Source organism: Helicoverpa armigera, chromosome 21 (genome assembly GCF_030705265.1).
Source record: "Helicoverpa armigera isolate CAAS_96S chromosome 21, ASM3070526v1, whole genome shotgun sequence".
Classification (NCBI taxonomy): Eukaryota; Metazoa; Arthropoda; class Insecta; order Lepidoptera; family Noctuidae; genus Helicoverpa; species Helicoverpa armigera.
Window position 1 is genome coordinate 750097 of NC_087140.1, and position 65120 is coordinate 815216.

The 65120-nt window shown below is 36.6% G+C and overlaps 3 protein-coding genes and 1 long non-coding RNA gene across 4 annotated transcripts; 2 read left to right on the top strand and 2 right to left on the bottom strand.

The window, feature by feature from the left end:
* Positions 1-14142: 14142 nt before the first annotated feature.
* LOC110374289 (ER membrane protein complex subunit 6) lies at positions 14143-15668 on the bottom strand. The gene is made up of 2 exons (XM_021331947.3): positions 15435-15668; positions 14143-14952 (listed from the first exon to the last, which is right to left on the bottom strand). Exons 1-2 carry the CDS (start codon positions 15568-15570, stop codon positions 14744-14746), a joined length of 345 nt encoding a protein of 114 aa, XP_021187622.1. The 5' UTR covers positions 15571-15668; the 3' UTR covers positions 14143-14743.
* Positions 15669-16394: 726 nt separating this feature from the next.
* Positions 16395-33777, top strand: LOC126056434 (histone-lysine N-methyltransferase, H3 lysine-36 specific-like). Its single transcript, XM_064040039.1, has 14 exons — positions 16395-16896; positions 17029-18090; positions 18839-18981; positions 19353-23866; positions 24251-24381; positions 26302-26383; positions 26745-26893; positions 27239-27334; positions 28963-29161; positions 30473-30621; positions 31138-31294; positions 31732-31831; positions 32341-32451; positions 32862-33777. Exons 2-14 carry the CDS (start codon positions 17220-17222, stop codon positions 33213-33215), a joined length of 7056 nt encoding a protein of 2351 aa, XP_063896109.1. The 5' UTR covers positions 16395-16896; positions 17029-17219; the 3' UTR covers positions 33216-33777.
* Positions 33778-34538: 761 nt separating this feature from the next.
* On the top strand, positions 34539-35903 carry LOC126056441 (KRAB-A domain-containing protein 2). The gene is made up of 2 exons (XM_049849359.2): positions 34539-34718; positions 34823-35903. Exons 1-2 carry the CDS (start codon positions 34610-34612, stop codon positions 35809-35811), a joined length of 1098 nt encoding a protein of 365 aa, XP_049705316.2. The 5' UTR covers positions 34539-34609; the 3' UTR covers positions 35812-35903.
* Positions 35904-38712: 2809 nt separating this feature from the next.
* On the bottom strand, positions 38713-43892 carry LOC126056346 (uncharacterized). Its single transcript, XR_007511993.2, has 2 exons — positions 43541-43892; positions 38713-38858 (listed from the first exon to the last, which is right to left on the bottom strand). It is a non-coding gene; the product is annotated as an uncharacterized LOC126056346 (long non-coding RNA).
* Positions 43893-65120: the final 21228 nt, after the last annotated feature.

Here is a 65120-nt window from a genome sequence, read left to right on the forward strand (position 1 = left end):
AACGGCCCTCTTGTCACAGAAAGATTGATACGCGTGCCCAAATATCTAATTCAAACCTTTTTCCTGCAACGCAATTTCCTTGTGATTTTCCCTCAATGTCAATGTTTTTTTTTTTTTGTAAAAGGCGTTTTTCTGATACAACTATTTTGCTCGAAACAAAAATAGGTTAAGTTGACCTTCAGAATACGTCTTTTAAAAATACCAGTACCTAAACGATAAACACAAATAAAATATTTAACTTAAATTCCAAAAGAAATGGTTATGTTTTCTTTGCCTACAATTTTGATGTTTCTCCAAAACGAACTTGTACTATTGTGTTGTAAAATAATATTTTTTCGACGTTACAACGCTGAAAGTTTTTTATGAAAATTGGTATGATTATAGTACGGAGCCAAATGGCCTGGACAAAAAGTGTATATTATCAAAGTTTACAGTGCTCTCAAATTGTTGTAGACAATGGTTTTAGTTGTCAACTGTATTGATGTTTTATTACATACATAGAGGTTATGTTGAGAGCGATTAACGGGTAAACGTCTTTTATAGGTCATATTTACTACTAGATAGATTTGATCATCATCATTGAACTTCTTTAACAGTCGTTACGGGTAGTCAAAAGTCAGTAAGTCTGACAACTAGTCTTACCTAACTGAAACACTGGTAGGTACTTATCCTGTTAGACTGGAAGCCGGCCCCAACCTAGTTGAGAAAAGGCGAGACCGATCATCGTCTTGCCTTTAGCCAATATTTGGGATCAATGCAATATTATTTTTCTTGAATGCTTTTTAGTCCGACGTTGTAACTCGCTATATTGTCTTCCACACTATCCATCTTACATCGTGTCTCTGGTCATCCGCTGCGCCTACAAATACATTACATGTACACATATCCTACTTACTTTTACATGTACTTAGCTATTTTATTATTAACTATAGCTACTATACTAATATAGCTATTTTAACGATCTTTACATAAAAAGAATATAAATTATATATTTCCTGACAAGTATACCTTACTAATTTCTACATTTACTTCAACTTAGAGAAAAAAACATGCAAAGAAAAAAAACAAACAATGCTGGTCTGTGCATAAAATCCGTTACACGCAGAAACGTTATTTTTTCCGGTCAACGGCTAGAAACACTTAACTAAGTGGTTTCCCGACCTACGTTAGACGCGCATCTTTGCTTGCGTTGGATTAGAATGTAATATTTTATCCTTTTATATGGTCAAAACACTATTAAGAAAGTAAAGGGATTCGTAAGCACGCGGGAAGGCGCCATTTTGTGGATTGACAAATGTCATTCTGACAGTCTTGCAAAGGTGAAAAAGGTTTTAGGAAAAAAGTTTGGAGGATCTGGTTTATTTATATCAAAACAAAAGTATTGGTGTAACAAATTAAACGTACTGAAAGAACAAAAGAGTCATGAATATTTTTGCAAAAATTAAAGACCAAGAGTGAAACTAATAAAAAGTGTAATGCTTACTTGAGCACCAACATTAACTACTATTAAGTAATAATTTAGAGTACGACTAATCTCCTTCTAAGTTTAAATAGAGCTGTAATGTTTAAATGTTTAATTAACTCGCATATTTAAATATTCGGCGCAGCTCTAGCGCGCAGAAAATTTAAATGAATTTGGTACGAACGCAGAACGTTGTGGTCTTCATTATTTTACTTTTTAACACATTCACTGCGGCAGCGTTAAATCTAAACTTTCTACTAGTGCGATACGAGACAAATGCTGCCCGTATCTATATTTCCTGATATGCGTTACGGCTTCTATTTTGCCGTACCAGAACCTGACTTTCAAAGCCTATACAGACGTGGAAACCACCTATATCAATGGTTTTTATCAACAAATCGATAGACTATATCCTTGTATACACCTAGCTGCAGTCGCCCCGGGTTCTCTGTTATACTTTGAAAGATACAGAGATTTTTCAAAATCTTTCATTCGCGGCAATATATATGCCGTACAGCGTAGAAGTGAAAAAATGCTAGGGATGGGGTTTACTTCTGGAATGATAGTCGATAGTTTAAAAATATTTTTTATTGTAGATAAAATATTCATATTTATCAGTGTTATATTATTATATAAATCAACATAATTATGTAACCTAATTATATAATATGTATAAATATGTATTTATATTCTACCACAATCACACTATAGCGCCACCTAGTCCCAAATACATATAATGCATAGTATAGTTAGAAAATACACCCAGACCAAGACAACTAGACAAAGAATGTTTGATTTGTGTGGGAATCGAACCCACAACCACTACGCCAACAGACCAATTTAAAAAAAAACTAAAAACTATTAAAGGACGTGTATGAAACTTAGTAAGTAGGTAGTTATTCCACTGAATTATTTTCACACTTGACATCTTTGGCATCAAGATGATGATTTCCCCTCTCTCTCTCTACTCAAATCCAGTTTTTTATGAGAACGTCTCATTGTAGCAGAACCGCGTAATATTTTTCACAAAAAATATTGTTACGTCTTGCTTACGGCCAGCACTAGCGCACACTGAACCGCCGCGTGGACGCATGCAGTGTGGTGCGGGGTTGGGGGGGTACGGCAAGATATTCGCCGTACCGCACTGAATGAAAATAATTATTTTACTGTGCGTTACGGCAACTATTTTGCCGTATATTGTTAGTGTACAATATTATTATATTAAAAGCAACAATATTGAAAATATCACTATCTCATTCCTACGCGCAAGGGAACTTAGATAAATCGCCCCCGCACAGTACGCAAAACAAGGACAACGAGCTACCGCACTGGCTGAGAGTCAAATACGGCCAAATACTTGCCGTAACGCAGTGAATGTGTTAAAGTGTTCTTAACCTGCATTCGTGCATTCCTTTTTTAAATTGTGGTCGCGTTCGTGAATTTTCTTTTATTTTTCACAAACGAGTTTTTAATGTCTGTTTTTGGTAAGCATCCGATAGAATGTATGGCATGTGCTTTTAATGGGACTTTAATCTTGTTTTTGCTTATCTTGCAATGCAAGAAATATGTCATAATACTCCCCTAAGACATTTCTCTTAGTTCACGTAAGTTTCCCTGGTTGAAAACTTCGGAAAATGGGGGAAATATTTGTTGGTAACAAGAAATTTTCCGAATAGGTTCCTTGTAGGCTCATAACAAATTATGTTTTGTTCTAAACATTTATTTATGTACTTTTGTTTTCATTCTAGTAATAGTTATTTACCATACTAAACCATCTCATCTTGTCTGCGTTTAGAACCTGATAAAGCCTTACATAGTTCCTATCTCTCTGTAAAAAAGTTCAATAATGGGTACATGTATTTCAAAAAGTTTCAATATTGAAAAAGGCTAATAAATGCTTTTATTCCACTCCATACAGCAGTTAACATTTTTATAGATTCACAGCATACTGCAGATCGAATCGTAAAATTAATTTATTAGCCATAAACAAGCGCTTCTACATTCTACAAATATTTATGGGCGAATTCTACTATCTGTTTGTGTCTAAACACACTATGCCGAGAATACGCGACGGAAGTTCGGCATGATTACGCCTGCAATGCTATTTGAATTACTGGCGACACATTATGCCGAAATTACGTTGCGTTATAGCGTACAGCCGAACTTCAGTCGGGCGTAAGTTCAGCGGAAATTCGGCGGCAACGTATTCTGTAGAGCACACATTATACGCGACCGAAGTTCATACACACAAAATTGCGCAACTGAACTTCTGTCGCGTAAGTTCGGCACTTATGGTGTGTCATATCAGACGATTACGTTGGAACGTAAAATCAGCCGCGGAACTTCGGTCGCGTACGTTCGGCATAGTGTGTTTAGACACTTAGGGATTGTTCACACCAAACGTATTGTCCGCCGCTGACTGTGAGTATACTCACTGTCTGCCCCAGTGTGAACGTCGACTCAATCTGCAGAACGCGTACTCACCAAGCCGACAATAGGCTATAGCGTAGGATGCGCTACATGTGTGAACAAAAGAATAGGCTCTTGTAGGTTCACACTAGATGCGTACGCTGAGCGGCTGACTATTCTACACATAAAAGAGCTCAATATTTGAAGTTGCTCGTAGTATTTTATAAGGGATTGTTCACACCAAACGTATTGTCCGCTGCTGACTGTGAGTATACTCACTGTCTGCCCCAGTGTGAACGTCGACTCAATCTGCAGTACGCGTACTCACCAAGCCGACAATAGGCTATAGCGTACAATGCGCTACATGTGTGAACAAAAGAACAGGCCCGTGTAGGTTCACACTAGATGCGTACGCTGAGCGGCTGACTATTCTACACATAAAAGGGCTCAGTATTTGAAATTGCTCGTAGTATTTTATAAACGATAAAACTAGAGTAATTTATTTTTTTCAAATCAGACGTTTTTCTGATATTTCAATTAAATGATGCGCATTCAGATAGTTGCCATTTGCGAAGCTCTAGAGGAAGACGAAAATAATAAAAAGAAGAGATTGTGGGTACATCCCTTAAATTTGAAGAGATGTTTTCTTGGTCAATTTCATACTTTATATTTCGAATATAGACTTTATCCAAATAAGTTCAAGAAATATTTTCGTATGACAGTAAAACATTCGATAAGTTACTACGTTTAGGTTTATATAAAAGGGACACTAATTTATCGACGTGCTGTACCGAGGCGCGGCGGTGCGTACGCGGCGGAGCGGCGCTATTCGGCAACTGCGTCCGCGTAGCCAATCCGCGTCCGCCGTGCATAGTCGCGTAGTAAAATAATCGGCCACTGAGAGTCAGCTACAACAGACGACGTAACAGCGTATAGTCGGTTCGGTGTGAACGACAATTTCAATATATATGGAAAAGCAATAAACTGCGTAACGCGCGCTCACAGTCAGCGGCCGACAATACGTTTGGTCTGAACGATGCCTTAATTTGGTAGTTTATTCCGTTTTAGATAAAAAAGTAACTTGTTTTCCAATAATATAGTGAAATCTTATTTTTAAGGTTTTCATCATATTTATTAACTTTTTTTACATAAATAACCACCTACAGTAACAGAAAAAGGCTTAATAAATTTGTCGAGTCTTATTTAACTTTAGCTATGAAAATAATTGCCGATTTAGTTATAAAATTACCATTGTCTACATAAAATTATAAAGATGACAACACATTTTTTTTGGAAATAAATAACAAACATAAGCATATTTCTAGCTGATTTATAGAACCTGAAATAAAAGGCGGGTTTAAGAGGAATTTTCCGAGAGCACGATTTAAGTGAACTACAATTAGTTCCTAATAGATTAGTCTGACCAACCCTCCCTCGTAATGATTGAAACAATTAACCCAGTTTTATTTACTACCAGTTTAGCTATAAAGTTTAGCTAAACTCTTTTCTTTGGGGGTTACAAAACCAGGTTTGCATGTTTGTTACTCCTGTACCTACACCAAAATCTCGGATGATTTTTTATGAAATATGAACATAATACGCTAACTTTTATCCAATTACGGGCAAAACATGCGTAGAACAATTAATGGAAGCTATTTAAGTAAAATATTTATGTTATTAGTTATGTTTTAAATGTCTCCACTGCTTATTTCTCGTTTACCTAAAAGTAAACAGTTGAAAAACCCCCAAGGTGTTAAGCCCACCGTTGTGTGTACATTGTGCTAAAAGTATTAAATAGGCACCTACTTACGGCGGTACCTATACCTACTATGCTACTATGTAATTGTAAATAATTTTCTAACAGACATTAGAAATAAACTAAGTACAAAAACGTCAAAGATAATGAGAATTCTCTGTCTGGCTTAAGATTTACAAAGAAAAATGTTCGTCCAATCAAAAATTCTGGAACTTTCCATAAGAATGTCAAGATCGAGAAAAATGCCAACTTATTCAAATTGATAATATTGTCTTATTGAATACGACCTTGCTAATAATGACCTATATTTTTTCAAGCTCTCTTATTTGTACACCGAAAATCGTGGGAGTAGATTTTTAATCCACTAACATTTTCTTTTTTTCAAAGAATCTGATGCTTTGAACATGATATGGATGAATATAGAGAAAGAGGATGTCCAAAGAAACAATGGATGGATTGTGTGAAAGACAATATGGCTGGAAATAATATAAATTGTGAGATGACGTCTGATAAAGAAGTATGGAAGAAGAAATCATGCACCGACCCAAAAAAATAAAAACTTTTTACAAAAAAAAAACAAAAAAAAACAACTTTGTAATCCTTCTCCTAAGTCTGGCAAACACTATGCTGAAAAGAAATCGTATCGGTCAAACTGAACACCGTCTTTTTTGGAACCGGTTAAAGAGGATGATGATAATTATTGCCCAGGGAACACTCCAAAATATAAATATCGACAAAAAATACACGCGTAATCCTATCAAGATGTTATGAGAAAACCTGTCGATCAATCTTCAATGTCGTTTTGATTGATCCGAGTCTGCGAACTTTTATAAAAGTGTGTAATATTGAATCAATCAGTGTGACGTTAATCAATCATTTTGGCCGTTAATTTTACTTTCGGCACTTACCTATTCATTTTTCTGTTGAGATTTAATGAAAATGTTTTGTTATTAGATTGTCTAGTTTAGTGAAAGATTGAGGTAATACAGATTTTATATCATCTATGACTATGTATTTATTTATGTAGCTTTACATATGTCTAATTGTTTATGTAGCATGCAGAATTCTATTTTCATGTTGACCAATGTTGTCTGTACACAGTGGGAAAATTTACTTTTTTACTTTACTTTATTTACCTTTAAGAGTTTGTAAATTTTGTTGGTCTGACTTCTAAAATTATGTCAGTGTTAGTTATGAATAGCTTATTTATCAAAGAAGGCTTCAAGTCAAGTCAACCTGTTCCAGTAACCAGTTTTTACAAATGACAAAACTAAATAAACTATAAAAAGGATACCCCATGATGTTCTTTTAACCTAATAAGAATAAAAAAGCTCCTTTTATGAATCTGATCTGATCAATCCGACCGCATCGCTTTTAAATTCAATTCTTTGGAACGCTTGTCCATCTGCGAATAAAACGAATAAATAAGAGCACTTAAGGTCTATGAGACTGAAGACAACCACTTCTCGAACATTCTTGATACACAACACAAGCATAGGCGGCCATGATGAAAAAAAGAAAATTATTTCTTTAAAATTGTATTTGCGGTCAGTAGTGAATTTGATATCTATTTATTTTCCCGTATTCTACACACCGCATGAGATAATAGCAAGAATCATATTCCCAAAATTGTAACACCCACTGAAGAGAACTTTTCACTTATCTGCTAATTTGGCTCGTTTCAGAAAAGGCACAATTGTACCCTATATCCCTGCAACATTAAATCCCATATAGGTAGGTGGTATATGTAATAAGTACTAGACACAAAAGACTCGATACACCGTCTTCTATATTCGGAAGCACAATACGTAAAATCCGCAATAAATAAGAAAACTTTGCGGTGTATGCCTTTTCAGAATATTCACTGGCCCCTAGCCAAGATCTATAGGTTGCCATTGAGAAAATTAAATTAAAACGTTCAAATATTCTTCAAGTTGGGTCCATTTTTATGGAGTTTAATTTATCTTTATTCTTAGTGAGGTATTTGAAAAGACAATTTTCTATTTGCCCGAAGGTTATTGACCGTATTCTGATTTTCAGCAATTTTTAGTCAACAACATTTTTTTCAAGCAAAATTTTCAATCTAAAAGTATAGAGAATGACAAAAAGAACAACAAGAAGAAGAGAACTAAATAAATAACTGAAATGTAATACTATAATTCCTGGGGGCCCACAACTGCAATCGTTTAACTTTTTCTATATTTTTTTTATTAAAGACACTGCTACATTTTAGTGGCTTCCAATATTAATAAAATTTACTGGTAGGTACATATATTTCTAGCTAGATATAATCAGTAAATACCTAACAAACGGACACCGCCAATCAATCAGTGGGCAGTGGACGGTAGGAAGTTGAACCTTTTTTCTGACTTCCGATCACCGAAGCGAAAATTCATTCTCGTTATTATTTTCGCGTTAATGCGTTTCAGCTTGAATTTTTTAGCAGTTGAAATGGATATTGTAGTTTTTCCTTGTATATTTTTATGACCCGATATTGTAGTTTTTACATTCGGGTTTCAAATATTTTCCTAAAATCAAATTGGAAGAGAATTCGTACCAAAGATATTACACGTGCTGAAGTTTATAACGTTTTCTAATGAAAACAGAAGAATGAAACAAAAATATTGTGCCAATTTTAGATTTTTTAACCGAATTTTGAATCATAATCATGCACGTTCAATTCTCCTTTAATTTTTTTCCCGCATAATCACCTAATTTCATTCATTCACCTTGAAAAATTGTGGGTCCCATATCTGATCTAAGAAAAACCTTACCTATATAAGTAAGAGGATAAGTGATTCACCAAATTCAATAAAGGGTGACATGTCGCCTACTTACCATAATCAAATATAGCTCTGTTACTTCATTGGGCTACGATTGGGTTACAGATTTATTTTACACACATGGCATCTTGGACGAAGGTCGTGGGGATAGATTCAAGGATGAAGGTAAGGTTTGAGGTTATTGGATCCTTCCTAATAATATTTATTTAACAACTTATTGATGATGCTTAAATCCGTTGTGCGTAGGTTTAAACGGAATCATAGATTACCTACTGGATAATTTTCTGTCCAATTCTTCCTTCGATATTTTCATCAACAGCCTTTTTACAGTCCCACTGCGTTCCATAATATAAGCCTCTTCTCATACAGAGAAGGAAAGAATGTCTATCTTAATTAGGTACCACACTTGCTTACGGCAGATTGACGAATTCAGCAATATCTTGAAGTCCAGATTTTCTCAAGATGTTTTCTTTCACCTTTACTATTATCGGTATCGAAGACACATAACTTAGAAACGCTACATTGCTACTTACCTGACCTCGAATCTGATCCTATGTAGAAAATCTATTTATATCAGGTCCAGTATGATAAAGTCTAGGCTTAGGAGGTACTACAATAGATTTAAAACTCATTTTTATTTCAATCTTTTATCAGAAAAGATTTCCTCACAAACTTACTGAAGTTACTGAAACGAAGTGGGTCGCTTAAATTACAGATAATATTACGAAGTCACTGCAGAGAAGGATAGGCATGAACGTCAAACCCTATTCATTTGATATCGACGCCATTTTGTTGACGGTTCCATTCAATAGTGATTTAAATTGAGTGCCTAGTGATAAAGTTCAGGATGGAGTGCCTAGAGGTTTTATTCTCCTTACTTACTTGTTTTTTTCCGTAATGTTTGTTGTAGTTAGCGCCAAATAATTTTTCATTCATGAAGTTAGCTACACATCCCACATAATTATATTTTGTACTCTTGCGAAGACATAGTACCTACAGTCTATAAATATAGCTGTTCCCCGCGGTTCCTCTTATATCGAGGCAACTTCTACCCCGATAAAAAGTAGCCAATGCTGCCCTGACAAATGGGCTACGAAGGACATTTTTGGCTCAGGCCAGTAGTTTCTGAAATCAGCGCGTTCCAGCAAACAAGCTAAGAAAGCAAACTCTATTACCGCCACTAAAAACTATTACACCCTCAATGACTTCCCAAAGACCCCATAATCACTACAAAGCTCCCACTATAAAGCTGTCACCCACAGTTAACGGCTACTACACATCGCTCGCGAAGCTACAGCCACGCTATAAATCCGGTTCACGTCACGCTGTATAAAACGACATAAAAATGTGCCGCGTCTGCACTCGCAGTAAATCTGTCTGCGGTAGCTAAGTGCTTTGTGGTATTATAAGTTTTTAAACTGATAGCTTTTGGTGAGTTGAGGGCATAATAATTGAACAATCAAAACTAGGTACTTACTATTAAGAGGACGATGGAAAGATGTTGGAAAAGGAGGAAGGATGTCAATTTTTCTCAGTAAATACAAAACGGATCAAAATACAACTTGGTTACCTGAAAGTTCATGATATAAACCTTATTTTGTTAGTTGTAGAAACATGATTAGGTAACTTTTATAACAGAGAAAAATATACCAAACATACCTCTTTTTAAAAAGAGATTCACATATTATGGGCAAACGGGACCGATTAAAGCCTCTTAACTTTTTTAGTAGTTGAGTATATACATACTCTTTAAAATTGTAGAAGGATTTTTTATCAAATTATCATTTCTAAATAATAAAATTACAAAACCATTTTGTCGCTTACGACTTTTAGTTATAAGCTAGCGCGCGTATTGTTATCCTCGCCCCGCTCAGACGCTCCGACCCCTTTTGGCGCCTTAGATGTGCGTGCCGGTTATGGAATTATTGTTGACCAATTCCTCGCCTTAACATAAGTAGGTACTTGTTTCCGCTATCTTCTTAAAGCATCTACTTCCCGAACATCTGTTTCCTGATGGTTGTCAAGTTTCATCAAAATCTGTGATGCCCTTTGCGCGCAACGAAGTAACAAACATGCACACTCACTTTTCGCCTTTAGATATGATATCAGTGTGCTAGTGTAAAACATACAATATTTCTCAACAGAAACTCACAGAAACAGTTACTTTAGACAGCATTACGGTATGTATCTTTAAATACAATAGTTGTTAAAACTACAAAAAAAAACTCCATCAAAGTACCTACTAAAAACCCTTACTCCCAAACCTTCGCGAAAGTGAAGATTTTAACCTTGCCCTTAACTATAAATAAGGGCTTTTAGCTCTTCACCCAGGTTCGAAGAGCATTGAACGAACCGGAATCGGCGGGGACACGCCATTCTCTAGATAAAGTCTGCTATTTTAAGCATGGAGAGCGAGGCAACGCAACAAATACGTTACGAGTAAATAAGGAGAGTACATAAGGAAAGTATAAGATGCTGGTTCTGGAGGTACCCTACATAAGCAAGAACATATGGACTCCCATTTATGTATTATGTTTATAGGACAGAAATAAAGGAGTACCTAAAAAGAAGAAATCAGTGCGACACGCGACGTCATAAGCAAACTATACGCCAACTTTGGAAGAAGGAAAAAATAGGTATTTACGTCAATGGCCTCTCCAGTTGTTTGAATGCTCTAAGCTCAGGTATCGTGTTGAGCCCGTCTAATAAAACCACCTGAGACAAAGTACTCGTTTTAAACCAGCTAACTGCCCCCGACCGCAGTTTGGGGGAGGAAATTTACGCCCCCAATATTACTCCCCCAAAATGGAGGTACACAGTGTTAATTAAATGAACAAAACGTGTTATTGATATTGTTATTAGGCGCTTTTATTTTCTTTGCGGAGAGAAAATACTAAGTGAACATAAAAATGCAATGAGCAAGACCTTTTAAAAAGTCATTCGAAATGGTGCGTATTGTTCTTTAAGCACCCTCTTTATTTAAAGCACAAGACTTACCTAGGTACTTACTAAGTATACGTATAGTACCAACCTTTCATATATGTACTACATTCTGGAATTCTTCAATTTGTTTTCGACTTCAAAAATCTATACTAATATTATAAAGCTGAAGAGTTTGTTTGTTTGTTTGAACGCGCTATTGAGATTAGCGCGTTCAAACAAACAAACATCGGAACTACTGGTCCGATTTGAACAATTCTTTCGGTGTTAGATAGCCCATTTATCGAGGAAGGCTATAGGCTACTTTTTATCCGGGTTCGTGCAGAGGTTCCCACGGGATGCGGGTGAAACCGCTGGCAGAAGCTAGTATTCTATAAATAGATAGACTTATCCACCTAGCCTGAAAAATGCAGCCTGCTTCCTGAGCCAGACGATAATTTAAATTTTCTTATTTTTCTTTTTTTTTTTGATGACCTCGGTTGAAATTCTGATCATCATTATTAGCCACACTGATTATAATAAGTAGGTAGGTAATAGGCAACTAAAACTATGCTATATAGGGAAGCTCGCATTAATTCTTTATTTGAATATTTTGAATTAAAACTGTCATTCAACCACCAACGTAGAAAAAAAAACAATTGAACTGCAGTCCATCAACAAAATTTTCTTTGTTTTCTTTCCATCAAGTGGGGTCCACAGACAGAAAAATAATAAACATTGTTGAAAAGTAAACTGCACAAATTGTAAAATCAATTAATTAATACGACGATGGTGAACAATTTGTGGACAATTATTTGCAATGGCGCCACAAACATTTACTCAGCTCTCGTCCGATAGTTAAGTCTACATTACCAGATGCTGGAATGGAGAAAAATTCCGACTGTTGACGTCATTCTGTTTTAATTCGTTTGCAGTACCTAACGTAAAGATCGGACATTTGCAATCCTATATGCACTCGATAAAATTTACTTTGGAACCCTTAAATCTGTTATCGACAATGTAAGTAGTAGGTATTCATGTAAATTGAAATTAAATCTAGAAGTAACTAGGTACCAAATCAAATCTATTAAATATGAATTACGGGGAAGAATAAAATGGGGGGCAAATTCTTCTTGAAGAAAGAATATGAATGCTGCCTTATTCTTAACTTCATTAAGGCTTTCGAAATTCGACTCATTAAGAAGAAGCTGGTTCCTGTGTACGTATTGCTGGTTCGTATGTACCTTATATTACAGTGTTCTCGCATGTAAAGCTTCCATAAAGTCGAGAATTGTAGGATTAACTTACTTGGGCACCTACAGATGATACCTAGTTTTCAAGACACCTCAAATCCCGAAATGAATCTCGAATTCTTGTGAGTAGGTACCTACCTATATTCTGTAGTAATACCTACTATCACCTATGACATAGGTACTTATCTACCTACCTACCTACCTAAGTGTCGATATTATGTACAAACATAAATAAAATAAATTTTGATTTTTGATTTGATTTTTTGAATCTTAACACACACAAGCAAAAACAAAAATACAAAAAAAAATACCCATAAAACATTTATCTACTCTTAAAACTCAATGATCAAGCCACAAAACTGTAACACATTGCCTCTCCGATAGAATTAACCCAATTGGATCACTTACCGAAGTTATAAACTAGACTGGGGGATGTGTCGGCCATTTTGCGAAGCCATCAGCGCCTGATAGGCTACTAATAGCTTGGGGCTTGCAGCTAAACTTTATTAAAAGACGATCGAGCCTTTATTGTTTACGGATACGATACGACAACGATTCGGAAATGAGTGGGGACTTTATTTTAGGAGCTTCACTTTTTTTCATCAGACAGGCTTAAAATGATACCGCCTACCTATCCAGATAATACCGATTTATGACAGTTTTATGTGCTTATCCTGTTCTTAAACTATACCATTACCATCTGCCTAGCTTAAACTAGATTTTTACCACATTTTTAAGGTATTGAGGTCTAGCGGCTAAGTATTCATCTGACTGGGGTCAGTCTAAGGGCTTCCTTAGTAAGACTGGTTGTCGGACTTTCTGGCTACCCGACTGCTAAAGACTGAAATCTTAGCCAGAACCCACAAAAACATATCTTCGAAAACACGGAGATACCTTACTCTTTATGACAGACGGTTGACTGACCATTCATTGACCGACCGCGCCAGGCGTTGCTTAACCAGCCACGACCTCATAAACTAGGTACTTAGGACTGTTTATAACTGAGGGAATTACTAAAATGTAGCATTTAGATCTCCACATATTGATAAGTAGGTATCTACTAAGAATTTTTTTTTTTTAATCGCTTTCTGTAAGGCGACAAGTTACGTTTGTTTTTGTTGCAAAATATATGTAAGTGGCGCCATCTATTGTCAGTAAAATGTTTCACACCATACCGCCTTTGACCGCGACGATTTTAACACACCGAAAACAAAAAACATACCCAGAGTGGATAAATACAATACAAAGAATTAGCTAGTTTAACTTTTATCACGTCATAAACTTATGAGAACGGACAAACGTGGGACTATCACAATATCGTTTACCTTAGGTACTAATGTTTGAGTGAATGTGCTTCGTAGCAATTCATAGGTCAATCCAATTACAGGACCTTGCACCAATATTGGTAATTCATTTACAAAGTTTCCGTTCGAAAGGTAATTTTTTATATGGGAATCAAAAAAGTCTTAAAACTTAGAAAGGAATGTAGCGACATGTTCGGCATAATTATCATCTCAAACAAAATAAAGTTTTCAATTTCAATAAGGAAAATAAACAAGGTTTACATAATTAACCATTTTATTCAGTAAAACAATTATAATATTTCTTACAGTATGTATAAATAAAACCATTCTTTACATTACATGCCAGTATTTTCCTATTTAACAAATAGTGAATAAATTACAATTCTTAATTAATATTTAAATGCGAAAGTAACTTGTCTATCTGTCCAGCTTCCTTGCCATAATTTCGGGCAGTTTAAATGGTGTCTACATTTTATCTGGTTATGGGAAGTGATACACTTTTCTTTTGTGTCTGATACTCATATGCCTAGTATAAGATACTGGCCAAATACATGGCAGTTTTGCTAGCATGCCAATGCAATTACAGTCCAGCATCAAGGAAACACACTCTGTCACAATTCATATACATACAAGATTATATTGCAGCAGTTCTCCTTTTTCTATCATAAATCATGCCAACATTACACTTGTAAGATTTGGTTGCATAGGTAGCTAACACAACTTACAATAGAATTGCAAATGTAAAAAAACCCCTCGTAAGTTGCTTCCATAATACTTAGGTAAGAAGCTCACAAGTGTAAAATCGGGGTAGACCTCCAAGCACAATTCATCTATAAGACTTACAAACTAACTTAACTCTAATATACATGTACCATTCCATAAATAAATGTCCAGAATAACACGTAAGTGAAGAGTGCTCCAAAGAAGCCGTGTGTTAATAGGCTCTGTCTTGACACGTAATATTTGCTCCAATTAGGTCCAGTCTTCAACATGAACATCACCCAGAGGCTGACAACTGCAAACACGTAGAAAGCAAACCCGTAGAGACCTGTGAGGCCTAGGACACCTGGAATTGAGATTGTTTGTATTAATGTGTCATCTTTATAACTAAAGCTTATACCCATACAACAAAATTGGAGTTTGTTTGTTGAATGGTTTATTTTAAGGAACTACTGATCCCGTTTGAAAAATTTTGTGTTAATTAAGCGAGGAAGGCTATAGGCTACTTTTTATCTGGGTGAGCAAAACAGTTCCTATTGGATGCGAGTGAAACTGCTGCCCCTCTTTCCTATAATTTGGATCCTATATCATCAGAGTCTATAATTGTTGCTCCTATTTAAAGAATACTTCACAATGTGTATTGATTAAAGAATGCATCAATTATTTTTGGAATAGTTTTAAATTGTGAATTTATCTATTAGAAAGTATATTTTAGATAGAAGCTTTCATGTAATTTTGTTGATTTACCAAGCTATATGGAGTGGAAAGTAACAACTATTAAAAACTTAACACAAGCACTAAAGGAGATTGTAATGTATAATGAATTACCTGCAGTGGAGCCTGACAATGCAGCCATAGAAGTTCTACAATACTCCACGACCACAGCATTGTTTCTTAGAGCAGCATCGCTGTACGCTACTGGCTCGGACTTGTTCTGATCTTTAGTCACTTTGGCCACCGACATCTTTTACTTTAATTTGTAATTTTAACTATCAATTTCGTGGTGATAATTCACAAATCACTTCCGAAGTTTTGACGTTTACGCATGACATTTACCGACAGTGACATTTTTTATTGACAGTGACTATCCGCAGCTGATCTTGTCTATCGTTTGATGGGTGGGGTTATTGGCGGGATTTTTATTAAAACTAATTTGCAGTCATTTTCAGAGTATTTCTCTGTGGGAGTGAAGTAGATTTTATTGTTATTTGCTTACAATTAACTTATTTTATGTAATAAATAAAAAAGGGAATTATAATCAAGAAGGTTTTTAATTTTCTAAATCTGTTTTCCGTTAATAAACCATAGACTTTTTCTGACATTTGGTAAATCAAAATAAATAAATATTGCAATTTATTAAACGGTTCCGTACAATATAACGATTATTATATCATACTCATGTGATCCATCTTGATAAATAAATTAGTAAAAACTTCTCCGTATATAATGCTCTGTTGAAAATAATCGGGATGCTATTTAAAAAAAATAGGTTAGTGAAAATAAGAAAATTGGAACTGGGAAAGGCAGATAATTGGATTGTTCTATTATCTGTTTGTATAAGAGGAAAAATCGTTTTATTGTAAATGTTTTCCCAGCTCCCAGAAATAACTAACTTTACTTTCATTGTACTATTTGTGAAATAGTTTTTATACACAAACAGTAATACGGACCCCTAAAAACGAACTATTTTGAAAGCGTCGGTAAAACAGTTTGTGATAAGCGAAGCCATTGAACTGTGTGAAAACTTGCATATGTGTGTGTTTCCATACAAAAATTCTCGTTGTATTCTTACGCACACAGACTCGATATATTCATGTGTTTTCGCGGCACTGAGCGTCGGTATTTCTGTGGCGGAACTTATTTTCATTTATAATTTTAAAAATAATAGATTATAATCAGTGTTTATAGTTTTATTCGTGAGATAGTTAGTGATAACGTGTGTGGAAAGCGTAGTGATGTTAACTGTGGGCTGGTTCAGCTCCTTTCGATGTATGAAGTTATGATGGCGCGTGTTTGACTGTGTTACTGGGTGCTTTCTCGTAACAAATTAGGACTTTGCTCGAATGATATTTGAGCGCTGACAATTATAGTTAATATTCCTGTTTCTGTGGCATAAAAACTTCCTGAAACTGGTGTTAGAACGTTTCTATCGGGACACATCGGTGTGTAAAAAAGGATATTAAGTTTCCGATGGACTGTGGCTCAATTATGCACCAAGGAGACCGCCAATCTGACGATTTGTCTTGTGCAAATTGCAATCACTGACGCCACTAAACGGAATAACGCGGAGGTGAGTCGACATTTTATGATTTAATTCATAAAATTTTCCATTTCCACTTCTAAAACATGATATTGTATTCAAATATTGAATTAACCTATTTCATTAGAAAAACGAAACTTCATTTTGATTCTTTTGTTTCAGAAAACCAAGTGAAACGCTTGGGGACGAGTGTAACCTGTAAATATTGGTGTCTCGTCACATTTCGTATTGTTGTTTGCTGAAAAATATGAGATTTAAATAAAATATTAGTGATTTGGGGCGATACTTGCGATGTTCTATTTTGTTACGTCAGACGCGTTTAAAAGGGTCTAGATTATTCGAGACATATTGCAATGGAGGAGTCTGAGGATAATATGAGTTCTGAGGACTTGAAAGTGTCAGATAGTCCACTGACAGTTAAGTCAAAACCTAAGAAAAGGTCTCTCATTGAACGTGAACTTGAAACTAATTTGACTGCCAGAGTGACTTCACCGGTATCAACAGGGGATGGCACGAGTACAAGTCGCTATGGAAGGGCTCGCCGTCTCAAATCTGAGATTGAGCAGTCAGATACCAAGAAAGTGACTCCGGAAATTAAGTCACCGCTGGCTGAAAAGTCACCAATGAAGACCCAGTCCCCTGTATACAAGATGCACGCATCAAATTCTCCATTAAGATCTGAACAGCCAAAAATAGGTGGTGTTGAAACTTTTTTGGAGAACCAGATTGAGAGTATTTATCAAGAGAACATATCATTGAGCCGTTTTGCCACTGAGGAAGTTAAGAAAACTAGCCCGTCTCCTGCTAAGAAATTCCCAAAAGTTTACATAAGAAAGGATTTAATTCAGAAGCGGGAAGCGGATGAGAATGTCATGTTTATCAAAAACATGTTTTCACCAGTGAAAAGCGCAAGCAAGTCTTCCAGTACACATTTAAATAATATTTTGGAGCGGTCCTCTGAACGGTATAGTTTGGGATCAGCTAAGCAACAGAATGGATATTTAGATAATTCCTCTGTGGTGAAAACTCTGGACTTTGATAGTAAGAAGAAGAAAAAAGACCATAGAGAGACTAAAACTCCTTCAAAGAGTGAACTGTTTGAATTGGAAGCCAAATGTGCCTATCAGGTTGGAGACTTAGCCTGGGCAAGAATGGGTACTTTTCCATTCTGGCCGTGTATTGTCACTAGAGATCCCTCCAATGGAGTATTTGTCAAAAAGAAGTGTAAGTATATAAAAAACAAATGCAAAAAAATGATTCTAATCAAAATCTTGCAATTATAATTGGGTATAACTAGGAATTATTATTATATTATTGCTATACAATATTTTGTTGTTTTTACCAATTCAAATTCCCCTTGTTTTTATTCAAAATGAGGAAAAATAATAAAATATCTGATTATAATTTATTAATTTATGTTGCTTTGTTTTGAATTTGGTTTGATAATGAATTCATCTACAATTCTACATCCCTAGTAATGTTATCTATATAAACTATATGTGTCAATTGACTTATCATTACATAATACAGAGATTTCATTTAGTTTAGTTATCATTTACTTACAATATCTGCTGTACTGTGCTAATGTACATTTATTTCATGTTTAAAAATAATAAATACATAAAATCGTTAATTATTTAAATCATCAGATTTCCTAATGTGGTGCTTACTTAATCAAAATTGCAAAAAAAATTCAAAAATATATTTGCAAATAAAAGTATTTGATAATGTAAGAAATTGATTTATGCAATTACAGACAAACAAAACGCACAAATAAAAAATAATTGTCCAACATGTATGAAACCTATTGTGTCCTATTCTGATTAGATCCAAATGCAACATTTTTTTAAAATGTATATATAAAATAATCAAGTTCAAAACTCCCTCTCACCTTCCTCAACCGGCCATATAAAAATCCTTCTTATATGCCTGTTCTAGTATTAAGTCTAACCTTCTTACATACCTGTTCTAGTGTTTGGCCGCATAGAGCGTGACGTCATTCACGTAACATTCTTCGGAGACAATGGACGCCGCGGCTGGATCGTGGACACCATGCTCCGCAAGTACTCGGGTCAGCTCGAGTTTGAGAATACAAGGGAGAATTTCACACCTGAGGTATGTACATAAGATTATTAGCAGTTGGGTTGTTAGGTAAACTGAAAAGTTTATTCAAATTAAGCTGATAAAGCATCATTTTTCGAACCTCAAAACAAAAGACAGCCCAAAAAGGGCCAGTCTTCACCACTTGGTATATGTTTTTGCTGGTATGTATGTACAAGTAATTCAACAAATTCTACAGCAATATGTGTCTGTCTGATAGGTTTGACATGGTTTATAAATCCAAAATTAACTAAATTGACTATCTTAATTTATTTTAATGCTTAAAGATTCTTACTCCATGAAAGTAAAACAAAGTTGAGTTTGTGTGAAAAAGATTGTATGGTATATTTTAAATTAAACTAATAAAATAATGTTTCCTTTTCCAGGATAAGAAAAAGGACCCCAGATTGTATGCAGCCTTCTTCGTATCAGAAAAGAAACAAGCCTTATGGAACAACTCTGTGGAAGAAGCAGAAATGCTGCTTCGAGAACCAAAGAGGTTGAGGATCGATATCTTTAATGACATGCTAGAAAAGTCTAGAGCTCAAGTTAAACAGCAGAAGAGCGGGAAAATCAGTAGAACTGACAGTGACGTATCTTTGAGCGAGAGTCTATATGATACACTTTTTTCAGAGGACGATGGTAAGACAGATACTGCCGAACGTTCTAGAAACAGGACAAGGAATAAGTCTTTAGATGTTTTTGAGGTTGTTACAGCCTGCCTAGACAATATGGCGGCTAAGACTGGCATCACTAAAATACAAAGGCAATCTCATATGGACAGATGGCTCCAGAAAGCTAAATCTAAAACTCCAGAAAAAACGCAATCCAAAACCCAAGTTCCTCAATTAAAATTAGAAGAGAAAAAAGATACTAAAGAAACTAGATCTAAGAAAAAAAAGAAAAATTTGTCATTAACGAAAGTAAATAAGCCTTATAGTTTAAGAAAGTCGTTAAACGAATCTCCTAACTTATCTTCTCAAAATGAACATGATTACACTAATAATGTTGTAGAAATGACAGATTCTGATCAGAACTCTACAGATACTGATAGTTCTAAGAATTTAAATGTTCAGAATTGTAGTGAAATTAGTGTCACCGCTGTGGCTGAAAAGAATGAGGAAACGAAATCAAGTGAAGAGGTTTCTGATAAAGAAAGTCCAAAAGAAACAGTTACAACATTGAATGGAACACATGATTCTGAAAGTGAGCAAACAGATGATAACAGTCAGGACAGTAAAAGTTTTTTAAGTACAACTGATCCAGTCAATAAAAAGACTGAAATTGAAAAACCTCTACCAAATGTGACAAAAATAAATGAGACACAACTGACTCAAGATGATACTACTGAAGATTCTGAATCTGAACCAGAAAGTCCTGTTTTTGAAGATTTATTCAGCGACGATAGCCAAGACAGGAAACTTAAACTAACAAAAATGTTAGCACAAGTACTGGAGACTGAGAAACTCAATTTAGGCACTATTAGTACTACTCTAGAAACACAGCCTTTACCAAAGGCAAACGAAATTGAAAAAGAAAAGACAGCTGAAGTTAATACTACAGAGAATACAGATGAACCAATGAGTCAAGTTTATGAAGATTCATATGATGAGAATAGCCAAGAAAGCCAAAACACTGAAATTGAGGCAACAAAACCACAAGAAAACGAAGATAATTCCTCTGAAGACTCTAGAATTGAGAAAGAAGTTGTTCCAAAGGAAACTGTGAACGAGGTCATAGAACAGAGTAATGAAATTACTGATAAAAGCCCAAATATAGATACTACAGATCTACCAATCAGTCAAGTATATGAAGATTCGGATAGTCAAGATGCCCAAGATTTACCTATCAGTCAAGTATATGAGGATCCAGATAGTCGAAGTGTCCAAAATCTACCAATTAGTCAGGTATATGAAGATTCATATAGTCAAGATGCTTTAGACAGTAAACTGTCAGCAAATGATGAAAGTGAGGACAATATGAGTACCAGTAATGCTGAAAATATATCAGCAGACTTACAGGATGAATTAACAAATGATTCAACTGCTGCAAGCACTGAGCCTAGTTTCATGTCTGTTGATATTGATACAGACAGTGATTATAAACCTGATTGCAGTACTGAATCAGACAGCTTGTCTGAGGATAATTGCAGTCTGAATAATGAGAGTATGGAATTGGAAATATCAAGGAAAAATAGTACTGATGAAGATACTGTACCAGTAACTAAGTCTACTAAAAAGTCTAAGAAATCTAATAAAATCTCGAAATATCTGAAAAATAATATTGATAATGATAATTATGATAACTATGCATCAAAAAGGAGTAATAAAAAAAGCAATAATCAATTTAATGATAAAAATAACGTGAATAAAATAAAGGATCGTAACAATGAAATTCATAATCGCGATGTTGTTGAAAGTATTAAAAATGTTTCTATGAATGGTCATGTGAACGTAAAAGAGATTGATATGGAAAATGGCAAAGAATTGCATTTACCTAGTCCTATGCTAGCGACTATCATAGAAAATGGCTTTCATGATGTAAACGGTGATTTGGATACTATCTCTGTACATTCAGAAGACAGTACGGCGTCAACAAAATCTGAAAAACGTAGATTACGTTCAAGACAAGATAAAACTGCAGGGAATCCTTTAGAAAACCCTGAATTTCTAAAATACCTAGAATTAAGACAAGACGCTATAATGGATGAAAATCCAGAATTGACTCAGGATGAGATTGTAGCGTATTTACACAAAACTTGGGTTTATGAAGAGAATGCGAAAACTGATGATAAAAAAAACGAAGATTTACGCGAATCTACTTTGGTTAAAGGTTTGAATTTGGATCCTACACCGAAACAGAAGGAAAAGAAAGTTGAACAACCAAAACAAAAGAAATCGCAGAAAAATACCTCTAACAGCAAAACTTTCATGCAAAGATTCTTACTCAGGCAGAGAGCAGAAAGAAAGAGGTATATAGAAGATGAGAGTTCCCAAGATGACCAAATGAGTAATACCGATGAGGAATTGACAAATAATAATAGCAAATCTGAAAGAAGTATAACTCCTAAAGTAGTTCAGAATGATCTGCAGACTAATGAAACAGAAATCGCTTTAGGATCTACTTCAAATTCAGAACTTAAAGAAAATAATATTAGTACAGATACAAAAAATAATAAAAATGATACTGAAGTAGCTACGGCGATTAGTAAAGAACAGGATAAAGAAAATAAGGACGATCCAAAGCCAATAGATCCTTCCAACGCTGTACAAGTCAATTTCCCACAGGAAAAAGAAACTGCTAATACTAAGGATGATTTTGACAGAGAATCTATTGACTCTGAAGACAGCGAGGCACCTCTAATTAGATGTAAATTACGATCCAAATCAAGGAAAGAAAACATTTGCAAAGATGAAGTTAAAATCAAAGAAGAAGAAGCAGATACAATCTCCATTACTTCTGAAGGCAGTGAAGTATCGTTAAGCAAACGTAAAAAGAAATTTCCTCCCAAAAAGGAAAATGCGCTAGAAGATCCCGAATTTGTTAAATACATGGAAGTAAGGCAAGACAGTTTGATTGAAGAAAATCCACAATTAACACAGGATGAAATAATTTCATATTTATATAAGACTTGGTTGTACGAAGAGGAAGGTAAATCTGAAATTAAGAAGAACGACGATATTGAACAATCTGGATTAGTTAAAGGCCTCAAAGATGCAACACAACAACCTAAAAAGATTAAACGTAAAGTTAAAACTGAGAAAGAAGAAATAGGTACGGAAAAAGATACTGACGATGATGTAGCGACAAAGGATAAACCTAGAAGAAAGGTAATAAAACCTTATTACAATGAGGAATATTCTGATATTGAAGAGGAGTTAGAAGTATTCTCTATCTTTAATGATAAACGTAAATCTGATGAAAATGGAGTAGATTCTGAACCCATTCATGAAGTAAATGACATTGATGAGGTGGAACTTTACTTCCAAGAGTTAGCGAAGCCCAAACCCAACGTCTTCAAAGGTCTGATCAGAGAGAAAGTGTGTGAAATGTGTGAGATGACTGGCAACCTCGTCAAATGTAAAGGCTGCAATGGTATGTTCCACGTTGACTGCGTTAATAAAGAAGTTGTAGAGGTTGAAACTCCAGCTCCAACAAGAGGCAGAAAGAAGAAGAAGAAGTTAGTACGTAAACCTAAAAACTCTGACGAATTTGATAATCATGATGATAAATCCCAAGATGTGTCTGAAGAGAACGCTTCTATGGAAGAAATTATCGAACCAGAAACACTTGCAGTCGACGCTGAGACCTTAGAAGCACAAATAGAAGCAAAAATGAAAGAATTGCTCGAATCAGAGAAAATTGACTACGATTCATATTCGAGCGACGACGGCTGCGATTGGAGCGACACAGTTCCAGGCAAATGCGAGATAATCGATGTCAAACTAAAACCGAGGCGTTCGAATTCCGAAATGGACTATTCCAATTTCAAATGCAAGAACTGTCAAAAATATGACACTCCCGTTTGTTTCGTTTGTAAATCGGCTGTTTCTAAAAATGAGGCTACATTACGACAGAGGTGCCATGTGGCTCATTGTCATAAGTACTATCATTTGCAGTGTTTGGAGCATTGGCCTCAGACTCAGTTTAATGGGGGTGAGCCGTCGAAAACGAATAAGAAGATTAATGAGTATTTTGAGGCTTTGACGTGTCCAAGACATGTGTGTCATACTTGTGTGTCTGATGATCCTAGAGGTTGTAAGACGAGGTTTAGCGGTGATAAGTTGGCCCGCTGTGTGCGATGTCCCGCGACTTATCATTCGTTTACAAGATGTCTGCCGGCCGGAACACAGATTTTGACGGCGTCGCATATTATATGTCCAAGACATTACGAGCATACGTGAGTGGTATTTGTTTATTTTTTATTTACTTTATATGTCTACTCTCTGTCTGATACATTCTTACATACATAACATAAACCATTTTACAAGTAAGTTGCGCTCAAACATCTTTCTATCACTGTCACACTTACTTACATTATTGCAATAGAAAGATTCGACGGCCGTTCTTAATATTCCATATAATAATATAATAATTTTGACATTAGCCCCTCACAAATATAATATCAAATTCCTATTTCTAGTAACCAAAACAATAGACAGATAAAATATTGTACACAACCCTAAGTAAGCCTTCAAGTTACCCCTTCAGTATTTCGCAATAAAACTGCCAATAAGCTTTCTAACTTGCTGAAATAAATAATCTAAAACTTTGCAATATCCAGGCCCGGCAAAGTCCCGTGCCACGTGAACACAGGGTGGTGCTTCATCTGCGCTCTGGGCGGCTCTCTGATCTGCTGCGAGTACTGTCCCACTTCCTTCCACGCTGAGTGCCTTAATATTAAACCGCCTGAAGGTAAGCTTTTTTATTAACTTGGATAATAATATTTAAACGGCGTCTCGGCCGGGCGGGGACTATGGCGGCTGTTCTCATAATATGTAAGGAAATCAATAAGCTGCTCAGAAAGTATGGTGCACTCACTATTCCTTCGCTCTCACGGCCCAATGGAATCCGAAGGAGCGAGATCAGACGCGGGATATAACAAATTAAAAAATAAAAGACAGATGGCAAATTTTGCCTCATTTTGAACGACTGCTATAAAAATAGTAGCATTTTGCAAAAGAAGCCAAGTCTGTCAAAACAATAGCAACTCCTTTTCGTGAAAAAAGAAATAATTAAAATTTCGAAACAGCCAGAATCAATATCTCAACTCTCGTAAAACTTGCTTTTTGAGTTAACATAATATTCTCAGAAATGATGACGTCATAAAAGACATAAGAACATTTACATAAATGGGATCAGTACCCTTGAACATGACCTTGAGAAAACTGGGACACGTAGCTAGCCCACTTGTAGATTAGTCAAACATATGCATATGTCACCGTAAGATTACAAACATCGTTAGATTACAATCTATCTCGAGAGATTGTAAACTGTAGAATTATTGTGAACCGTAACATGTGATTGCAATTTAACGCATTATTTTTCGCTATATTATAATCTATCGATGAGAAATTGTCAAATTGTCAACTGTCCGAAAGCTCTCCCTGATTGGTCAGTCTTTTTGTAAGATCGACCAATCACGACCAGCCATTCTGTTGCCATGGAGTTCCCGTAGAGTTAGGAATGAATTTGTGTTTGAAGACAAACTACCTAATTATTTTGTTTCTTATAATTTTTCAATTTCATTTAAATAAAACTACTTTTACGGATTTTATCGCGGTCGGTTTTAAACGTCGGGATTAAATAATATAATATAACCGCGATAAAATCCGTAAAAGTAGTTTTATTTAAATGTCTAATATTCGCGTAAGTGTCAGAAATCAATATGTTTCCAATTTCAATTTGTGTTTGAAGAATAAATAATTCGTTACAATTTGTTCTCTCCATATGTCAGTAATATTAATTACATACTCGTACTAAATAATAAATACTTGAAGAATTTTTGAAGAGCATTTATTTTATTTAACTGACACCTCTATTTCATTCCTAACTCTACGGGAACTCCATGGGAACAGAACGGATTATTGGTCGATCTTACAAAAGGACTGACCAATCAGGGAGAGTTTTCGGACAGTTGACAATTTGACAATTTCTCATCGATAGATTATAATATAGCGAAAAATAATGCGTTAAATTGCAATCAGATGTTACGGTTCACAATAATTCGACAGTTTACAATCTCTCGAGATAGATTGTAATCTAACGATGTTTGTAATCTTACGGTGACACATACATAGTTACGGTATACAATTGTATTCAAATGGGATATACATACTTTTGTATACAAATGCGTTGATAAAAAATACACATGAATTGTGATTAATTGAAGACACTCGTATGTATGTGTTATGGAAATAAATGATATTCCGACGAGGTTTTTACTTGCATGCAGTAATGTGTGTCTAAATAATTATGGAACTTGTAGCAGTACTGAAGAGATTACAAATTATATCTTCTCGTAATGTAATCTTGATATCCTGTGTCTAATGGCGAGATTCCTACGAAATTGTTCGCGCTCATTTGTTTGCGACCAAAGAAAAAATGTGTACGCTATGGCGTGACGACAGCTAACATGTGCTCGCTGAAAAACGGTTCAAACCCGCGGACAGTTTAAAAAGGTTCTCTCGTAATTTATTAATGGTAACATGACTTTTACCTGCGTTTTGTATATTTTTTAATTTATCGATCAGGTTTCAAGCCGCCAATAAGTTTGGCAAGTACCATACAAGTAGATAATTAGGTGTTTAAAAAAATGCTATATTTCTTTTCTAGGTGGTTACATGTGTGAGGATTGTGAGACGGGACGTTTACCCTTGTACGGAGAAATGGTGTGGGTCAAACTGGGACATTACAGGTTAGTGTTTTCAGGATATGTAGTAATACACTATGTTTGGCTAGCGGATTTACACAATAATAGCGTTTGAATCTGCTTGTACTTTAACTTCCAAATAGACCATATTTTAATCACAGAAATGTATTGTGCTACGTATTTTTATTCTGCTGCTTCTATAAAGCTGAAGAGTTTTTCGAACGCGCTAATCACAAGAAACTATTGGAACAATTTGCAAAATCTTGCAGTGTTAGAAAGCTCATTTATCGAGGAAGGCTACAAACAGTTCCCTAAATTATCATATTGAAAAATCAAATAAATGAGTAAATATTTCTGTATCATCCTCTACAGATATGTATTACAAACGAATCATTTATTATTATAGATGGTGGCCCGGCATAGTCCTGCACCCTTCAGAAATACCAGAAAACATAATGGCTGTCAAGCACAACCTGGGAGAGTTCGTAGTGCGATTCTTTGGACAATACGACCATTACTGGGTCAATAGAGGACGTGTATTCCCGTTCCAAGAAGGTAAGCTATATTATTTAATACTTAAATTAATTTATATATCATCATCATCTACATAGATTTACCCAACTATCTGGTGTCGGCTTCCAGCGTAACTAGATGCAGCTGAGAACTAGTGTTTTACATATAGCGATTGCCTATTTGACCTCCTCAATCCAGTTACCCGGGCAACCCAATACTCTTGGTAAGATTGGTTGGCTGGCTTCTGACTGCCCATAACGACTTCCAAAGATGTTCAAACGATAACCGGGACTCATCAATTTATCGTGTCCGCGCAGCTTTGACTTAGCCACGAGATGTTTTATTAGAATAGGTAGTATCTTAATTAAAGTTTTTGTCTGATTACAGGTGATTCCGGACGTATATCGTATCAGAAATCTAAGATAGACGCAGCATTCACAACGGCAATGGAACATGCGCAGAGGGCTTGCGAAATATTAAAATGTAAGTTTTTGTTACTCTGTCTGCTAAAAAGTTCAGTGTTACTTATATTGAAAGTATGCGTTCAATATAAGTAAATTGGATTTTTATTGTGTTTGAAAATATTTTTTATTAAAACCCACCTAACGCAAAAACAGGGATTTTATGTTTGAATGCGTCTGAGGCAACATCGGTTTTCAACGGATGAACTGATTTTGAAGAAAATACCAAAATTCATTTGTGATTGGCGCAGAATATCTTTTCCATATTTCTCTGTTTGACGCCATCTCACCGTCGTCTTTTACCAATATTTTTATTGATTATTTAGTAACCGATTCCCGCCAGCAATGACGGCTCTAAGACTCAAAACCCTTAATCTCTGGAGCAAGTTGCCTACAAAACACACAACTATACTAAACAATCTTTATGCAGACTTTCCCATTATGCAGGCTATAAACGACCGCATACCCAAAGTCTTTATATTCGATAAGAAATACAGGATCCAACTTTTTGAGGATCATCGTTACGAGGGACATAATCCCAAAGAACTAAGAATTTTCACCGACGGATCCAAAACAAGCACCGGCACAGGTTCAGGCCTCTTCTCAGAAGACCTAAACATACACATATTCACACCCCTAGGAGTACATAATACAGTATTCCAAGCTGAATGTATAGGCATCTCCCTAGCGGCCGAAGCAGTCATAAAGCGGGAAGTAACCGGTCACTCTATCCGAATACTCTCAGATAGCATGGCAGTAATACAGGCCCTAAGCAAACACTGCGCAAACTCCGGCCTTATACACGAGTGCCACCAACGGTTAAACAAGGTAGGCAGTTTAAATAACATAACCATTCAATGGATAAAAGGACACAGTGGCTCCCGAGGCAACGATGCAGCGGATGAGCTGGCGAGAAGGGGATCAGACCAAACAGCAGTAGGACCAGAACCCATACTGCCACTCCCCTTCGGCCACCTACGAACACTGGTAAGACAGCGTACTAGGCACAAACACAACCACCTCTGGACTAACCACAGCGCGTGCAGGCAGGCGAAGATGGCCCTCCCGACCATCAACGATCGCCTCACTAAACAGCTGATGGGCCTATCAAAGCAGAATTTACGTAAGTTTACGGCAGTTCTAACTGGACACGGCTCCTTCAATAAACACCTCTATGTTATAGGAGTTACAGACAGTCCCTTATGCAGAGCCTGCATGGGGGAAGAAGAAACAGCGGCACACGTGCTACTAGACTGCCCTGAAACCGCCATATACAGGGCTAAGTACTTCGGTAACCCAGGTACTATCCAAGAGATAGTCAGCAGAATTAAACCTCTGCTGGCTTTTCTCGAGGAGTTGGGGTGGATCGAGTGAATAAACACCCATTATCACCCTCACACGCAAAATACGCGCTTTGTCGTGGAGTTGCGGAAACCAGCCCGAGTAATCTAATCATCTAATCTAAAACCGATTCCCGCGGTTTCACTCGTCCCGTGGTAACTACTGCCCGAAACGAGAAAGCCAAATTCTGCCTGCGTAACCTTTGACAATATTTGGCTATACTTAACCCTGTAAGGGCAGCAGCTCGCAGGATAGGCGAGTGATACCGCGGGTAGATAATATATCCTGATTATTTTTTTATAATTCCAGCGGCCCAACCAAACGAGGAAGAATCACTAGACATCGCCTCCTCCCTCTTACCTCCCCACTACGTCAAGTTAAAAGTGAACAAACCTTGCGGGTCCCTCTGCGGGCGGCGGCTGGAGGACCCTGAGAGTTCGCTGACGCAGTGCGAGTGTAACCCCAACGATGATGACGTGTGCGGGTTGTACTCGCACTGTCTTAACCGGTGAGTTTGTGGGGAAGTGTTGCTTATCTTGCAGCTGTATGATTAATGAGCTCAAGGAGAGTTTTAAGTTCTTAGCACAGCAGTTGCAGTCGTCAGTTCGCTTTCAAATCGTACCTTTAAGGAGTTTTGAAATAAAACTACTTAGTATTATTTTTCGTGAGACTATTGAGGGAAGATTCACAATCGGAATACATAAGATCAAAACTTAAAAGCACATAAAATTTATATATTTTACAGTATTTACCAGCAATTGGTGTTTCCTGAAGTTTATATTTTTCGTTGTTTACTTGCGATGTGTTCTCTCTCACAAATTAAAAATTCTTTTATTTTATTTTATTTATTTATTTGGGACAAACAAACAGTAACACATTATTTCTGCGCAAATAATATAAACAAGATATTATATAAATGTGAAACTCACACCGTTATCCACAGCATATACAATTCATATAAATTTACTTTAATGAACAATCTATGCAAGTAAGATTACAAGACTATTTAAATAACTATACATCGGAATCCTTAAGTTTCTTTAACAATGCAGAACGAAATCTATTTGCTGACACTGAGAATAAATCTAATTCTGCAGTTTCTGAACAAAAAACATTATAGTTTTTGCACAAGCGACGTAGAGGCGCCCGAAAACCAGCATTGGTGCGGCAATGAGACACAGCAAAAAGAGGACGTGCGCGCACCTCTCGTCTAATAACAGTTCTTGGGACATAGTAGCATATTTTATTAGTGATCTCAGAACAGTTATACCTGTTATGGCATACGTCAAAAAGAAACATAATCTCTAGATATAAACGCCTAGACTTCAGGCTCATCAGATTGTATGTGTTAAGTAGGTTTTTATAGGTTGGGAAATTGCGGGAGCACCTATAGTGCATCGATCTGAGGAATTTGCGCTGCACTCTTTCAAGCATCTCAACATACTTATTATAAAAAGGGTTCCATACTACCACAGCATATTCGAGTTGAGATCTAACTAATGCTTAGTAGAGATGAGAATAAGTGCTTGCGTGTTTGAATTCAGTAGCTGATCTCATAATGAACCCATACATACGATAAGCCTTTTTAGTGATGTTATCAATATGTTGATCAAGGTGAAGTTTGTTATCTAGCAGTACCCCTAGGTCTCGCACGAATGGGGCTTTTAACAGAGTTACATTGTTAAGATTATAATTTTATATGACTTAAATCGCCTAAGTGTCATTTTTAAAGACCTCCTTTTTGAAGTCTTTGCAGAATTCTCTATTCAATTAAATGTCCTTCTAATAATATTATATCCATAAAAATTCTCCATTTCAGGATGCTACTAACAGAATGCGGCCCCACATGTCGGGCCGGGGACCGCTGCAACAACCGCGCCTTCGAGAAGCGACAGTACCCCAAGCTCGTGCCCTACAGGACGCCTAGCAGAGGCTGGGGACTTAAGACATTGGAGGATATTAAAGCAGGTACGATTAACCGGTACCTTGTTATTATATTAAGCCCACGTCCCGTGGAAACTATTCCAGGCACCTGGATTGAAAGTACCGTCGATAAATGTGCTATCTAACACTCACGGGACTTTAAATTGGACCGTTTGAAATGACAAGTATTAAATTCCAAAGATGTGTGTTCAACAAACTCTTTGGCTTTATATCATAGTGTAGCTATACTTAAGCCCTGCAAAAAGTACTTTAAACTAAATAGATAGATAGAATATTATTTATTGTACACCAAAACAAACATAGACAAGGACATTACAAACAAATACGTGTGAGTACAATAGGCGGTCTAGATTTAAGAGTATCTTCTCTGAATCGGCTGTTTTACTTTAGTAGCTTAATAGGTCATGCAGGGCATGCAAATGCCGATGCTCTCTATTTCACAAGCGATTTAAGACCTTTTCCCAATAAGAAAAAACTTGCACTGTAATTACTTCAAATACATCAAAATCCTTATTAATAACTCCTATTTCTTCATTCCAGGCCAATTCGTAATAGAGTACGTAGGAGAACTGATAGACGAGGAGGAGTTCAGGCGACGCATGCGCAGGAAGCACGAGATACGAGACGAGAACTTCTACTTTTTGACGTTGGATAAGGAGAGGATGATCGATGCTGGACCTAAAGGGAATCTTGCTAGGTCAGTTTGTTTATAATATAGTGGTTAGATTGTAAACTTTTGTTAAAGAATTTTATTCATATTTACTGATGATGTCAATTGGTATGTAAAATTATAGATCAGTTTTGCTTATAAACTTAGATTTATCTAACCATTTATTTACGATAATGTCTAGTCTCTAGTTAGTTCATTGTATTCAATTGAAGAGATTTTCGTATATTTGATAAAAACTTAATTTATAACGATTTTTTAGTTGCTTTATTGATGTGAAATGTAGATGAAGTCTAAAATAAGTAAAATCAATAATTTAAATGTCTAGAAAAGGTCGTTTAAAAAAACGTGGAAGTCTGGTATAATTGTTTTTCACTATGAATAACTCTTGGTTATCATGGACAAGAATACAAGTCCATAGTGTTCGTTCATATCTTAATAATTTATCCATTGTTATATTTATCCAGGTTTATGAACCATTGTTGCGAGCCGAACTGCGAGACTCAGAAGTGGACGGTGCTCGGCGATGTACGCGTGGGGCTGTTCGCCTTGTACGATATACCTGCTGTAAGTTACCTTTATACATATTATGTATTGTTGTACTATACTAGCTGTTTCTGCGAAGTCTGTGTTACGAGGGAACTATGGATGTACCCTGCATAAATATGCATAAGAAGTAGCTGATGTGTTATTCTGATAGTAATATTAGTCAAACTGAAGTAACTGCCCATATCCAGTAGTTTTTACATCAAAGGTAACCTATAATAAATTATAATATGATATAGCATACCAGCTCATTTACTACAATAAAAACAAATTATTTGGATATGGAAATAAGTTTTCTCGCGACATTTATATTAACAATGGACGGGCAATAAGTGGGTACAATCACAATAATATGACCTCACTTTATAGTTCCGTAAAAGTCAATGGTGGTCCGCAAAGTAAATTCCAAGCACAAGTACCGCAGCCCTTACTCCAACCTATGCAGATATATCTTTGATTGGTTTCTGAACTTGCACAATGATGCATGGCGATATAAAGTTTGGCTACTAATATTGATTATTTCATTACAGAACAGTGAGGTAACGTTTAACTACAACCTGGAGTGCGCGGGCATCGAGAAGAAGCGCTGCATGTGCGGCGCCACGCGATGCGCCGGCTACATCGGGGCTAAACCTAAACAGGTGCGGTTTAAGCTCTATAAATTTTAGGAAAAATAACATATAAAGGGGTCCAAACAAAGTGTTTGTGTTTCATGTTTCGTGCCGCGACAAAGTAATCGGGACACAGATCCGAGTGATCTGCGTCCCGAGTACTTATTTATGATTACTATTTTCTGTTTGCTTTTCAATTCACATATTCCCTATAAAAATTATCGATTTGAGTCTATCTTCAAACTAGAAAAAAAAAACATTTTCTCCGCTCAAGTCTTCTTGTCATTTTGAATTATTTTATTAAATGATATCATACTTTTAAAATACGTCTAAAAGTTTCCCTGCATACACTCCATAAAAATAAACACCAAAGATTATTCAACAATACTTTCAAGTTACACTAAGCTCCACGAAAACTAATACATATCACCATTTTCCAGGACGAATCTCAATCGAAGAAACCAAAAATACCCGGCAAAAGGACATACAAGAAACGAAAAACAACAGAAGAATCGCCTTCGACGAAAAATAAGCCGAAACGTCCCATAGGCCGACCGCCGAAGCCGAGAGAATTAACCGAAATTGAAAAGGACCTACTCATCATACGAAATGCTACTAACGGTATTTCCAGCGACGAATCTTCTAGAAGCATGAGTTCAGAATACGAGAGGAATCCTAAAGCCTTAAAAAGAAAACGTGTAAGTTTCTCTACAGAAGAAAATGTGTGTGACGGTTCAGAATCGCCCAGTGTGAAAAAAACTAAGGTGGAGGAAAAAACTGATGTTGGCGATTGAGCGTTTTTGTGGTCGTTTCGCTGCGATTTTGAGGGTAAAGTAAACGCGTAAATACTGAGATGATATGGTCTGACTAAATATAGAACTGTTTAAAAAATATTTAAGTCATAATTCGCACAATTTTCGTGTGTTTTCAAACTCAAGATCGCACGCGAAATGTAACAACATCTCAAGGAGTTTTATCAAAGATTGTCTTATTGTAAATATTAGTATGTAGCCCAGCATATATTATGTATTAGCCTTACGAAGTCAGGTACACGTATTCTGATGCAAATAACGCCTTTATTCTTAGGTTCATAAAGTTCATATTACTGTAATAAAGTGTTCATTCATTGTGTTACTATTAACGTATTATCGAAATGCCAAAATTTTCAGTTTGTAACCGCTAGATTTAGATTGTGTGAAAAAAAGTGATTCTGTGATGCGAAATTGTAGGAATTTTCTAAGTTTGTAATGTGTAGTTTTAAATACATATATATATTTGTTACCCGAAGGAAAAAGTGGAGGTTTTGTCGAGACAGAATTAAGGATTAAGTTAAATAAAATATTAAAATATACATAAGTTTCTGTTTTTACTGGTTTTATCCCAATCTGCTACATCCCAAAAATCTGCTAGACGTGTATTATGAAAGCAAACTGACGTTCGGTCAGAGAGAGTCATGAAATTGATTAACAAGTCTCATGACCCAAGGAACTAGCCCAAAGTAGGGGCTATATTTCCTTTGGTATCTAGTGGTATGGTAGTGTTCAAATACATAGTCACAAGCTAGAAAATCTGACAGACCACGGTTGAGGAAGTCGGATAAGTCACTAAGGTAAGAACGGCCTGCAAGGACTGGACAGCTTATCCCAAAATAAAAAAGCTGGGAAATAAAAACAGATCAGTGTTTCTGAAATTCTTGGAAAAGCCTCGTAATCCTTGCTTGCGCTCAAAATACACCTTTGAAACAAACAAAGTTGTTTTATTTATTCATTATTTAGATCGCTGCACTCAGAATTTCCTAATTACTAATATAGTTGCTTTTGTGTGCAGTACATAGGTAAATAGTAGAAGTAATTTTTGTACCAGTGTGCAATTGGCGCCATCAGCAAAATTGCTTTTGCAGCTGCGCCCTCAAACGACTCAAAATACATTTTCTTTAAATTAGTAGCTTTGAGGTTTGCATAAATAATCAAAACAATTAAAAATTGCAATTTACATCACTACTGTTTCATTTAATAATCGGCCTAAAACTTATTTAGTAATTCAATTGAAAATCTGACAGATTCTAATGGCCGAGCGCGCACCGCCATGACATTTAAACGTAGTTCCAATTCCCACCGTTGGTGGCGCTTCTGCGAACATGGCGCCCGCATAGTTTGTAGTTTAGTTTGCTAGAGAATATTGTATCAAAATGGACGAGCCTGATTATACGATACGATTGGCTCAAACAGAACCGTCAGAGCCAGATTTTAGAGAAGCATTCGACACTGCAGTTGAGGAACACAATGAAACACATCAAGGTAACTTTATTTCAGTGCCTAAATACTTTTTTTATCCTTGATAGTAATGTGTCCATGATAATACCGTACTAAAACTTGTCTCATAAAATGTTTTACATTTTTAGGTTCTCAAAAAAGGCCATGGACTCAAGCTAGAATCGACGAGGTTGTAAATGAGATCAAGAATGGTATGGACACCTTTCATTCGGGCCTAAGAAGGACAGCCATGGAATATTATTGGATGAACAAGTACGAAGTTATAACGGTCGAGGGCGAAGACCAATTAATATTTAAAAGATCTTCTCCAGAAGAGAACGTAATCCGAATCTTGCCTAGAGAACAGTACTACGATTTTTTGACTGAAATACATAGATCTTCTGAGCATGGCGGCAGAGATAAAATGCTTCATTGCATAAAAACGAAATATTACATACCAAAAAGAGCTGTCGAATTATTCGTTTCGTTATGTCCTAAATGCCATACAAAAAGAAATTCTATAAATAAAGATGTTTTAGCACGACAAAATTACGCGCTGAAATTCAACATAAGGGGGCTACTTGATTTGATCGATTACCAAATCTGTCCTGATGGCGATTACCAGTTCGTTCTAAATTATCAGGATGACGCTACAAAGTTCTTACATTTAAGACCTTTAAAAACAAATGAAACGTCTGAAGTACTCATTGAACTAATGAAGATATTTTTGACATTTGGCGCGCCAACTATTCTGCAAGTGGACAATAGACACGACTTTGCGGAGAAGTTAAAAGAAGAAATAACATCCGTTTGGCCAGAATGTAGGATTGTTCACAAAAATACGTTGGCTAAAGGAAATAATAGAGAAGTGGAGGAATTATTACACTCTTGGATGCTACAGACTAATTCTACAAGATGGTCGGTTGGCTGTTTTATCGTACAGTTTGAAACTAATGATTCTAATCATCGGGCGTTAGGGAAAACTCCTTACAAGAGTTTGTTTGGGTGTGATCCCAAAGTAAGTTTGAGTGTTTCGAACCCTGCAGCTTTATTATCGCCTGAAGGTAGTTTGAAAGTTGAGCCGAAAGTTGAATCTTCCGATGATGTTCCAGGCTTAAGTTCAGATGAAGAAACTTAATTTGTATTTTTAGAATTTAGACTTAAGAATAGTAGCATAGTAGCATATTTTGTTAGAATAGTTGTATCATTCAAATAAATCGAACAATTAGGTACCCATTTTTTTATTCCGTAAAATGGTTAGGACAGTTTCCTACATTCTAAACTCATGGGCACTCTAGCTGAACGCTCATTGGTTCCCGTCTGTGAGTCGCTACGTCACGGCATGTAGGCCAATGACTGGCTGCCGCCGTTCTGCCAACCGGCTAGGCGATCGATTACAAGGTTAATTCAATGAGATGGTTGATTGAATAGAACGAGTTTGTGGACAGATGTGAGCAGGAATTCTTGCGTTTAGTTGTGCGTATCCTTGTTTTATAGTATAGTCTGTTTGGAAAGTGTTTGCCAAGACTTCGTGCTGTACTTACTTGATAAGATGTTAGAACCAAAGACTATGAACTTTGTAGTAAAAGAGTAGGTATCTATTTACTATTTATTGATGGTGATGATGAGTCCTAACTACAATTATCAATAAAAAATTACAATTATTAGATATACTGAAGAGTTAGTTGTTAAGAAAAAGACGAAGGTAAAAACTGATAAAGTTAAGCAACGCTTGGCGTGGTCGTCCGTGGATGGGTGAATCATCAGAAACGCTTGATAAATCGGTAGTCGTTACGGGCAGCCCCGGATCTTCAATTTTTTTTAGGCGGGGCAAAATCTGCAAAATGCCGCCCCGCCTACCTACTTATGTTTATTTTCACCTTTATCATCCATATAATTTTAGCTATCAATATGTAGGCAAGCAGGGCCGTCTCTAGTCAATCATCACCGAAGCGCCACCTATGTATTGAAGTTCTTAGAGTAGTTACAAGGAATATAAATGAGAAAGTTCGAATGAAATGCACTACTTATTTGGTAGGTAAAGGACTTTAAAAAATGTGTCCAACTCATTGTAGGCTCAAACTGTTGGCGGCTTAAGTTATGAAAGGCGAGACAAAATGATGCAATTATAAAAAGTAGCGCGAGCGAAGCGAGCGCGCAAATTTTTTAATTTGGGACACAAAAGATTAATTCGTTTTAAAAAGCGCTGTAACAAGCAAACTTTTTTGTTTTTGAGGACTCCATAAATATATTTTTTTACTACAATTTGACTTATAAAAGGTAAGGCAGCGTGGACTTGAGTTATGAAGTCATGAAGGCAATGCATGTATAATATTGCGCGAGCGTAGCGAGCGCGTAATTTCTTGAGCCTGCGACACAAAAATACCTGATCAAGAACATTGTAAAGCAACAAGAAGCCGCGAGCGTAGCGAGCGCGAGTTTTTTTAAATTATTTGTTTGAAGACTCACAAATTAAACTGGGAATTATGTACAAATAAAAAGAAAACGTGATTAGAGACCGAATCAATGACCGAGACAATTAAAATACGCGGCTGTTTTTCTGATTGTTTATAATCAGACAAACAACCGCGTTGTCATTTAACTGCGAGCCTAGCGAGCAAGAATTTTTCATCCCACCATCTCGGAAAGAGTAGTTTTACCCTTTGATATCTGAGCGCAAAAGCCGTTTTTATCCTCTAGAGCGGCAAAGTGATTTGAATTGAGAACATCGTGTGCAATACTCCATTTGTGACAATCTTGATAAGAATTTTCAAACAAATACATATTAAACAAATAAAATACTGCTTAAAATAATTATTCAATTAATTAAGTAATTTTTATTATTGTTTTTACATCTATTTTTAACCTCGTTTAATTTTTAAACTGAGTTTTCAAATAAATAAACTTTATTAGGTACTTCTTTTTAATTTGATACTCATATGAGCGCGCCATTTTGTTTTTTTTTTGCATTTAGTAATTTCCTCGATGAGGTGGGATGAAAAGTTACGTGTTGCACTCGAGTGCAAAGATTTTTCACCTTGTGCTCTTTTGATTCCCTCGCTATCGATCAGGATTCTAATTATTGAAACACTCGCTACGCTCGTGTTTCAATTTTAGAATCCTTCGCTTGCTCGGTCATCAAAATTGAGCCCGCGGTTAAAAAGCAACTTTGCACTCTTGTATAACAAATAACTATTTTCACTTAGTTGGAGGATGTTAAAAGTAAAAAATAATCAAAATGATCAATCAACAAAGCGAAGGCGACTTATTTAGGAACTTTGCTTGTCAGTATCGTGATGCAATGTGGAACTTCCTTATGAAACGGGTGTAATTTCATCGAAATTGCCTGGTGGTGGGGCGTCCCGCGGCGCCCCTGAGACCGAGCAAGGCGCCCGGGTCATGCGCACACCCTGATTAACCATAGGTTAAGATGGCGCTGTAGGCAACCATTACAGTAATCTGTGATGTACGATTTAAAATAAAAATAAATATATGCGATAAGCGTTCCTGGCTCATAGATGATCGCAAATAATTTTTAATCATCTTTAGTTTGCTAAAACTTCGCCTCGTGAATAATAAACGTTCGTGCAGTGGCGCAGGGTATCGGTCAAGTTGATATGGCCATGAAATTGCTGTACTTGTACTATTATTTATTCCGTGGTCAACGTTAAATAAATGATGAGTTATCCACTGGTCTGTGAAGTGTGAATTTGGCAGCCGCCTGATTTTGCCGCCCCCTGAATTTGCCGCCCCCTGAATTTGCCGCCCGGGGCACAGGCCCCGGCTTGCCCCCCCCTAGATCCGGGGCTGGTTACGGGTCAGGAGACAATAAGTCAGACCCACCCAGAGGGTTCCCTATTTAAGTAACTGGTTTAAGGAAGTCTGACAGACAGTCGATCCGTATAAAGCATTTGTACTCAGCGGCATCCGGTTAGGCTGGAAGCCGACTCCATAGTTGGGAAAAGGCTTGTATAGGTTTAAAGTTTAAAGGCTTTAGGAAAAAGCTAGGCGGTTGATGAGGTATTTAAAAAATAAAATGTACATGCTAATCCGTATAATAAACACCAGAATACATGTGACATACAAAACAAGCACGGTACCATACAGCACTTTGTACCTAGCTTCGTTCACCAGCACGATGACTTTATATCTTTTGTCGAATAGTATATCTGAACACCATAGTAGCTGAAACAAAGAAAAAATATTGTGAGGTACGCTTCGCTACACCACCCACAACATGGGAACGAAGACCGCTCGCGCCGAACGCGTTATATTTACGTTAGTGCTATCTCGCTCGCGCGCGCATCTGTCTCGTTTCTTTTTGGTACTCACAGAGTCTTATCAGAGCGTTCTTATTGGACAATCGCGCGACGCTCTCGCCTGAGCGTTAACACTACTTCGGCCCCTGTAATTTTACACTTAAGCTCGTTCTGTATTTACAAAATATACTTTATACTTTACACCATCATCGCTGTTTTATTTCAACACTACCTGCACTGCTGCTACATTTTGGTGACCCCGAGAGAAAAATGATGGAACACAAGCAAGAAGTCAGTGAGCCTACAGACCTCGCCGTTATCTCCGTGCAGTCGCGTCTCCTTCAAAATCAAATCATGTCCGCGCAGATACAAGTTCTCTCAAAACAACTAGAGAATCTGACGCTCGAGATCTCCGAACTTCGCAGCCGTGGAAGATCAAACCATCGCCGTCATCAGCGTTCCGGCTCAAGGTCAAAGTCGTCTGCAAGGCATCAACACGATCCCAATCGAGTATGCTATTACCACTACCGATTTGGAGATCAGGCGAGACGCTGCGTGTCACCGTGCGCTAGGCGAAATCAAAAGAAGTCGGAAAACTAGAAGAGGCACCGACCGTGGCGGACGTCGGTGTAACTACGGCAAGTAACCGCCTATGTGTCTTCGATCGCAACACGAATCACCGTTTCCTCGTTGACACCGGTGCGGACATCTCTGTCCTTGCCGCCACCCCGATACATAAGAAGAAATGTTCGCCAACTTCATACAAACTATACGCCGCGAACAGTTCACCAATCAATACCTACGGCGAAAAAGAACTACAAATCGACCTAGGCCTCAGAAGACGATTTCGCTGGTCATTTGTAGTCGCAGATGTCAAAACATCAATACTCGGAGCTGACTTCCTACGCCACTTCAAACTCCTCGTCGACTTGCATCAAAAGAAGCTAATCGACAAGGTGACACAACTCTCAATAAACGCCGTAGAAATATCGTCGATGCAACAAGCCGTTTACGTACTTAGCAACAAGCAGACATATCAAGACATACTCAAGCAGTATCCAGATCTACTGCGACCTATGTCCTTGAAAATGCCCGCTAAACACAACGTCGTGCATCACATCGAGACTACGGGACAACCTGTCTTCGCCCGTGCTCGCCCCCTACCGCCCGACAAATACAAAGCGGCTAAGGATGAATTCGAACGCATGATGGAAATGGGCATATGTCAACCTTCCAAGAGCCCGTGGGCCAGCCCACTCCATGTGGTTAAGAAGAAAGATGGCAGTCTACGAGTGTGCGGCGACTACAGGCGTCTAAATTCAGTCACGCTACCCGATAAATACCCGATTCCGCGCATACAAGACTTCACCTATCAACTACACAATAAGAAGATCTTCTCAAAACTCGACATGAAAATGGCCTATTACAAAATACCAATAAACAAAGAAGACGCACAGAAAACGGCAATCATCACACCCTTCGGGTTGTTTGAATTCACCTGCATGCCGTTTGGCCTACGTAATGCGAGTCAAACCTTCCAACGGTTCATGCACGAGGTACTGCGCGGTATCGAGGGCTGTTTCTCATACATCGACGATATCTTGTTGTACTCAGATAACGAACAAGAACACAAGGAATTACTGCATCGAGTTCTTGAGCGCCTGAACCAATACGGCGTATCACTCAACGTAAACAAATGTGAATTTGCACAGACGAAAATCAACTTTCTCGGCTATGAAGTAACAGCGGACGGAATAAAACCAACTGAAGAACGGATAAAAGCCATATCCAGTTATCCTCAACCGAAAACTATCATCGAGCTTCGTCGTTTTCTGGGCATGCTGAACTTCTATCGAGATTGTCTACCAAATCAAGCCGACATGCAAAGTGAACTCAACAAATATCTGCACAATGGGAAAAAGAATGACAAAACGCCTATCACGTGGACGCCGGCCGCCGAACAAGCATTTCAAAAATGCCGCCAAAGCATTCTGGAATGTGCAACACTATCGCACCCTATCGCCGGCACCCCACTCTGCATCATGACGGACGCTTCTGACCACGGCATTGGAGCGGTGCTACAACAACGCGACAACGCAGCCTGGAAACCGCTAGCATTCTTTTCCAAAGCATTGAGTGCTACGCAATCACGATACAGCACGTATGATCGCGAACTACTAGCGATCTACGCGGCTGTGAAACATTTCCGAAGACTCATCGAAGGCTGTGACGTCACCGTCTACACTGATCACAAACCGCTGTCCTATGCGCTCTCAAGGCCGCAAAGTAGCAGCGACACTCAGCGACGTGAACGACAACTCCACTTTATAAGTCAATTCGTCAAGAACATCGTGTACGTAAAGGGAGAAGAGAACTCAGTCGCTGACGCCTTATCTCGTATTGACGAAATACAATGCCCGTCAAACATCGACTACGACAAGTTATCACGTGATCAAGAACAAGACGTCGAACTGAAACAACTGAAGCTGCAGCCGAATTTAAAATTCATCTCAGTTACTTTGCCTGGCACGCAACGACCAATCACGTGCGAGATGTCAACGTCCACGCTTCGCCCATACTTACCACCGGCACATCGTTTTGCTGCATTCAAAGCGCAACATGATCTCTGCCACTCTGGTATCAAGGCGACTAGGAAGCAAGTAACATCGAAGTTCTTCTGGTCATCCATGAACAAAGACGTAACAACGTGGACAAGAAACTGCGTCGGCTGTCAGCGAGCAAAAGTACATCGTCACGTCGTCACGCCGCTAGGAAGTTTCCCGCCATCGCAACGCTTCGAACACATACATATCGATATAGTCGGCCCACTTCGACTATCTTACGATTATCGATATTGTGTTACGATCATGGACAGATTTACAAAGTGGCCAGAAGCTGTACCAGTGCGCGAAATAACAGCTGAGATCGTCGCAAAAGCGCTGTATGAAAACTGGATTGCTAGATTCGGCTGCCCACTACGTATATCGACCGATCAAGGCAGGCAGTTTGAATCGTCGTTGTTCAGCGCGCTAATGAAGAAACTCGGCATTACACGCATACGTACAACCGCATACCATCCGCAGTCAAATGGTCAAATCGAGCGCTGGCATCGTACGCTAAAAGCTGCGTTAATGGCTAGAGGCGCAACTACCAACTGGAGTGACGAACTTCCCACCGTACTACTTGGCCTCCGAACAGCGCTGCGTGAAGATAACAACTTAAGTCCCGCGCTAATGACCTACGGTTCGACGCTACGTGTGCCATCGGATTTCTTCGCGCCGACTACTACAACTAACATGTCGGACGAAGATTACGTACGCTGCCTCACACAAACGATGACGTCACTCTCACCTTCGTGCACTACCGCGAGAACAACAGCCAGTCCCTTCATACATAAGGACCTCGGTACGTGCACACACGTCTTTGTGAGGAACGACACCGTGCGAGCGCCGCTGACTCCACCCTACGATGGACCGTATCCTGTGCTACAGAAACATGAAAAATTCTTCAAGATACAGCTACCGAATCGAGAGACAGTTGTATCGCTGGATAGACTGAAACCGGCATACATCTGCAATGAAGAGCCAAACACTACGTGTCCTACGAATACAGCAAGTTGTACGCCGAGCATCGTGGATCCTGTACCTTCACAGCAACCCTACATCACCAGGACCGGCAGAGTCTGCAAGCCAAATGTACGCTTCGCTAAGGGGGGTACTGTGAGGTACGCTTCGCTACACCACCCAGGGAACGAAGACCGCTCGCGCCGAACGCGTTATATTTACGTTAGTGCTATCTCGCTCGCGCGCGCATCTGTCTCGTTTCTTTTTGGTACTCACAGAGTCTTATCAGAGCGTTCTTATTGGACAATCGCGCGACGCTCTCGCCTGAGCGTTAACACTACTTCGGCCCCTGTAATTTTACACTTAAGCTCGTTCTGTATTTACAAAATATACTTTATACTTTACACCATCATCGCTGTTTTATTTCAACACTACCTGCACTGCTGCTACAATATATATTACTAGCTTCTGCCAGCGGTTTCTCCCGCAACCCGTGGGAACTACTTCCCGTACCGGGATAAAAAGTAACCTATAAGCCTTCCTCGATAAATGGGCTATCTAACACTGAAAGAATTTTTCAAATCGGACAAGTAGGTAGTTCCTGACATTAGCGCGTTCAAGCAAACAAACAAACAAACCGTTCAGCTTTATAATATTAGTATGGATTGGCTTTTACACCAATTTACCAACCACCCCGCATTGAGCAAGCGTGATGATTAACGCTCAATCCTTCCGCCGCCCAGCAATGAGACGATAAAAATTCTGATGATGATAAATAAGAGGCAGCTAGTCCCCTCCTAAAGTAGCCTATATCCTTGCTCAAGCTCTAGACTAGCAGTGCACCGAGTTTCATTTGAATCGGTTCAGTACCTAGTTTTGGAGTTGAAGCGAGACCAACAGACGGACTTACTAGAAAAGGTTAAGTTAAGAATTAGGTCAGATAGGCAGTCGCTCCTTGTAAAACACTGGTACTCGGCTGCATCCAGTGAAGACTGGACGCCGACCAACACAGTTGGGAAAAGGCTAGGCAGATGATGATACGTACTAGATCAGGTTACCGGTCCATCTAGAAAAATCCTTTAGACTTTTGCGGGAGGAGTGTTCTTTTTTCGCGCCACGGGCGGTTAGAGTTACATATTTCATTTCATCTTGTTTCTTTAATTTTAAAATAAATGGAACTAATATTAATATACTCACGCCGCCACATAACGCAAAGAAAATACAACCGCTTTTTAAACTAAAACTATAGTTTAGATTTTCCGGGTTATTAACATCTAAGAATTTTTTGATCATGTTTTTATCTCTTATAATTCTCTTGGGAAATATTTTAGAGAGTTATAATAATAAAACATTACTGTGTAAAGAAATTTAAATAATATGAATGATTGACGTTTAGAATAGTTTCCAAAGAGCGACTGAAAGTGGAGTATAAACTTCTTGAGTCGTTGAACTTTGAACTATATCTGGAGAGTTTGATTCATACATCACTTTGTCTATGATTGATTTAATTCAAAATATCATATTGCTTGCTCCTGATCCTTCTTCTTCGTTAAAATCATTCTTCTTTTTTTGCTTTCTTAACATACTTTTTCGTTCTGGTCTTTTTACCTCAAAATTCGCTAACGTAAGAGCCTGGTCAAAAAAATAATGTCTAACAGAAAAATAAGTTATTTCGTCAAATAAAAAAGCTCCTTTTATACATGCAGTTTTGACTAACCTACTTTCAATGCAATAAAATAATAAAATCAAACAAGTTTGTAATAAAATTCCGTATAAATTGAGTTGTGAAAAGCTCTGTTGAATGTCAGCTAATTCTCAAAGGCTCTGCGTAATGATTCAAAGCGGTAGAAACATACAATATAACGTCATTTTATTTGTATGTTACCTCTATGTATTTCTATGAATGTATCAATAAGCTTATAATATTCGAATTTCTTTGACTGAAGTGTCATCTGTGATTGGAAATAATAAAAAATAAAATAACTCTTAAGGTTCTAGCATATCTTTACCGTGGTTCTTGTTCATCAACAACATAATAAACATCACTTTTATTACAATTACCTACAGTTACAGTTTAATATACAGTTACAATTTTCTTTAAGTACTGCTTTTCCGGGGAAGAATTAGGTATTATACAACTAAAATGTTCACTGACCATACATATAGGTACCTATAAGTCCGTCCATGAGTAGTTTTCTTACGGTTTCATGACGTAGTTAACTATGCAAAACGAAGTCGATTTAACAGTTTCATGAAGTATTGTACCTATCTTGACAAAAAAACTTCTTCGAGAAAAATAAATATGTAAGTAAGCGTGTCTAAATCCCTACATCAATATGAAAGTAAGATTCAGGCGTCAGATTATTAGGAAGTTGAATTTTGCTATCGTCTCAGCTCAATTTCCGTCGCAGCCTCGCCGGGTTTTGATGAGTTAGGCTTATTGCACACTGACTGAGAAACTGAAAGTATAAAACACACCTGGGTCTTTATTAATATAGTAGGTACCTCTTTTTAATGTGATAGGAATCTTCCCTGATGTTATCGAACATGAAAACCAGCTAAAAAAGAAGTAGGAAAATACTGCCTTTTCTACTATTATACACCATTTGGGAAAAACTACTTATCTACCTACTGAAAAGATTTTCATGAAACTACAGTTTCTAGAAACATCAGAACAGCATACTTTTCTAAGCTAAGCTTAGTGGTTTAGACATATTCTCTCAGCTGCCTTTCCCTCTCTAACTTACCTCTTTATAACAACTCTTTTATACAATCACGCAGGTGTGAACTCAGCCTTACCGTCTACCTATCTCACAACATACACAAACATCATAAGATATGGAAATCTTATTTATCATCCCGGGAAGTTTATTTTTACGCTTCTTATTCAATCTTTGTGATATTGTGATTCAGTTCCTATTGATTGATTGACAATACATTGATAGACACGGGAGTTGATAAGGCAGGATTTGATAGATAGGCAAATAAAAGAATGTGTTTCTGAAATTCACTGAAATTACATATGGTGGTAGTTTGGTAGAGAATTATTAGAAAAATAAGTTGCACCGAATGGGAGTCCAGTTTTGTATGTGTCTGCATTTCTTTTAGGTAAGTAAGTACCTACTATTATACCTATGTTTCTTTTTTATGTATCGGCAATGATAATTGAAAACTTTGAGAAGACATACATAGGTCGGATGTCTGGGATTGGGTAAGTAAGATAGGATTGTTTATTTGAGTGTGTAGAGTAAGTAGTTTTTTTTAAATATCGTGTATTTAATTTTACACTAAATTGCACTGTCATTCACTCCAAAACTACTGTTCCTTTAGTATTGACAGACGGACAGAGCGACTTTCGCATTTTTTTAACATAAGTAAGGCTATATTGTTTAGCTAACTAACAAAAAATGTTTTCCCAACCCTTACCTCCCTAACCAAACCGTGACATTTACATACAAGTACAATATCTTACATTCAACAGGCATATCCCACATACAATCCTAACGTAATCTCAAGCCCACATGTATTTTATGGCCGCCATTTATATTCCACGTCACATTTGTGACGTCACAGCACGTCAGATTTATGAATAGGTTACATTCTGATTGGTCGTTGCTTGTGAGACAGGTTTTCTTGAATTATTTTCTGTCGTCTTATAGTCTAATAGGATGCAGCTGACTAGCGTGTTTTACACGGGGCAACTGCTTGTCTGACTGACCTCCTCAACCCAGTTACCCACTAGGTAAGACTGGTTGTCGGACTACCCTTAGCGACTGCCAAAGACTCACTCGATAAGTGTTCATTATTTTTTTGGAAACTAAAATCTGTGAAATAAATAGCTTTTCCAGGCTATTGTCAAAAAGGGTTTCAGGCATTTACATAATAATGTATTATGGACTATAAACGGATCCCAAGGTACATATCTCTTTACTTAGTTACTTTTCATCATTAACAGTTTAGCTTTATCTTGAAACTATAAGAACGCGTGTAAAACTGCAGGTGGAACATATTCTACTATAAAAACAACAATAAATAAAACACACAGCTACACAACATTAATACATATTTATCAACAACATTTTAGATTCATTTCCACGCACAAACACAAAGGTTTTCTCCCTATGAAATCGAGTGGAAACATCGAGAATCGATCATATCGAATGAAATGAACATCCGTAGGGAAGCGTCTGCGAGCAAAAAGACTCGATTGTGAAATTATGCGACAATCGAATGAGTAACATTCGATATTTGTCAGTTTTAAACGAATTAGTGAGCTATTTGACTAGCTTGAAACTTAGAAATCTATAGACTATTTTGAACACGCTAAGCTCAGAACCTACTGGACTGAATTGAATAAGGGTCATAGGCTCGATACATTTTGCGTAGAGAAGTGGTCACGGGATGCGGGAAGCTAGGTATTCAAAAATATTTTGATTCGCGTTAAGTATGGGCTAAATAAAACTACTTTACTATAAAACTACTCGTTGCCTTTTTTGATTAGGTAAATAGGCACCCATCACTTAAGATTTTTACAAGACCGATCAGGATTTTCTGCGAAAAGCCCGAACAAGCAGACAAACAATAAAACTAACAACGTACAGGTTTGCAATATTAGCAGGTAACTATACATGTGTAAATTATGATTCGGTCCTAAGAGTTAAGATATCTCAAAGCTTACGTTCCTACCTCGCATGTTAGAATTTTTAAGCAGTGTTTATCTAAACTCACTAAGTAAGGAGTGCTTGTTGAGTAGCTGCTTACAATCCAGATAAATATATTATGCATGTACTCTTATCTAAGGGTTTGTACACACTTTCGACATAAGCATACAGCACAATATATTTTTTCTTAGCCTCCTATCTTATAACTTTCTATTCTCTATGACAAATAAAAGATGAATCAATTAGGGCATTGACATAAATAAAGGATAAACTGGGCAAATAACGAAAAAGTATAGTTTACCTCAACGGTTTTAATCCTGTTGAAGGTGACCGGTTAAAACCGGAGGAAATAAGTAGTATAGTCGGAATAAAAGGTAATATGAACTGTATTAAATGTGTAGGTACTTATTACAATAGGTTCACCTCTTTTCATCACCAGCCTTATCTTATCTCACTGCAGAGCGTTAATCATCACACATGCTCAAGGCGGATTGACGATTTCAGACTTTCAAGTCCAGTTTTAACCTGCTCGATATTAATAACATTAACGTTAAAACTAACCAATATAACATACCCCTTTTAACATTGTTGCAATATGCACTTTATAGGAAATTACATTCTAACTACTTAGAAGCTAAAACATGTTACGTGTATACATAGCCTTAGTGCGTAAGTGCCTTAAGAGGTTCGCCGAGGAAACACTAAACGCTTCGGTGGGAACGAGCCCTTTTATCGCGACTACTTTACTCAAATACACCTTTGTATATAAAACAGAGAATAAGGATGTAATTCTTACTATAATAATCTATACTTACACTAATATAGTAAAGCTGGAGTAATCCTTACTAATATAATAAAACTGGATACTTTGTATAGGTATTTTCTTGAACGCGCCAATCCGAGGAACTAGGCACTCGGTGATTTGTAAAATTCTTTCAGTGTTAAGTAGCCCATTTATTTAGGCAAGCTATTATATAGGCTTTTATCCAGGTGTGCGGTTCAGGACGCAGGAGAAACATTATTGAATATATAGCCTATGTGTTGAACCGGCCTCCAGGCTCCAGGTAATAGTCATGCAAAATTTGATTTAAATCCATGCAGTACTTTTTGAGTTTATCCGGGACAAACATACAGACAAACAGACATACAGACAAAAATTCTAAAAACTACATATTTTGTTCAGAATCGATTATGGATCACCCCCCAAGTATTCTTTAAAAAAAATATTCAATGTACAGTTTTGACTTTCCTATCATTTTATTATATGTATAGATAACACCAGAAAGTTGCTTTTAACTTATGTAAGTACAAGGTATTTAACTTAAGCAATACTTCAGTCATTTGGGGATAAAAGAAAAATACTCGCAAAGGTTTCTTTACTACAGTTTACCTTTTGTCTTTACCTTTTTGTCTGTGGTTTCGGAAATATAAGATAAACAATGACTTTTGGGCTTCTTATGAAGTTATTTTTTTTTTTGTAGAGCAATCACACTTATCATTTGTTAAAAGATCAATATTATAAAGCTGGAGAGAGATCGTTTGTCTAATTGAGGATTTTTAGGGTTCCGTACCTCGAAAAGAAAAAACGGAACCCTTATAGGATCACTTTGTTGTCCGTCTGTCTGTCTGTCTGTCTGTCTGTCAAGACCCTTTATCTTAAGAACGCGTGGACGTATCAAGCTGAAATTCACATGAAATACTCGAGTCTATTGCCCCTTTAAGCTGTGAAAATATCAAACTTCTAAGCCAAGCCAATCAAAAGATACAACCGATTATGTCGATATTTTCAACAAATTTTCGACACTCGCAAAGGAATCAAAACCTACAGGGTACTTCCCGTAAACTCAGAATCTTGAAATTTGGCACGAAGCATTGTCATATAATGCAAATATAGGAAAAATTGCGAAAATCACATTTTTTATTAGTTAAATAATATTAATAAAAATATTTTAATAAAATGAAACTTACTACCTTATTTCTCACGAACGAATAAAGGTACCAAATTGAAATTTATACCAAATACCTAGGTCTATTGTCCCTTTAAGCAATGAAAAAATCAAACTTCTAAGTTAAAGCGATCAAAAGATACAGCAGTTTTACCGGCACCCTAGACGAATTTCCGTCACACGCTAGGGAATCAAAACCTACAAGGTACTTCCCGTGAACTCAGAAACTTGAAATTCGGCACGAAGCAACGTTATATAGTACAGATAAAGGAAAAATTGCGAAAATGATAAATTTGAAGTTACATAAAATATTAAAATATTATTTTTGCTTACATGACATAAAATATTTTTTTAATGATTATAAACTTACTACCTACCCTTTTTCACATGAACGCGTAGAGATATTAAAGTTTTGAATAAAAAGTGAAATTCATATCAAACACTTCTTAAATATAATTGCCTCTAAACTGTGAAAAATTTTAAATCATTCAAAAGTCATTGGGCACCTTAGTATGGAAACCATACCCACGGCAGACACGAACGAAATATAGCACAGTATAATGATATAAGGCTCTGATTTACTATGGCATTAGTCGTATCAATGTGAACCATGGGAATCTAGAGCAAATCAGGTGTAAACATCAAATATTTTCCTCATTTCAATGGGGAATTTAAACGACCACGTTTGACGGATTTGAGAAATCATTTCTTTGTAGTGAAAGAGTATACTCACCGTTTATTTCCATTGTCATCAGGTCAGGATCTGATGATGGAAATCCTGAGAAATCGGGGGCAACTATCAGAAATTGTAGGCATGCATAGGATTAAAACTTGATTCTCAGATGTATGTCTGGTGATACTATCAAACAGTGAAGGTTTAGAGCTTACCTGATGATGGAGACGTGAGAAAGTCGAGAGAACTCCTTAACGGTATGTTTTAGTTACGTCGTGTTTGGGCTTATATGTATTATTCGTATTGACGAGAACTTTTCACAAAAGTTAAAAATAAAAACTTTTTACAAAAAATAAAACAACTTCTAAAAACAACAAGAAAACTGTTTATATGCATCGGTCTAGATCTCGGTGGTAAATATAGATGCATCCTCTAGACACCGACTTCTAGACCGATGCACCTAACATCTTTTTAATTTCTTTCTTGCTTTTGTTTTCTTGTTGCTTTTTTATATGTTTGAAGTTGGATTTGTGTGTAAAATGCTACAAAATAAAATAAAGCCGACTTTATAAAACAAAGAAAGGGACAGAATTACACTTTTGTCAAGGCTCTAGAAACGTAAAGCCAGCAGCCCCGAATCCTACTCTCTAGAAGTCGTTGTTACAATTCGACAGCTACAAGTCGTCAGGCGGTTTCGAAAAAAACCTGAAACTGGGGCTCGTTAGGTGATTAATCCCTCAAAAATAAAAGATCCCATTCCTGCAATGGCTGCTTTAACCCAAGTTAGTACTGAATTCTCATCACCTAAAATAAAATAAGCTCCAACACAAGGTTACGTTATAAATTGTAAAGGAGTTCCCATAACTATATCTGATCTTTGCTATCGATCACACAATGGCAGTCAAACCTATCTATGTGGAAAGTCTTCGCCAATACGAATAAAATAAGCCCAAGCACGTGGTAGTTGCAACATACCGTTCAGGAGTTCCCTCGACTCTCTGTGGTCTCCATAATCAAATCAGCTCCAAACCTTCACCGTTTACCAGTACCCTCAAAAATACACTCACATGTCTGGTTATGACTCGATGCGTGCCTACAATATTCAAGAGTTGACCTCGATTTCTCAGGGTTTCCAGATTCTCATCAGATCCTGGTCATCCGAATTGGCATCTTCCTTCTTTATGAAAAGTCTTTAACAATAAAAACTAGCATTGCAACCTGTACAATCCTCTGAAACTGATTGTCTTTTATATTTTTCAAACGATCCTGGACATTCGTCTCCATGGAATTTTAATAAAATATTTATATTCAAAGAAACGTCATACCATTCTCCACGATTTAAAACTACTTTGATTCATGTCCGTCACTTTTTACAAAGCGGGTCAGATATGCCCAATGACCTTTAAGACATAATTAGTTATTTTCAATCAAATTTCTGAATGATGACTATAAAATGTTGTATATAAATAACTTTAATAAAATAACTTTTACAAGGTACTGGCCTACTATTTTAGTTATATTATAAAATAAAAAATATTAACTATTTTGAATCTCACGAAATTACCATAACTATGATTGTTCTAAACTGAACGGTTGGCGCGAGACTCACTTTGTATCTGTACAGGATTTGTACGGAACCCTCGGTGCGCGAGTCCGACTCGCACTTGGCCGGTTTATTACCAGTTGAGCGAAATAGTATAGTTCCTATGCGACGCGGGCATAAGCTAGTGAAATTGTATGTCGATAAAATATTTAAAGTTTTGGAATGTCTAATATTAACCTACTGACATATACTCCTTTATGTACTGTCCTTATATACTCCGTTATATACTGTCCTTATATACTCCCTTATGTACTGTCCTTATATACTCTCTTATGTACTCTCTCCATATACTCCCTTATATACACTCCTCATAAACTCCCTTATGTACTTACCCTGTAAACACCCTTATGTATTTAGCCCCTACACACTTACCCTTATTATTAAAAAGTGATACATACATTTTTTCGGACTTTCTTCGGAAATTTTCGTAATTTCGTAAAGAAGAATGGCGAAAATGGACCCACATGATTTAAAGATCATTCATTCGCAAATCTATATGAATTTAAATAACAAGTTTGATAGAGGATTGTATAAAAAATATTGAGTTTTTAGCTCATGGGAATTAAAAGTTAGAAATAAACTAAATCTATTAAAAATTAGATAACATGCAGTTTGCGAACGCATCGTGTGTCACTGATTACGTTCCTATCTTCATAGTTAAGTAGATTCATCGCCGTACACTTGTGGACGTCTACGTTTCTACGTGTTCTACGTTTGGCAGTTATTATTTTCTTGTATTTTTTACTTAAAAATAAAATAGAAACAGCAACAATGAATAAGCAAAGTACACATTTAGTGAATAATAATTACAACGCCAGCATGTTGTATTGCTAACCTTTTTTGTGCGAACGCAAATTGGAACGTTTGTGGCTAGAGGCTGCTGTCAGTGCTGTGTTCTGTCATTCCATGTTTGGTTTTGTTTTCAACGGCTAACTTAGGATTTGAATGCGATTTTGTGGATTACTTTTTGACGACTTTCTATTTGGACTGACTATTCTGCACAACGACTACCGTATTTATCTTTGGATTCCGATTTACAAGTGATTTGGACTTATTAACCGTGCAAAATGCGTTGTGTCAATTACATTGCACGATTACGAAGACATCGTGTATTGGATGAAAATGCTCAGATAATTGAGAAAGTGCAGAGATGGGTTTAGTAGGTTATTACTGCTATTGCCCTGTAGGAACTCGGACAGTAGGGTGTTGTCTCTCATGTCATGAGCATATTATGGTACATGGGTCATGCCAGACACCAGAACTATGTTTCTGCGCCAGCTTCATTCTTGGACAATCTTAATAAATTCATTGTCCTCTTTCTTCTATGTTGTGATAAAAAGTAAATAAAAGATGTATTTAATAAGGAGTATATTGTTTCATTTAGTAAACATGTTTTTATGTAATAGTTTAACACCTATATGTTTTTACACACACTGCTGCTGAGCTACAACGTGACGCCTGCGCTACGTTGTTGCGGCACGCTGCGCTAACGTAACGACACTACAATAAAATCGTGCGATTTCTCCGCTGCGGCGCAGAAGTCGCTCAATTGTACATTACTGCAGTTACGCGGTGCATGCGACGGTCACCTGCAGGGCTAATGCTGCGTATGCATTAACCCTCAAGAGTTAAGGGTGACAAATCAACATCGAGCTTAGCTAGGCTGTGCTATGTTTGATCAACTAAATAGAGCTTGCCTCGCACAGTGCTGCACAGCATGGTTTGTTTGTATCCTCATTAAAATATTAGAGTCGGCCGAGTTAAAAAAACAGCACTGGACTGTGCTGTTTTTTTAACTGCTCAACTGCACAGCTCGATGTTGATTTGTCACCCTTACACTGATGCCGTGACAACGCGACGCCTGCACAACGTAGGTAGTCGCGGCGTCTGCGCTGCCCACTCTTTTATCGGATGCCTACGCTGAACAAACAGTGAAGGCGATCTTTAAGACATCGTTCATCTATAGTTTAAACCAGGTCACCAAGTTCCTAGTTCACAAATATTCTTTTCGTTTTGAGATTTTTAGGTTATAATCTTCTACCTTGCATAACTTTTTTCTTCCAACTTTTGCAACTCATTATCCATTTGCTTTTTTGTTAGTTTTGTATAGATCTACAAGTAGTACTAAGTTTCAATTATGTACGAATCTTATATCAATGGGTCCCAGTTTACATACAAGTTCGCCATTCTTCTTTGGAGATTAATAATCTTGATAAGAATTGAAAGAGCTAACAAATGTATATTATGGGCAACAACTACATAACATTAAGTAATAACTTCTTGCAGTGTTTATTTGTTCACACGTTTTTATTTTCATTTTGTTTTTATTTTAGTTTTTCATTTTAAATTTCCTTTGGCATTTTTGTCTTGTAATGCACCTTAATTTATTATTTTTCTTGCTCTGTAAATTTATGTCAAACTTGTTTGAAATCTAGTTCATCCTGCAAATGCTGTGATCTCCCATAATTGGAGAAGCACACAGAAAGGTTCTTGTTGTAAAGGTAACAAAATGTAATTGTGTATTCTACGTTGGAGATCCTAAATAAATAAATAAATAAATAAAAGTTTTATCTCCGGCAAACTGCTCAATCTCACCACTCTCCATTCTTTATTTACGTCTAACTATTTTTAAACAAAACAAGAATAGTTCATGACATTTTCTTTACCACATAACTGGTACTATACCAGTTATATTTCCCACCCGAACGTTTTTCGGAAGCTAAGTAAGACGGATTGTGGTTAACCCAACATTTCCTGCAAGCGTGTCTCCAGAGTGTGTTTCGTTATAATGTGATTATTTTCCTCCAAGACGCAGTTGCTTCGAGGATTAGAGCATTTAACGAACTGGAGACGGTGACGATGTGCACAAGTATTTATAGGTTACGTCTTTTTTTATCGACGTCAAAAATCATCAAATGACCCCTCCCGCTGTGGGTTAGCAGCGGCGAGCCAACATACGCTTTAATCGTAATCGAGTCGTGATTAGATCTCATTCGAATGTGAAACGTGTGTCGCTTAAGTAAAATTAGGAGAATCAGGCCCCTGTTGCCTGTGACACACAAGCGAGTACCTACGAGCGTTACTCTAGTTCCTTGAGTAGAGCAATCACGCCTCCGGTTGGTTACAGCTCTAAGCTTCGAGGTTTACAAGCAGCTGGAGACAGGGCAATTTAATTAGTATTAAATATATCGTGAGATGTGGTGTTCATGGTATAAATATTGGAGCTACTTGATCTGCTGATCGATCTGTTGCGGGCCCATTTCAAAGACAGCTGCTTTCGTAATCGGTCCGTTAAACGCTAACGTCTTTTAACCTTCTTTTAGCAATAAATTGATAATCCCTTCAGTAAGTACACAGTAATTAAGTATAGTGAAACTACTAGTGAACTTATTTGCAACTGCAACCCTTTAGTTGGGCTCATAATGAGTATGGAGATGAATGGTATATATTATTTCTGATTTCTGAGCACATTACCACATGTCATGCCATATCCGAATGTTTTTTTATGGGCAATTATCAAATGACTCCTCCCGCTGTGACTTAGCAGGGTGTATCTGTGTCACACTCTTACTTATAGAAACCCACCATGTTCCTTCTTAAGCCCTTCATGTATCAGGGCCGAGGTAACTCTTTCGAACAATCCCGCAGCCCCGGGTCCGACCGGTATTAATCCAACCTAATAATTTAATTAGATTCACGATTACCTTCAAAAGAAACTGTCAATCAACCATCTAACTATCTACTAACTATTTGCAGGGACCTCTAAATGTAAGTTCACTTTTAGCCTCAAAACAAGACTAGATAATTTCACGGTTTTCTGAACGTCGGTTACAGAAATTGGGATAGCTAGAATTTCATCTCTATAAGTACCACTACAGACTTAGATGGAAATGTCTGTTCTCTAGAGAATACCAAAATAAATAGGACAAAGAACAAAATATATTTAAGGTTCTTATAAATTCAATAAACCTGAATTAAGTATAAGTAATACTTAAGGGCTGTTTACGAAAATTCTTACTGATAAACGTTGCTTAAGCATGTCTTAACTAACATTTAATCACTACTTAAGACTTTAAGTAGTGATTAGTTAAAATGTTGCTTAGAAGGTGATTAGAGATTTTATAAGTAAGGGGGTGTAATGTTTAGGAAAACACTGAAAGTAATTTGAGGTAGTGTTAATCTTCCTGAAATCACTTAGGTGTTAGGCTTCCGTACGTAAAAAGTATTTAGGAAATGTATCCACCGAAGTAAAAGCTTTTTATAAGAAACTGCTATTTATAGGTATCTACTTCACTAGTGATACATAATCTTCAAATATTATACCTTTGGTGATGAGATAATTACAGAATTTCATTATATCTGAATACATTTGCCTGTCATTGAACATCCTTGGCAGTCGTTACGGGTAGTCAGAAGCCAGTAAGTCTGACGCCATTCCAAGGGGTATCGGGTTGAGGAGGTTTGATAGGCAGTCTCTCCTTGTAAAGCTTTAGTATTCAGCTGAATCCGGTTAGGCTGAAAGTAATAAAATAGTTGGGAAAAGGCTCGGGAGATGATGATGATGATGACATTTGCCTGTCGAACATTCTAACCTTTACTACGTATAAAGTATTAATAATATTGATCCTCATAATTTTCAGTGAAAACCAGTAATATTTGACTGCTGTTTACACAGGATTTTTCATCCACAACATTGCCAGACAATATTTATTTGAAATGAAAACCTTTTTTTCAAGTCTGGCCTGTGTCCTAACTCAATACAACGTAATGAATTTTATTTTTACCACGGTTGGAAGGACAAAATAAATTAAAAATAAACAGAACTGGCATGAATGTGAAAGTAAACGAGTAAGAGCGAGGCTTGATTTAAAATGCGGGTTCCGTAACATAAGATTTTGTTATTGTCTACAAAAGATGAAAGAGAAAGTTCAACCGGTAAGGAATCACTAGAAATCATACTTAGAATAACGCTTATGTACGCATGTATGTCTAATTAAATGCAAAAGTAACTTGTATTTCTGCTGGTCTACCTTTTACGCCAAAATTACTGAATCGACTTTTTGGTACTTTTTAGGTTGGCTGCTTTTTACCCGAGTGCAGGAAGCAGTTCCCTTCACGTGTAATCCGCGTGTACTTAAAAGGTAAAACCACAATATGTTATATCCCATATGAAAAATTTAAAATGTCTTCACAAAACCACGAAAAAATTACCCGCTAAGAATCTCCCATTCACACTTACAATTTTACTATGAAATTAAATAAAATACATCATTTTAACGCGCTTAATAATTTACTGCAAGCAAAAAGGGGGATTATGCTTTCTTAATTTAAAGTACATTCATTAAAAGTGTTTTATGTTCAGTAATTAACGCCTGCTTTGTTTACCCCGTTTTACAAGATTAGTCACTTATTCTTATTTTATTTATCACCTGGTATAAAACTCAACACCTTTCTGCAGTAAATCTATACTGATTATAATAAAGAACAAAAACTTTTTGTATGTTTGTTTGTACCCTAAAGGCTCCGAAACTACTGAACTGATTTGAAAAATTCTGTCACTGTTAAAGCTACACTTCCCGAGTAATATAGACTGTATTTTAATTAAGATATAAATTTGAGCGGAGGTAACTTAGACCCGGGCGGAGGACATAGAACAGTTTTGTTCATCCGGCTACGGGAAGCAGATATTTCGGTACGCGGGTGAAACCGGGAGCAAAAGCATTTTGCAGCTTTTGATTATCTATAATACAAGAATAAATAAGACAGATCTCTATGCATAGATGTACAGATACGTTCCCGAGAGGATTTCGGGATTAAAAGTTCTAGAAAGTTCAAAAGCGATCCATTAATTAATTTTCGAATTTCCCGAAACAAACGTACACAAACAGAAGTGGATTTTTTATTAATGTTCTTTAGGCTTTGTTAAAATACTTCGAGCTTTCCCTCTCAATTAAAAAAATGTTATAAGCTCTCTAAGTCTCACTTGCAAATAAATTTACACACTGCAGGCCAAAACTTCGGCCGATAGTTGTATTCTTTTTAAAGAAATCTTGATTTCAATCAAAGATTTCAGTCTGTGTAATTCCGGCTAAATGTGTATTTTGTACGAAATCATAAGTATATACCAAATATGATCACATTTTGACTGTACCACAGTAAAGTTCAGACTGTTCAGAGCACTAAAGTTACATGACGGGAGATAGCGGTCTTCAGTAGATTCGACATACATACAATACCTTTATCTTTAGATGGTTTTCATATACAGACTAAGGAATCCTAAAAACCAATCCATCTGAATAAATTCTGATAAAGGTATAATTTGCAGGAAGGGACACGATGAAGGATTTTTTGTTTCAATTGAATAATATGTCCACCAGATTTCTTTTTTAATTATTTTGTAGGTAGATATAGGTATACTGTGTATGCCGGATTTACGTCGTAATTTATTAACAGAATATTTTATTCAGTAAAGTAACTTTTTGTTTGCCGATTTCAGCGGAGCTGAAAGTTTTCAATAATCTGGAAAAAGCTGTGGATAGATATAAAAACTGAATTAATGAAATACTAGCTGTTCCCTGTGATTGCACCTCGCATCCGGAGGCAACCACTTCCCACAGCTGGTTAAAAATTTAACTATCTTTTTCGGGCTGTAGACTATCTGTGCTGTGCACCAAACTATTTTTTTTTCTTAGCCCTAACTGTCTTATTGCTGGGCAAATACCTTCCCATTTCGTCTCCCCGACTCTCTATCCCTCGATTTATTTAGATCAGTTAATAAATAGTTTTTGCGTGAAAGAGATACATACATCTTCAAATCTAAATGTTTATGTTGTATGTGGATTTTATATATAATGCTATCATCTTCAAGTTTGTTTGTTCTTCAACAATGTGTTAATATCCCATAACATAAGTTGAAGAGCTCATGTATAAGAGTTCCCCCACTGGGCTGTAATCCAGGTCGGAGCGAGTTGGAACACAATCTGCATAGGAGGCGGCATTCTGCAGCTGTTTTAGAACTTTCCCGTTAATGTTTTAGCGTTAAATCTAGTGAAAAGAGGAAATATTGTGTGCCTCTTTTCACCAATGAGGGTTATATTTTAAGGTTAGGGGTTCCCGAATTATTCTGGAAAATGACGTGCAGTAATAAAATACAAGAATTTACTTCTGTAAAATAAATGAGTTATTTATAATGTTTTGATCGTTAATTGTTGTAGCAAAAATTGAATATGGTCACTTATTTTATAGCTTTTATAAAGTTGTTAGTCAGTTGGTTCTCTCTGTCAAGCTATTCCTAAAATATTCGAGTAAAAACACTGCATAAAACTAGTGTTAAGTACAAGTCAAAAAAAAATTACATGTAAAAAGTCCTTCGTGAAGTATTTATTGCAGCTCACTTTACCTTTAAGATGAATGATCTCAATTTTTCAATTCAGTTGTTTTTCTTTTCGTATAAATTACACTGCACTCCAAAATAAGTAGGTATAGCGAAAATAAATTCACTCAGACATTAACGCTTTTTGATATTAATGTTCATATGAGTCGATATCTAAAAGTTCGTTGCACTTCGAGTGTATTTATTTATAGATGTTAGTAAATTGGCTTCTCAGATTGGCATGTCAGATTACCCTGGGGTACCTAATGTCATTTATTTCAGCTAGGTCTTTTTTCCATCAAGATAGTGTAGTGGTAAATTATGTATATCTAAAAGAAGCTTATTATAATTTATTCACACTTCTCTGGTTGTATGTATGTTTTAGTTTTGAAATCTTGTTGATGTCTTATATTGTTTGTTGGTCCAAAACTACTGAACCGATATGAAAAATTCTTTCTCTGTTAGAGAGCTAGACTAATCCCGAGTAACATAGGCTATATTTTGTCCGGGTATGGGAAGAAGTTGTCTCTGAACGCCGCCGAAACCACAGGAAAACGGCTACTTACCTATAAAATTTGATTTATTATCCAACCAGTAACACGCCCATATTTTTTCAGTGATTTCTTCTTTCTATAAAAATCTTTGTTTCAGGTTGCAGGAGCAAGTGTACACTTTGCCTTACTGCCTACCATATAATCTTTTTTCTTAGCGTCTCAATTCATCCTAAGGTTGTCTGGAAGAGATCGCTCTTTGCGATAAGACCGCCCATTATGTCACCTACTTTAAGTAGTTTAAGATCAAAAATGTAAAATTGGTGTACCTAATAAAGAATATCTATCTATCTATCTTTAGTAGACCAATGATGTCAATCGGTACAAGATTTATATTCTTTTATCCAGAAGTATGTATCTAATTTCAAGTATCAGCAAAGTTGAGTTACTTCGATTAATTTTGACGTTAAACACAGTTAACTTGAAGTTACAAGTTAAACATGATCGTTGAACTCTCAAAGAGTTGTGAACGTAATCTCCATTGAACTGATGACGGAATTTCCTGAATATTCTTCAGTAGGTATGTTTAATTTGTTCTCGAGTTTTAATTAAAATGGAATTTGTGTTGTATCAAACGTTATCGACTGATTTATTTCAGGAAGATTATTTTGATGCAGTAATTTAGGTACATCTTGTTAAGAGGAATTATATTATGTCTATATTTACTTTTATTAAGTCATACTTTATTTTATTTATTACTTTAGTAACTACTCCCTGCGGTTTTACTCTCATTTCGTGAAACCCGGATAAAAAGTAGCCTGTAGTCTTCCTCGATAAATGGGCTATCTGACACTGAATTTTTTTTAAACTGACCAGTGGTCCCTTCAAGCAAACAGACAAACGAAACTCTTCACCATTATATATTAGTTTAGACTTGTATAGATATTATAAGTAGGTACAAGAACCATTTTTCATGCAGTAGAGAAGTATTTTTTTCTAACAAACCATTTATTGTATGTTAGTATCTAATCTAAAGTCATAAACGAAAATACGCGAATATTCAAAAGTGCTGAGTATCAAAGTCACAGATGTCGAAACGTTAAGCGCATTACTTAAATTGGCATTTCTAGGAGATCACAAACACACAGCTACTTATTCCTACTTATAACTTTATTCTTTAATTCTGTGTAAAGTACCATGTGAGGTCTTTTAAGATTACTTCGTAATCCAGGAGGTGGTTTTTAAGCTTCTAAGGGTTGAGTGCTACCAAGTAAATGGGTTGAGGAGATCAGATAGGCAGACGTTGCATGTACAACTCTGGTAGCTGTAAACTTAGACTGAAAACCGACTTCAACATAGCTGAGAAAAGGCTGAGATGATTTTCAATCAAGGACAAGTAACAAAAAATAAAATAAAAAAAAGAGTTCTATAAAAGCAGTGAGAAGCAATATAAAAATACCTTTAGTTGCATCGGTCTAGTAGTCGGTGTCTAGTCGATGCAACTATGTAAATTTTGCCACAAAATGAACTCTTATCAACAGCTTTTGAATGGATTACGACAAGAGGAAACAAAATAACCCGCTTAGTTTAGAATGTTTCTCAATTGCAGAAATATTCCATGCAATTTTCCTATCTCGCACAAGCTAACTTATAACCATCTAAGTTATAGCTCGGGTAGGCGAGCAATTTTTAATTCCATTGTTATTGCTTCGTTGGATTTCAGGCTACAACTTAAAGCGCTGTAAGTTTCTGGAGCCTTTTATTTTGCATTTGTAATAGCTTACTTGCTGCAGAAGGTAGAGTGCATGGGAAGATTTTGTTATGGTAAGTTGAGATATAACATCATATAGAAAAGTTTCTGATGTCTTGATAGCTAACTAGTAATTAACAAAACAGCATATAATTGGTTTAGTCTGTCTGTCGATCGATTTAAAAGTAAACAGATACTCTAGAACCCGACAAAGAACATAAGTAAATAACATTTTTACCCGGTTGTGGAAAATGATTCTCCCTCCCATTCTCTCGCGGAGAACATCTAATAACAACATCTAATAAAACTGAGAAATTGAAACTTATTTATCACTTGCATAGGTAATCGGTAGCAATTACATCAGTATTCATGTAACAACTTTAATAGGTACATACCATAATTGCATAGTTACCACGGTAGTATCACGGTACAGTCGTGAACAATGGGCTTTTAGCTCACAAAGTAAAAAATGTACGCTAGCGATAGTCCATATGTGTACTTTAATTTACGCACTAGTCAGGTTGACTGCTGCATTTATTTCTTCTTTACTTAATGAAAATTTTCTTTGAATGGCCGAGTTTTTCAAGCATAGGTTAAGAACAGGAACTGTAACTGACTAATGTATACTAGTAATATAAAGCTCAAGATTTTATTTGTTTGCTTTTACATGCTAATTTCAGCAGCACTTGAATTAATCGAGGAAGGTAGGTTATAGACTACATTTTATTTGCGTTCACAAAGTACCCGCAGGAAGACACGGGTGAAATCAGAGGCGGAAGTTAGTACCAGATAAACGAGAGATAGGTATTTGTTTGACAGAAAAAATGCCTAGTCTTTTGCATGTAAGCCAGAGACGTATTCATAAAAAGTAGACTAAAATTGTTGGGAAAAGGCTAGGTTATATGATATTTAAGAACATAGATGGAATTTATGTGTGAAAACTGATCTGATCTGGGCTATACATAAATCTATTTTTGTACATGTATAAAAAAATAATTCCTTTTCATTAGTTTACTGACATTAGATATAAGGTTAATCTAATTTTTATTTATAAATAAACTTAGCAATAAGAATTTGTATTATACCTTGTCAGTACCGTAGCGTGGGATTTATTTTAGTAGAAAAGTAATCAAGAGTTGCCCACTCGTGAATTTGAAGAATATGTCTGTTAGTTCTATTTATGGAACTCATCCTACGTCCCTGCGGAATTCCCCAAGATTACAAATCAGAAAGTTGTTTTTTTGGAACCCTTCGAAAATTAAAATAAGGTTTTTTCTCTGTGTGATTTTGTTAACCCGACAGTAAATGCCCCGTGGAAATTAGATGTAACTAGTTTTTTACAGCACTTAAACATTAGCGAATTTTCCGCCGGTAAAGTAATGATGGCAACTACATGGAAGGTTTACATCGCTCGGAACATCGTATAAAAACACGCTAGTCATGTATTGTCATCAGAACTTAGAGCGTGTGCAAAATTTCATCCTAATCGAAGACTGGGAAGTGGGTCAAAAAGATTCCATGATTTTCTTAGATACATAGGTACAAACGAAGTTAATATACCTAAACGTGTTAAAAAACCGATCGGAAAGTCAACTAGTGTGAAAGTGCTCTTAAAGATATGTCGGATGAAATAACCGCATCTGATATATTTTTACAACTATAGATGATATTCAGAGGCTGTTTAATTAATTTTATTTCTATCAACACAGATTTATATTCCATTTATTTTCAAGCACATTTTACTCAATTCGTCCCTGCATTGTCAGGTCATAGTTCAACAGGTGAACTGTTACGAACATGAATACATCACTGGACACTGGCGGCCATATTAAAACTGTTACGGTTTACCACGGAGGAAGGAAAGATAGCGGAGATGCCATGGGGAAAGTAGGTCGGGCGCCTTCTTGTAGGTCAAGTACGATAGGCGCGATCAATGTAAAATCATGTAAGTAATAGAATTTTCATAGGAGCCTGCAAAGGCCTATTTAAAGAGGCCTTTACATTCCTTGTTAAATCACAGACAAATCTGTCAAAGATTGGTTTTATTCATTGGTGATTTGGTTTTCAAAAGAATTGGCGGGTTCCAAGGAAGGCGTGCAAGAGCGGAACTAGTAAATAAAGTTCCTCGTCCTCCGAACACTGCAATTTTCCACGCTGCTTTCTTAGTCAATTTTGGGTTATGATATCTCTGCTAGTCATTTTGTTCTCCATGGGAGGCCATATTAAAACTGTTACCGTGATACATAGCGGATCGGAACGTATCGGAACGGATCGTATCGGAGCTGTTACTACGCGTATCGACGAAACGGCTTTGTGTATTTTGTGATCCGGCTTTTGTTTTTATTTTGTTGGAAAACCTTTTGAAGTTTAGTTAGTATTTCGTAACAATATCACGGGTTTATTTTTGAAGTAATCAATGCATCGATTGGGCACGTTGTTTTGTAATATTTTTTGGATATGATATAATGTTTTTAGTTCGGAGTTTGTAGGTACATCTAACTTTTCATTGGGCGAAAATCGCAGATTTTTCAGTACATCGCGATCAGAAAGAAAGTTGTGGAGGACTTTTAGCTTCTGCCTTTTAACTACAAAAACAACAACTGACTAAAAATTACCTTAGCCTCGATAAATGGGCTATCTAACACTGAAATAATTTCAAATCGGTCCAGTCTTTCCTGAGATTAGCGTGTTCAAAGAAACGATACTTTGTGCGTGGAGCAGCGACCAACATAAGTCACCCTAATTTCGCATTTCTTGTAGAATAAAACTCATTCAGAAAACATATGACATGAGTTTCTGATTTTGAAACATGGGCTTTTTAACCGAAACCGTGTTCAGCAATATAAGTTTGTTAGTATTAAAATACCCAATCAAATAACTCACTATCACTAGTCTCACTGCAAACTTGTTCGCTCACTTTTCCTGTCGCGCTCATGCAGTTTAGCATAGACAGTAAACTTTAATCAACACCTTAAAGGTACACTTTGAAAGCAAGCTGTAAACCGCATTTGCAGCGACTTCATGAAATCGGTCGGCATCCGTGCCTCAGGAGGTTGACATAAAAAGAATCAATTGAAAGTACGGTATACGGGAAATAGCTAAATATGTGCTGTTTTTCTTGTACTTTAATAGTGAGTATTTCAGAATTTACCCAATTTAATGAACGGTCGATTTATGTTGAGTATGCTTTGTGTGAGAGCGCGGCGCGGTTGTAAGGCTCGTAACACACGAGCTGGGTTACACTGACATATTTCCGTAAATAAAAAAGAACCTACCCATTTTATTGCTGATTTGGGTCGAGAATCATTAGCGTAATTACGTCCTTGAATTTGACACGGATGCAAAACAACAGCCGATTTAATGCAGTCGTGGCATGTGCGGTCGGCAGCTGGCATTCAAAACGTACCTTTATACGAAGTTATATCAAGTAAAAAAGATTCCCTTTATTTTTTCATTACTTTTTAAATAACTGAGAAGAACAAGGAAATAATGAAGGAATGAGTTACTGTTTTTCATTTACTTACATTTTGCGGATACTTTCGGTTTTTATAGGATTTTAAGGGATTCTTTTAAGAAAAAAGGTGAATTATTTTTATACCTTCATCTATTTACCACTTTTTTTGCAGTACCTATTATAAGTAACGCTATATGTATTTGCTATTATTCACTACCTTTATATGTGATTTTAGTAGGAATTGAGACATGCATAGGGTACTAATTCATATCTATCATCAACAGTCTTCGCCTATTTTGTTATAAAAAAATCTAGTAGTTTGATGGTATTAAATCCATTTTGAGGCGACAGTAGTTTAGTTTTCATAGTTCTTACTTTTTATTAGTAGACGATACCTATTCTATTCATTAATTCATCATGATAACTTTTTTAAAAACAATTTTCAACATTCGCTCAACTGGTTATCGATATTCCGTTACAACAGAATCGAGCTACAAGTTATCGATTCCAATGAAATGCTTCAACTACCAACTTTGCAATTGATAGTTTTGAATTCTAGGTAGCTGATCAGTTGCAGGTATTCTGAAGTTTATCGTAGTATACTTGAAGGATTTCAAATTGATATGAATGTCTATAATATTGTGAAGGGTCGATAATTTTTCTCCGAAATCACTT

Bases quoted from the DNA above. Each gene is read 5' to 3' on its own strand.
- LOC110374289 (XM_021331947.3), bottom strand. From the start codon at position 15,570: ATGTCGGTGGCCAAAGTGACTAAAGATCAGAACAAGTCCGAGCCAGTA. The intron at 14,953-15,434 runs GTAATTCATTAT...TCTCAATTCCAG, and splicing joins ATTGTCAGGCTCCACTGCAG to GTGTCCTAGGCCTCACAGGT.
- LOC126056434 (XM_064040039.1), top strand. From the start codon at position 17,220: ATGGAGGAGTCTGAGGATAATATGAGTTCTGAGGACTTGAAAGTGTCA. The intron at 18,982-19,352 runs GTATGTACATAA...TTCCTTTTCCAG, and splicing joins GGGAGAATTTCACACCTGAG to GATAAGAAAAAGGACCCCAG. The intron at 31,295-31,731 runs GTCAGTTTGTTT...ATATTTATCCAG, and splicing joins CCTAAAGGGAATCTTGCTAG to GTTTATGAACCATTGTTGCG.
- LOC126056441 (XM_049849359.2), top strand. From the start codon at position 34,610: ATGGACGAGCCTGATTATACGATACGATTGGCTCAAACAGAACCGTCA. The intron at 34,719-34,822 runs GTAACTTTATTT...TTACATTTTTAG, and splicing joins ACACAATGAAACACATCAAG to GTTCTCAAAAAAGGCCATGG.